The sequence below is a fragment of the Armigeres subalbatus genome, chromosome 3 (assembly GCF_024139115.2).
Source record: "Armigeres subalbatus isolate Guangzhou_Male chromosome 3, GZ_Asu_2, whole genome shotgun sequence".
Lineage (NCBI taxonomy): Eukaryota > Metazoa > Arthropoda > Insecta > Diptera > Culicidae > Armigeres > Armigeres subalbatus.
This window is the reverse complement of record NC_085141.1, coordinates 182076332-182148420: the sequence shown is the minus strand read 5'-3', so window position 1 is coordinate 182148420 and position 72089 is coordinate 182076332. Positions and strand designations below refer to the sequence as shown.

The window sequence follows — 72089 nt, the reverse complement described above, 5'->3', positions numbered from 1 at the left end:
TGATTAATGAAGAAATTGAGCAAATCGAATCTACCTCTAGCCCAGGTGATTCGATCCATGCAAAAAAGCAAAGGATTCCGCCAATTATGGTATCTGTTGCCGAGTTTTCTGGCTTTAGGAAAGAGATTTTGAGTAACCTTCAGGGGATCAAGGTTTTATTTCAGATTGCTAGGAAGGGTGACTGCCGCGTTTTGCCGAGATCTTTTGACGATCGCAAACGTCTTCTTCAGTATTTAACTGAGAAGCGCCATAAATTCTTCAGATACGACGACAAAACTGAGCGATTGTTCAAAGTCGTCTTGAAAGGTCTCCCCAGTGATGATAAATCACTGGATGAGATTAAAATTGAAATTTCTCAATTACTTGGATTTTCACCAGTCATTTAGATGAAAAAGAAATCTTCTGGTACTTCCCAGAGGGGTATTTTTTAACAAAAGTGCACTAAATAATATGAAAAGATTGAAAAAGGCCTGTATTATGTTCCATATCCTTGTTACATGGGAACATATTCGCAGGCCTGGGGGAAATTTCCAAAACCCCACTCAGTGCCGTAAGTGCCAAAAGTGGGGACACGGAAATAAACATTGCCACATGGATGCTAAATGCATGATTTGTGGTGGAACCTGTCCTGTGAGAGAAGATTCCAATAAATTTAAATGTGCCAATTGTGGGAGCAATCATAAATCCAATTTCTGGAAAAGCCCTTCACGCAAAAAAGTTTTGACTTCCCGTGCAAAATTGATGACGGGAAATTCCAATAGGATCCCAGATTCGCCGGGTAAACATATTTCAAACGCTCAAAATCCGCAATCATTTGCGGTCGAGCAATTCATACCAACCACAATCAACGAACAAATTTTGCTCCTACCTCTCACCGAGTAACGAGCAGTTCGTCGAATTCTAATTTTTCAAACTCGTCCACCTATGCAAGCATCGCTGCAGGCAGGCAAAATTTCACTTCTGAAAATTTACCGACGATGAATGATGTTCATACCCATTCTTCAACGGAGAATAACGTTCGTTCTGACTAGGGACGTTCCGATACTTCCGATATATCGGAATATCGATATTTTTGTTTCGATATCCGATATTTTTGTATCGATATTTTGTTTTCAATATATCGGTCATATCGATATTTTTGCTTTCGATATCGATATATTGAGTCAGAACAAAGTAGCACAAAAATAGCAATTAAAATACGAAGAAATATTCTTCAAAGGGGCCCTCCTTAGCCGTGCGGTAAGACGCGGCTACAAAGCAAGACCATGCTGAGGGTGGCTGGGTTCGATTCCCAGTGCCGGTCTAGGTAATTTTCGGATAGGAAATTGTCTCGACTTCCCTGGGCATAAAAGTACCGTGTTAGTATCGTGTTAGCCTCATGATATACGAATGCAAAAATAATATGCCGTTTTTTATAATGGTTTCACAGCAGCGCGGATGGTGTGAGGTGTGCGCTGCCATCACAAATAGTTTTTTTTTGGCAACTCGACACTTCGCATTGACACTCCCGTTGTGCACTATCTGGCATGCCGCTGGTCCTTGGATCCTTATGCGAAATCAATTATATATTTCACGTGCTCCTATGATAAATTAGATAAATTACCTTTAGAAATCAGGAACGGATTTGTAAAATGAGAATTTAGAAGAATTTGAAAACAGGGAAATTTTACTACGAAATTTAAAAAAATGCCCCTAGGAATTAAAGAGAATTCTCCTAAAATATTTCCACGGGTTTATATTGAAAATTTTGATTATTTTTTTGATTGAAATTTTTGCATAAATTTTGAAGAATGCCCGTGAAAATCGATCATAATTTCCTGCCGAAATACCAGGAAATTTCATGTGAAACATATTTTGTGAAAGTTGAAGAGGATTTTCTTTTTTTTATTAAGAATATTCCAATGGATTTTTTGTGAAAATTCTTTATTTTCTTTGAAACCAAATTTTAAAAAAACTTCCGTGGAAATTCTGAAGACAGAGTTTTTGCCTTTCTCGTATACTAAGTATACGTAAAGGCTATATGTTCACTCCAAAAACAAACTTTTTATAGAAGGCTCGGAAACCCATAGTGTTATATACCAATCGACTCAGCTCGACGAATTGAGGTGATGTCTGTGTGTGTGTGTGCGTGTGTGTGTGTATGTGTGTGTGTGTGTGTGTGTGTGTGCGCACCAAAAGAGCAAAAGTCTCGCTCACTTTTTGTACTTATCCTTGACCGATTTCTTCGCAACAGGTTGCATTTGACGCAGTATTCTGCCCCATTGTTTCCTATTCAAAGTTGGCCGGATCGGACGATGGGCTTGGGAGTTATGGCCAAAATACTTTTCTCATAAAAAGCGCGTAAAAAAGTCTCGCCCACTTTTTTGTACTTCCCTTGAACGATTTCTTCGCAACAGGTTGCATTTGACGCAGTATTCTGCCCCATTATTTCCTATTCAAAGTTGGCCAGGTCGGACTATGGGCTTGGGAGTTATGGCCAAAATACTTTTCTCATAAAAAGCACGTAAAAAGTCTCGCTCACTTTTTTATACTTCCCTTGACCGATTTCTTCGCAACAGGTTGCATTTGACGCAGTATTCTGCCCCATTATTTCCTATTGAAAATTGGCCGGATCGGACTATGGGCTTGGGAGTTATGGCCAAAATACTTTTTCTCATAAAAAAGCGCGTAAAAAAGTCTAGCTCATTTTTAATGCACTTACACTGAACGGATTTCCTCACAACAGGCTGCATTCGACGCAGTATCCTGCCCCATTGTTTCCTATTGAAAATTGGTCGAATCGGACTATGGGCTTGGGAGTTATGGCTAAAATACTTTATCTCATAGAAAAGCGCGTAAAAAATCTAGCTCGCTTTTAATGCACTTACCCTAAACCGATTTCCTCGCAACATGTTGCATTCGACGCTGAATCTTGGCTAATTATTTCTTATTGAAAATTGGCCGGATCGGACAATGGACTCAGAAATAATGCCCAAAATCTCGCCGAAAATACTATTTTTTTACCGCACGAGAAAGGCATCATCACCGCTAGGTGGATTAATCTGTTTTTTTGTTAATAATCAGAATAACCCGAGGAGAAATACAGAAAAAATCAGTGGATTTTCAGCAAATTTTTCGAAACTTCAGTTGATTTTTCGAACGAACAAAAAATATCAAGTATCATGCCGAAAACGCTACCGATTAAAACTACGACGAACGCTGCCGCCGGTGATTTTTGGACTGACACACTTTAGAAGCAGATTGGATTAAGTCAGGCGGGTGCTAAGGTGTCAAATATTTGTTGCCTCAAATCAAGCGAATGCCGACCGCACTAACACTACGCCGTAGTCTATGAAAAATAAACACTGCAGTGAGTGAGAATGTTCTGAAACGCACAAAGTTTGGATAATGCCAGAAACAACTGTTTCTGCTCAGCACAGAGTTTTTTCTACCAACATACTTATTTATCTGCATATTTCGCGTACGGAATAAAGTGAAAACACTATATTTTTTAGATTTGGTGTATTTTTGTTCGTTGCAATCTTTAATTTAGTATGTGCTTTCGACACCACTCTCTCTTGTAAAAATGGTAAACAATACAAATTTTCACAAATACCACGACAATTTATGTAAGTATATGAGTATTTTGACATTGGAGTATAAATTTATGCGCCAAATAAGAGGGTACTGTCATACTTGCCAAACTCCATATGAAAAAAATCGTTGTCGCCCCTCTGGATTAAGTAATGAAAAAAATTTCCAATCATTATTGTAAAGGGGAATACGGTAATTCGATAGTAATACAATAACTACAACAAATATATTCTGAATATTCTCATTTCTTAAATATCATATGATTTTCCGATATATCGATATTTTCATTCCAATATATTGGTGATATCGATACTTTGATTCGATTATTATATCGAATCAAATATCGATATTTTGAAGTATCGGAACGTCCCTCACGCAAGAAAATTGATTCCTTAAATGTATGTGTAATTTCTCATACTTTTCTAAAAGACTCCTTCTCATTAAATTTATTTGATGCTAATGATCACCATACGTCCGGCACATACCTTGTATTTGACAAACTACTGAATTAGATGACTAATTGAAAGTCCTCCAGGCATTCACCGACCAACTCGACGACCAGTAGAAATGCTCATCAAGCTGATGACAAGTTGGTAAAAAATGGCGCCCTGTGAAAATTTTCATTCGAGTGCGTCAGTTGACTAGCGGATCCGTATCGTTTGCGGTACAGTTTTGTTTGATTTGGTAAGTAATTCAATCTAATCATAACTAAGTACGGTTTGAGTATTATTTGTAGAATTTGTAATTCTAGGTGCCGCTATTTGCATACGCCAAATAAAGTTAATCAGAGTCATCGATGGAATCTCTTGTGCGTCTCCAGCGTGCATTCCTGCTCTGGCAAACAGTTTTTCATTGGGAACAAGACAACTGATGCCAATATCGGAGCACATAACCGTACGTCTTCGCGTACGTCCCATCGTCAACATCCAGCTGCTTCTAAATGTCACGCTACCGGATCTTGCAGATGTAGGAATTGTAGAGCCCATTGGACAACTCAGGAGGGTGAAACGCCTGTCATCCGCGGTACAGTGGCACTCTACCCAACATCGTTTTTGGTACCCAGTTTCTGGGTGGTATACCCGATTTCAGCAGCTCGTTTTGGGTGATTGGTTCGTTCGCAGTTAGTGCTAATTGTTGGCATATAACTTCTCCTGGTGAAAACTTGCAATTGATTGAGGTATATCGAGGCTTTTGTGTTTGCATGACTTTTTTATGTCGAAAAGAAGCCCGTGAATACTTCCGAAGCTTTGTTTTATTATGAAATCAACGAAATTAAAACAAAAACATTGTACGCCATATTGAACGAATGGTGGGTAGGCGTATTAGCCTTCTCTTCAGTCCCCTGGAACAACTACAGGCACTTTTAACACGAAGCACAATTTGTATACCATTTTTTGTTGCATAAAAAAGTTGCTTCTCCGTCGCATGACTCACTATGATGATCGGCAAAGGTCCCTTCAAAAACTCCAATGAAGCAACCTAATGAAACAACCTTCTCAGATGTAAACAAACATTTTATCAATAAATTATCGGTCGTCTATCACAATTGTAGTTTCATTAAAAAAATACAAATATTCCAATAATAATACAGTAAAAGCACAAAAATCCAGCGATAAGAATCATTTTCCTTACGCATGTACTCCATAAACTGAACTTTTTAAAAGTATGTGTTAACTTTATAGATTCTATTTTGTCAACCCATGTATTTGATAGAAATGCATACTGGCGATAATTCATTAATATCACACATACTTATCATGAGTACAACCCCATTGCAAAAATCCATGTGGGTTGGCACATGAATTGAATGACCTTTTTTGTTTGAGTGATAGTTCTGACGACTCAGTAACATGTCTGCTTCCGACTTTGATTTTCTTAATGAACAATTGCATCACATGATTGATGCAATGTTCAAATCAGGGGGAGAAGGCGGAACACTGAATCCCTACACCGACATGTGCTGGTTCTAAGGCTGTGAACCATTCCACCGATTCGTTTAACTTTTAGTTAAAATTTGACTGTTTGATGGTTATTTTCCCATCGTAGTTAAAATTTTATTCCGAAGCCGACCCATTTGAGTCTTGATAGATTAATAGTTATTTGGAGCGAAATGAATTTGGCGCCAATTTTCTCGCGAATAAAGTTTAACTATCGAACTGTCAAATCTAACCATGCTCCGGAGCAGGGTTATTTTTAACTACGGCGAAATAACCATCGAGCTGTCAAATTTTAACTAAAAGTTAAACGAATCGGTGGAATGGTTCACAACCTAAGATGTAAACAACAGTGTTAATTCTCTACCACCTTTTTGTTATGGCGAGGGAATTTTTATGCACACTTTTGTTTTCGATATTTTATCAAAATTAAACACTCAATCATGTAGCAATATAACAATGTGGTATGATACCTGCTTGATTAAAGCGACTCGAAAAAGAATTTATTTGCAGTAACTAACCGAAGATAAAAATGTTCGCATTAACGATTGTGCCCTAACACTGGTTTTAAGCTTCGATGCAGAGTACACGAGCTTTGTTCGCCAGTGACAGGCGTATGGGGCCCTTGGTTCAAAGCAAATACCAAAACTGAAGCTGTTCAGGTTGGTATCAAATTTACTCAAAAAATTGTTATTGGACTTCGTTTTAATGGATCCAAATAATTCTTTGAAAAATTTAAATTGGAATGCCCGCTCTTTGAAGGGTAAGGAAGATGAATTATTGAACTTCCTATCAGTTCATAATGTGCACATTGCCATTATAACTGAAACATATTTACAACCTGATCTTTTCATCAAAAGAGATCCAAATTATTTTATTTACCGAAATGATCGTCTTGACAGCGCCTGTGGTGGGGTCTCCAATGTCATTAATAGACGTATCAAACATAAATTATATTCTTCGTTTGAAACCAAAGTTTTTGAAACCTTGGGAGTTTCTGTTGAAACAAATTTTGGACAATTCTCTTTTATTGCTACCTACTTGCCTTTCCAGTGCAATGGGCAGCAAAGGAATTTGTTGAGAGCTGATCTTCAAATTCTAAATCGCAACAAATCCAAATTTTTCATAATTGGTGACTTCAATGCCAAACACCGTTCATGGAATAATGCTCAAACAATTCCAATGGTAAAATTTTATTTAAAGACTGTTCAGCGGGATATTATACTATTCAATATCCCAATGAACCAACTTGTTTTTCTTCCAGTCGAAATCCTTCTACAATTGATTTAGTTTTAACGGATTCAAGTCAGCTGTGTGGCCAATTGGTAACTCATGCTGACTTTGACTCTGATCACCTTCCTGTGACGTTTGAAATCTCACAAGAAGCCATTAAGCCAATCAGCTCTTCTTTTAATTATCATAGAGCTGATTGTGATTTATATAAAACGTATATCGATAGGAATTTTGATGTTGATATTCCTCTCGATACCAAAAGTGATATTGATAATGCTCTCGTATCTTTGACAAATTTAATTGTCGAAGCCAGAGGCATTGCAATTCCTAAATGCGAAATTAAATTCAACTACATTATTATTGACGACCTTTGACGACGATCTTCAGCTTCTGGTCCATCTTAAAAATGTGAGGTGAAGGCAAAGGCAAAGAACTTGCGACCCCGCGTTGAAAGTTATTTGGCGATATTTGCAAAATGAAGTTTAAAAACCCAAATTAATCCACCTAGCGGTGACGATGCCTTTCTCGATTAATTCAAGATATACTGAAGGTGAAGATATACTGAAAGGTAAACAAGCATAATACATTATAATCAAGTTATGACGATCGTGAAATTTTCTTTCATCCATTTTTGACAGAGAATTTATAACAAAATTATTTCAAGTATTGTTATTTGTAACACATATTGATATAATTGTTATGACTAACTGGTCGGGTTATATATTTATTATTTATTCAGACTAAGGCCGAAATGGCCTGTGTGTGCGGTATATAAGTCTTCTCCATTCGGCTTGGTCCATGGCTACACGTCGTCAACCACGCAGTCTACGGAGGGTCCGCAGGTCATCTTCCACCTGATCGATCCACTTTGCCCGCTGCGCACCTCGCCTTCTTGTGCCCGTCGGATCGTTGTTGAGAACCATTTTCACCGGGAGAACCATTTCACCGGTCCGACATTCTGGCTACGTGCCCGGCCCACCACAGTCGTCCGATTTTCACGGTGTGAACGATGGATGGTTCTCCCAACAGCTGATGCAACTCGTGGTTCATTCGCCTCCTCCACGTACCGTCCGCCATCTGCACCCCACCATAGATGGTACGCAGCACTTTCCTTTCGAAAACTCTGAGTGCGCGTTGGTTCTCCACGATCGTCCAGGTATCGTGTCCGTAGAGGACTACCGATCTAATGAGAGTTTTGTAGATTGTCAGTTTGGTACGGCGGCGAACTCTATTCGATCGGAGCGTCTTACGGAGTCCAAAGTATGTACGATTTCCAGCCTCTATGCGTCTCCGAATTTCTCTGCTGGTATCATTTTCGGCAGTCACCAGTGAGCCCAAGTACACAAATACTTCTACCACCTCGATTTCGTCACCACCGATGCCAACTCGTGGTGGGTGGCTCACATTGTCTTCTCTTCCTATCATGTACTTCGTCTTCGACGTGTTGATGACTAGTCCGATCCGCTTGGCTTCCCTCTTCAGTCGGATGTAGGCTTCCTCCATCTTCTCAAAGTTACGTGCCATAATATCTATGTCGTGCGAAGCCAAATAGCTGGATGGACTTGTTGAAAATTGTACCACTCGTGTTAATCCCTGCTCCCTTAATCCCTGCACAAAAGACATGCCATAGTTGGTTCCGATCGATTGTATCATATGTGGCTTTGAAGTCGATGAATAGATGATGTGTGGGCACGTTGTATTCGCGGCATTTCTCCAGTACTTGGCGAATGGCGAACATCTAGTCCGTGGTGGAGCGTTCGCCCATAAAACCCGCCTGGTACTGCCCCACGAACTACCTGCTTGCAATTGGTGCTGAACGACGGCATAAAATTTGGAAGAGTACCTTGTAGGCGGCGTTGAGCAATGTGATTGCGCGGTAGTTGCTACAATCCAGCTTATCGCCCTTTTTGTAGATGGGACACACAACACCTTCCATCCACTCCTGCGGCAAAACTTCCTCCTCCCAAATCTTGGTAATCACCCAGTGCAGCGCTCTAGCCAGTGCCTCACTACCGTGTTTAAATAGCTCTCCTGGTAGTTGGTCAACCCCAGGGGCTTTGTTGTTCTTCAGCCGGCCAATCTCCTCCTGGATTTCCTGGAGATCCGGAGCCGGTAGAATTATGTCCTGCGCGCGTTCCCCCAGGTCCATCACCATACCGCCATCTTTGTCTGCCACATCGCCATTCAGGTGCTCTTCGTAGTGCTGCCGCCACCTTTGGATCACCTCACGCTCGTTCGTAAGAAGGGGTTCCCGTTTATGTCCTTACACATATCAGGCTGTGGCACGTGGCCCATACGTGAACGGTTCAACTTCTCATAGAACTTTCGTGTGTTATTAGCGCGGTACAGTTGCTCCGTCTCTTCACGGTCTCGATTTTCCTGCTGACGCTTTTTCCTCCGGAAAATCGAGTTTTGTCTATTCCGCGCCCGTTTATATCGTGCCTCGTTCGCCCTCGTGCGGTGTTGCAGCAATCTCGCCCATGCTGCATTCTTCTCTTCTACTGACTGCTCATATTCGCCGTCATACCAGTCGTTTCTCTGATCCGGGGGCACCGTGCAAAGTGCAGCGGTTGCGATGCTACCAATGGCGGATCAAATATCTCTCCAGCCATCTTCAAGAGACGCTGCGCCTAGCTGCTCTTTCGTTGGGAGTGCCACTTCCAGCTGCTGCGCGTATACTTGGGCTAGTCTACCGTCTTGTAGCCGCCCAATGTTTAGCCGCGGCGTCCGACTTCGACGCGTATTGTACACCGTCGAGAGTTTTGAGCGCAGGCATACTGCAACGAGGTAGTGGTAGGATTCAATATTCGCAATATTCGTTCGTGATGTCGGGGAAGAATTTACCGTCAATTATAACGTGGTCGATTTGGTTTTCCGTTTCTTGGTTAGGTGATCTCCATGTGGCCTTGTGGATATTTTTGCGGGGAAAGAAGGTGCTTCGGACCATTCCGCGGGAGGCTGCGAAGTTTATGCATCGTTGGCCGTTGTCATTCGATACGGTGTGCAGACTGTCCGGTCCGATGACCGGTCTATACATTTCCTCCCTTCCTACCTGAGCATTCATGTCACCGATGACGATTTTGACGTCCCGCAGTGGGCATCCATCTTATGTCTGCTCCAGCTGTGCGTAGAACGCTTCTTTCTTGTCGTCAGGTCTCCCTTCGTGTGGGCAGTGCACGTTGATGATGCTATAGTTGACGAAACGGCCTTTAATCCTCAGCTTGCACATCCTTGCGTTGTTTGGCTGCCACCCAATCAAGCGTTGGCGCATCTTACCCAGCACTATGAAGCCGGTTCCCAGCTCGTTGGTGGTGCCACAGCTCTGGTAGAAGGTAGCCGCTCGATGCCCGCTTTTCCACACTTTCTGTCCTGTCCAGCAAATCTCCTGCAGCGCCACGACGTCGAAGTTGCGGGGATGTAATACATCGTAGATCATCCTGTCGCAACCTGCGAAACCTAGCGACTTGCAGTTCCATGTTCCAAGCTTCCAATCGTGATCCTTTATTCGTCGCCTAGGTCTTTGCCGATTATATCGAGTCGCATTATCTCTTATATTGTTCGTAATTATTGGTTTCCAGGCGGCTTATTGGGCCTGCGCAAACCTCCTGTCTCGTCGGAGGGCCATCGTGTCAGGGCTGTTTAGCGTCCCACCTAACACCAGGACTTGGGCTTGTGCGCTTTGAGGGGCACACGGTCGCTTTGGTGGGGCCTACTTGCGGATACATGCATCTTTTTGTATGAATTTAACAGGGCCCACTGTCAAACCCCACCACATCCTAGGCAAGCCCCACAACTCGCAGATGGCCTGGGGAGGGATCGTCAAGCCCTTGGACATAGTCCCTGCCAGAGTGTAAAATAATCGAATTTTTTTGGTGAAGTCCGCCTTTGTTCAATTGTCCGTTCACTTCCAGACACATTCATAGTCGGCTCTGGACAGTCAATATTCAGTTGAATATTAGAAAAGATATTTTAGTTACTAGATAAAGATTGTCGCTGTCGTCGCTGTCCGGAACATCTTTTGCTGGCGAGGATAGGGGAGCTAAATGTCAAAGAAGGAAAATCCATACGATTTGACAGGTATGTACCACACATGTTTCGGACAGCAGAACAAAGGGAACCGAAGCGACAATCTTTATCTAGTAACTAAAATCCCAAAGTTCAGATTTTACTTAAATTTAATCTTAACCGAACTAATTGGTTCACTATGGTTCACATCAAGTTCCAAGCATCCTTAACGGAACTTTAAAGTTCACTTTCACGCTCCCACCATACAGAAAATTACTTAAAATGAGAGCTGATTAAGCCAAAATAGCCCTTCTTATCCGAACTTCTGGTTGCTTGGGATATCTTTTAATATTAGTCATTGAATATTTATGCACATTTTACAAATTGATAAATTATCTGGAATCTAAACACTTTTCAAATGAGTAAAGTGATTTATCACACAGGACTGAATCCGATTTTCATCCGCGAGGCACTTTCAACGGTAAACATCAACATAAACAATACTAATGTTTTTTCTGCACATAGTAAACACACTCAGTGACAGTCGAATGAATGAGTTGGTGGAGTAGTTGTCTGACTATGTCATTCTATGTTTTGAATATTCATGCGATGTTTGTCAAAATTCGGACTGAAGTTGCTTCATGAAGATGAATATTTTAGGCTCTGGTCCCTGCTGCCCGCAAAAGATATTTTAGTTACCAGATAAAGATTGTCGTTTCGGTTCCCTTTGTTCTTTGTTCATTCGCTCTGCCTATTCGACTACGCTTTGGGAGATATTCAGCTTCAACGCAAATCGACAGTCAAGGATCTCGGAGTTTTGGTCGACTCGAAAATGACATTCAAGGATCATGTAGCATATATCGTTTCGAAGGCATCTTCACAACTAAGCTTCCTGTTTCGCTTTGCCAAGAAATTCCGGGATGTGTACTGTCTGAAATCACTGTTTTGTGCAACCGTTCGCCCAATCTTGGAGTACTCGTCAGTTGTCTGGGCTCCGTATTACCAAAACGAAGCTCAGCGCATCGAAGCTATCCAAAGGAAATTCGTGCGCTTTGCTCTACGACATCTAAGGTGGAGAGATCCGGTCAACCTACCAAGCTACAGTAGCCGTTGTCAGCTTATTAACCTCGACTCTCTTGATGCAAGGCGTAACGTGGCTAAGGCCTGCTTCATCGGCGATCTTCTGCAAGGAAACATCGACTGCCCTACGTTGCTCAGCTTGCTGAACATCAACACTCGCCGCCGTAATCTCCGATCACACTCGAACTAACTATGGACTATATGAGCCGGTCCAAAGCATGTCCCGTTCCTGTGTTTGATTCTAATGTGTCGTGAGAAACTAATAAGCGTAATTTTCAGCATATTTTTCTATCTTGACTATAAGTTAACGTATGTACGTAGTTAATGTATTTATTTTAAGATAGCGGTCATTGGGGTGTCTACACAGAGAACAGACATGGATGCTCGAACAAAATTTCGTTGAAAACGTGTGTAAAGATTTAAATCGCACCTCAGCGCCGCCAACGCAGGCTGCCCGACATAAAAACTCAATTCCACTAAGTGATGGCGTTGGTATACACTTAATAAACAATGTAGTGCTGCCACCTAGGAGCGAGCCTAGGAGCAATTCGGAATGAACACTAGCGTTAAAAAGTAAAACACGGCAAATTTTAACCATATTTATCAGCACACTAGCACCGCGCAACGGGGGCATAACGACATACTTTAAAATGACCAGTACAAACTTTTACACAAGCACGCGAATGAAGATGAACGTCTGTTCTCTGTGGTGTCTATTTCACCTGTTGAAAATAAATCATAATAATAATAATAACAGCCATTCTGGTGTTCGAAACAACTGTCAAATCGTATGTATGTTTCCTTAATTGACATTTAGATCTGATTTAGATCCCCTATCCTCGCCAGCAAAACATGTTCCGGACAGCGACGACAGCGACAATCTTTATCTGCAGATAATTCCGCAAATTTAGCAATAATTAAGCCTTCATAGCAATTATTCGGAACGGCACCGCTAACGCTAGGGTTTGTAGGACAGTTAACCCATATATTTTCCTTGATATTTTCTGTCAAATCTTGCCGTTACCTTCTCCGTTCCGATATATTGCGTTCGAGTCTTTAAAATACAATATTGATTTGATTATGCATATATTTTACATTATATTTTTTCTGATAAAACTTTACAGAAAGTATTTTTAAGCCTTATATAACTAACATCTTGAACATTATATACATGAACAGGAGGTCCATCAAACACATCAATGGTCATTATATTGTACACTGACTTAGCCATATTAACTTTAAATGCTGCAAAATGATAACAGTATTCTTCCACCTCCCATTGTTGGCATGCGATTCTTACCGTGTTATTTGCGATCAATATGTCTTTAATTTCATACAACTCTACTGATCTTAGATTAGAGAGGGACTTCGTGAGAAATTGTCCAACCTTATACTCAGTATCCTTATATGTCAAAGCGCAAACTGTCTTAAAGTTTAATGTCAGCAGTTCATTTGTTAAATTTAACTTTGAAAAGTATGGCAAATCGATAGATCGTAAACTTATTGGATTTTTATATGTTAAGGGATCTTTAAAATGATTCAGATGTTTTATGTCGTTCATGAATATCAACTTAGCCTTAGTGCATAACGTAAAACATATGTTTCGTCTAGAAGTAATATTCCTACAATACTTTTTGAAAATTTGGTGGAATGCTTCAAAGCGAAAACTCCAAGTGTAACGCGGAGGTCCAATTTTCCTAATGGTTTGAACATAATGCAATAAAATGTGATATTTAGGTTTAAGTGGCTCTGCAAAGAGCTGCCTATAATGAAAGTGATGATATTCAATTTGATCTTCTAGAGTTTTCAGCAATTCGTTATTAAATTTAGGTAACAACACAAGAGAAGTTAACTCAATAATGGCCGTAAGCTCCAACGAGGATAATACGAGAATCTCGTATTATCCCCGATTTCAATAAGCACCAAGCGGTATTATCCTTCATTTTAATACCGGTATTAACTTTAATACGCCGATTTCGACGTATTAAAGTTAATCCGAGATTTTCTAATTATGGCTGCGTGCGCTGAAATTATTGCACACACACCAATGCACAAAAGGAAATGTCAAACTAAAAAGAAATCATAACAAACTGACTACCCAAACCGTGGGAACATCGATCCTGTTACGACAGACGGCAGTATCAAGTTCCGCCTTGTTAAGGCTTGTGATTAGCCGGTTCCGATGTTCCAGAATCCGGCCGAACATGATCCAGTAGATAATAAATCCGAACTTCCGGTGCTGTTTCGGTCGTTCCCACAAGAAGGTATGTATTTTTTAGATTTTGCAAAAGGTGGAATGCTCACTCAACGCTTATTTACAGAGGACAGCAATGCATTGATGGCATTCTGATACATCATACAAGGGAGATGAGCGGACGGATGATGGCCATCAATTTGATACCAGAAGGAATACTGATTTCCTGGAGTAAGCAGTTTGCGCTATCCGATACAGGCTAAATTCATACGAAATATGCGTCGCATCATTTAAATGTCTCCGCCGTCTCCGCATTTTGTATGTAGCTTAATAACTTATATTAAAAATATAATCTTGAATTCATGAACTAAACTAAAGCTTAGGCTAAAACTATATTTCTACAGTAAAATGAAAGATTTCCAAACTAATAACTTAAAACATTGTCCAGAACTGCAATCGAGTTTCAAATAAAATAATGATGAGCTACGGAATAACAAGAATACTGGAAATTCCTTGGGAATTCTAGCTATACAGAGTAATTAATTCATTAATCCAAGTATGGTTGAATTTACCAAGTATATTCTCTGTTTTTGTTGAATATTTTCACTAAAATTTGTTCAAAAGTTCTTAATATTCTTCATATTATTTTAATCCTTCCAAGAATACTACGAAACAGTTTTGGAATTCGTTTGAATTTTCGTAACTCACATACCTGTAGAATTCAGATAATTTCTTGCAAATTTTGATAAATACTGGGGAATTTTGGAAATGCCTTGCAAATTTTGGGAATTCTGAGAATCCCTGGGGAGTTCTGCGGATTATTTATGAAATCTGGGATTTCCTTAGGAAGTTCCTGAAAAATTCCTTCGGAAATTTCTGGAGAATTCTTCAAAAGTACATTAAGGATGATATCGCAAATAATTCATCGCGAGTTCCTTAAAAATTCTTTCGGGTTTTTTCTGCAGAATTCCTTCCTTCCTTCTTTCGGGATTTCTTGAAAAATATCTCCGGAATTCTTTCGGCAATTTCTTCTCTAAAAATGTATGGAGTATTCCGTCGATAATTCTCGAAGACTTTCATCGGAAGTTGCTGTATCATCCTTCCGGGAATTCATAAAGTATCCTCCGAAAAAACCCTGATGAATTCTGTCGAAATTTTCTGGAAAGTTTCTTCAGAGGATGCCTTTGAGAATTCATGAAGAACCCCTTCGTGATATCTTTGGGAATTTCTTCAAGAATATTTGGAGAGCTTTTTCGGGATATCCTAGATCATTCCTTCTGGAAATCCTGGAGAATATCTTCGGGAACTTTTGAAGTACTCTTCCAAGAATTTCTGGAGAATTCCTTCGGGATTTCTCTCTCCGGGAAGCTCTTCGGAATTTCTGGAAAGTCCCTCCGTGACATCCTGGATAATTCTCTGGATATTTCCTAGAGAATTTCTGGGATAGTTCCTTATGGCAATACTGGAGAATTCCTTCGAGAATTTCGAAAGAGTTCGTTTAGGAAATTCTTGAGAATGCCTTCGAGTTTTTCTGAAGAATCCGAGAATTCCTTCGAGATTTTCTGGAGAATCCGTCTTGGAATTCCTTGATTTTTCGTTTGAAAATATCTGGAGAATTGCTTAGAGACTTTCTGTTGCATCCCTTCGTGATATCGTGAAGAATTCCTCAAGGAATTCCTTCCAGAAAACCTGAAGAGTTTCCTTCGGAGTTTCTGGCGAATTCTGTCAAAAAATACTGGAAAATCCCATCGTTATATCCTGGAGAAATGCTTTAAAAAGTTTAGAGAGATCATTCATGATGTCCTGGAGAATACCTCCGACAATTCGTGAGAACTCGTTCGAAAATCTGTAAAGAGTTTCTTCGAGATATCCTGGAGAAATCCCTCGAAAATTCTTAAAAACTTCGGAAATTTCTAGAGAATTACTCCACGAAATCTTGGAGAATACCTCACTCACTGATGTTTCCTGAGCACCCCTAGGAGTACATAGGGCCAACGTAAAAGATCTGCATCCTGTGCGGCTGCACGCTTTAGCCTTGACCTAGGTCGGATTCCTGTCGACTCTTGTTGAGGCTACGTCGCCAAGAGCTCCTTGGTCTGCCTCTGCTTCGATGTCTTGCCGGATTTCAGTCCAGCGCTTGCTTGCAGATTTCGTCTCTGCTCTTTCGTAATGTGTGGCCGACCCACCTCCATTTACGCTTTCGAATTTCTGTCGATATCGTTTTTCTGATGGCAGCGTCGATGGAGCTCAGCATTTGAGATCCAATTGTGAGGACACCAAGACTGAATTATAAAACGTAGACATCGGTTGATGAATACTTACAGTTTCTGCGTGATCTCTGCTGATACACACCAAGTCTTACTGGCGTACAACAGCACGTCTAAATTGAATATTAGAAATTTGGTGCAAATTTTGGAGAATAGCTTCAAGAATTTCTGGAGAATTCTTCTGGGAATTTCTGGAAAATTTCTCAGCGAATTGAAGGATTCCTTCGAGCAATTCTGGAGGCTTTCTTTGAAATACCCTGAAGAATTTATTCTGGAATATCTGTAAAATTCTTTCGGGATTTTTGCATAATTTTTTGGGGACCTGGAGAACTCCTCTAAGAAATGCTATGAGAATTTCTGGAGAATTCCTCAGGAATTGATGGAGAAATCCTTCGGGTATTCGCGATGAATTCCTCAGGCAATTTCTCAGGGTATTTCTGAATAATTTTTTAGAGAATTCCTTGAGAATTTGATCGAGAATGACAGGAAATTTTCTCAAGAAATTCTAAGAGAATTCTTCCGTGAAGTGCTTAAATTATTTCCTGAAGAGTTCCTTCATGATATCCTTGAGAATTCCTTCAAAAATTTCTGGAGAGCTCCTTCGAGATGCCCTAGATCATCCCTCCAGGAATTTCTGGAGAAGTCCTTCAATAATTTCTGGATAGTTCCTTCTGGGTATCCCGGAGAATTCCTTCAAGCATGCCGGGAAAGTTCCTAGAGCATGCCTTCGAGATTTTCTGAAGAATTCTTCCCACAATTCCTAAGAGATTTTGTGGATAATCCGTCCAAAAATTTCTTAAGAATTCCTTCTGAATCTTTGAGAATTCTTTCTGGAATTGCTGGAGAACTTCTTCGGAAATATCTGGAGAATTCCTTCGAGACTTCCTGGAGTGTCCCTGCCCTGGAGTGATATCCTGAAGAATTTCTTCGGGAGTTCCTGGAAAATTCGTGATGTCCTGGAGAATTTTACATAAGAAATCTGGAGAGCTCCTTCGGGATATCCTGGGGAATGCCTTCGGCAAATCGTGGAAAACTACTTCGGGAATCTGTAAAGAGTTTCTTCGGGATATCGTGGAGACATCCCCGAGCGTGAGGTGATCCAAAGGTGGCGGCAGCACTACGAAGAGCAGCTGAATGGCGATATGGCAGACAACGGTGGCGGTATGGTAATGAACCTAGGAGCACGCGCGCAGGACATGCGACTTCCGGCTCCGAATCTCCAGGAAATCCAGGAGGAGATCGGCCGGCTGAAAAACAACAAAGCCCCTGGAGTTGACCAACTACCAGGAGCGCTGTTTAAACACGGTGGTGAAGCACTGGCTAGAGCGCTGCATTGGGTGATTACCAAGGTTTGGGAGGATGAGGTTCTGCCGCAGGAGTGGATGGAAGGTGTCGTGTGTCCCATCTACAAAAAGGGCGATAAGCTGGATTGTAGCAACTACCGCACAATCACATTGCTGAACGCCGCCTACAAGGTACTCTCCCAAATTTTATGCCGTCGACTAACACCAATTGCAAGAGAGTTCGTGGGGCAGTACCAGGCGGGATTTATGGGTGAACGCTCTACCACAGACCAGGTGTTCACCATACGTCAGGTATTGCAGAAATGCCGCAAATACAACGTGCCCACACATCATCTAGGGGAACTGTACCTATATCCATCTCATTAGCAAGCATCGATGCAACTTTCGGCAATAACTTGGCAATGGTACACCTGTTAATTCGTGAATGAACATCAATGGGCATGCTCATTATCCAAAAGTCATACATGTTGTTTAAATCAATCTATTTCGTTCTTCAATTATTCTAATTATTTCACCAAAATGTTACTGACTCAAACCTATATTAATCTCACCGTAAAATTTCCATCTCACTTGAATGTAAAATGATGCACCGATATCCATCTCAAATCACCTTTGTGCTCTGCACAAGCATAGCCATATCCGATTAGCATAGACCTATCTTTACACCCAAACTCAAAACTTCCTTCATACAGCGAATGACATTTGCAATAGATTTGTTTTGTCTTTTTCCAAAGCGAGGATTGACAACAACAAGACAAATGACGCAATGTACAGATATGTCTATCGTTCAACCCACGTACGCACACATGGCAGTTAGCGCATGCGTACATGATTCTTTGGCATCGAAGTCGCTGTGATGCCAAACTTCCGAAATTCTGTTATATGCAGAAGTAATGGTATTTATAAAGTATGAATCTTATTTTTAACAAAACTATTGGAAATATTCAAAACAGAATTCATGGTTGTTTCTTCCAATATTCAGGGATTTCCAAGACTATTATACACGTTTCATTGATTGAATCGCAAAGTATAAATAAAAATTATAACGGTTAAAAGCAGTTCTATTTTAATAAAACTGGTACCACTGTGTTGTTTTGGACGAGGTGGGAAGAGATGAAAATGTGGACAAGCATTATGTTGTTCTGAAAATAATTCATCTCATTGTTTCCTAGCCTTTTGTAGCTAGTTTCAGTATTAGAATAAGTGGAATAGGTAATTTATAAACATAAAAATAATATGTGTAGTGATATTCAATCATCAGTGATGTATACTCATAAGAATTAAGTGATAAAGTTGAGTGCCGGTGAGTGTATTGCAGTTAGTAGGAATACACCAGTGCGACGATTCTCATGCTCGAAGGTAAGAGTTTCATCCTTAGCTTACATGAGTTTTACTTTTTACTGCAATTATATTAAATCAAAGATAGTTTTTAATTGTTTCCGGGAAATAAACCTAAATTAAATCTCTGTGAATGTGTTGCAATGGTCATTTAGAAAGAACAGTGCAAATATAGGGCGTTTTCGTTAGCTAAAATGTAGTACGAGCAGAATGGGATGAATATATGTGCTGAGATGGAAAAGGGAACATATACCCTATTTATCGACTTCAAAGCCGCATATGATACAATCGATCGGGACCAGCTATGGCAGCTAATGCACGAAAACGGATTACCGGATAAACTGATACGGTTGATCAAGGCGACGATGGATCGTGTGATGTGCGTAGTTCGAGGTTCAGGGCATTCTCGAGTCCCTTCGAAACCCGTAGAGGGTTACGGCAAGGTGATGGTCTTTCGTGTCTGCTATTCAACATCGCTTTGGAGGGAGTAATACGAAGGGCAGAGATTGACACGAGTGGTACGATTTTCACGAAGTCCGTCCAGTTATTTGGTTTCGCCGACGACATTGATATCATGGCACGTAACTTTGAGAGGATGGAGGAAGCCTACATCAGACTGAAAAGCGAAGCTAAACGGATTGGGCTAGTCATCAACACGTCGAAGACGAAGTACATGATAGGAAGAGGCTCAAGAGAGGTCAATGTGAGTCACCCACCACGAGTTTCTATCGGTGGTGACGAAATCGAGGTGGTTGAAGAATTCGTGTACTTGGGCTCACTGGTGACCGCCGATAACGATACCAGCAGAGAAATTCGGAGACGCATAGTGGCTGGAAATCGTACGTACTTTGGACTCCGCAAGACGCTTCGATCGAATAGAGTTCGCCGCCGTACCAAACTGACTATCTACAAAACGCTTATAAGACCGGTAGTTCTCTACGGACACGAGACCTGGACGATGCTCGTGGAGGATCAACGCGCACTGGGAGTTTTCGAAAGGAAAGTGTTGCGTACCATCTATGGTGGGTTGCAGATGGCGGACGGTACGTGGAGGAGGCGAATGAACCACGAGTTGCATCAGCTGTTGGGAGAACCATCCATCGTTCACACCGCGAAGATCGGAAGACTGCGGTGGGCCGGGCACGTAGCCAGAATGTCGGACAGTAATCCGGTGAAAATGGTTCTCGACAACGATCCGACGGGAACAAGAAGGCGAGGTGCACAGCGGGCAGGTGGATCGATCAGGTGGAGGACGACTTGCGGACCCTCCGCAGACTGCGTGGTTGGCGAAGTGCAGCCATGAACCGAGCTGAATGGAGAAGTCTTTTATGTGCAGCACAGGTCACTCCGGCCTTAGTCTGATGATAAATAAATAATCCCTCGAGAATTCCTCAAAAACTTCGGAAATTTCTAGAGAATAACTCCGCGAAATCTTGGAGAATTACTTCAATGACAGATTTTGTCAGTTCCTTCGGAAATTCTTAAAGATTTTCTACGGACGTTCTTGGAAAATCTTTCCTGGAGCTGCTGGAGAATACCTCCAAAAATCCCTAAAGATTCTTCCTGAAGAATTCCTTCGAACATATTTGGATAATTCCTTCGAAACTTCCTGGGGCATCCCTTCGTGATATCCTGAAGAACTCCTCCTAAAGTTCCTTTGGAAATATCTGAGCAATTCCTTTGAGTTATACTGGAAAATTCCTTCGAAAATTCCTGTGGAATTCCTTCTGGAAGACTTGGAGAATTCTTTTGAATATTCCTGGCGAATTTATTCGGGAATTCCGGGAGAATTATTTCAGGTATTCCTGGAGAATTTCTTCGGGAAGTTCTGGAGATTTTTTTCGGGAATTTCTAGAGAGTTCATTCGGGAATTTCTATATAGTTACTCAGGGAACCTGGAGAATTCCTCAGGGAGTTTCTAAAAAAATCCTTCGGGAATTTGGAGAATTCGTTAGGCAGTTTCTAGAGAATTCCATAAGGTATTTCTGGAGAACTGTTTCGGAAGTTTCTGGAGAACTCTTTCGGAAGTTTCTGGAAAATTCCTTCGGCATTTTCTGGAGTTTTTTCGGGAGTATCTGGAAAATTCTTTCGGGAATTCCTAATAATGTCCAAATGGAACTTCTGGTGGAATTCCTAGATAAATTCCGGGTTAAGTTTTTTAAGGTCTTCTGATGGAACTCCTAGAGCAATTCCTAGTAGAAGTCCTGATGTATTTCCTGGTGTGATTCCAGATGGAACCTTATAGAGTTGGATCTCCTGGAGGACTTTCGGATAGTATTCCAAGTGGAATTCTTGGAGGAATTCCTTATGGAACTAGAGGAACTATTGTTGGAATTCCTGATGGAAATCTTGGGGAAACTCTTGGGGGAACTTCTGAATTGAATCCAAATCCAACCCACATGCAATCCAAATCCAATTCAAATCGATTCCAAATTCAACACAAATTCAATCCATATCCAATCCAAACTATTTCCAATCAAAATACATTCCAAATCCAATCCAAATTCAAACTAATTCCAATCCAAATTTAATCCAAATCCAATCCCAATCCAAATTCTATCCAAATCCAATCCAAATTTAATTCAAATCCAACTCAAATCCAATCCAAATCCAATTCAAAACCAATACAAATTAAATTCAAATTCAATCCAAATCCAAACCATTTACGATCAAAGTATATTCCAAATCCATTACAAATTCAATCTAAATCCAATCCAAATCTAATCCAAACCCATTCTGAATTCAATCCAAGCAAATCAAAATCCATTCTAAATCCAATCCAAAATCAATACAAATCTAATTCAAATCCAACCCAAAACCAATCCAAATTTAATCCAAATCAAAACCAAATCACATACAATGCAAATTCCAACCAAATCCAAACTATTTCCAATCAAAATCCATTTCAATTCCAATCTAAATCAATTTTAAAATCAATCCAAATCTGATCCAAACCCATTCCAAATTAAATCCAAAACGAGTCAAAATCCATTCTAAATCCAATCTAAATTTAATTCAAATCGAATCCAAATTCAATCCAAATCACATCCAATCCAAATTCAAACCAATTCCAATCAAAATCCAACCCACATCCAATCCAAATCCAATTCAAATATAATCCACATTCAATACAAATTCAATCCAAATCCAAACCATTACCAATCAAAATACATTCCAAATCCAATCCAAATAAAATTAAAATTCAATCCAAAACTAATCCAAATTCAATCTAAAGCCAATCCACATCCAATCCAAACCCATTCCAAATTCAATCCAAATCGAATCAAAATCCATTCTCCATCCAATATCAATACAATCCAAATCTAATGCAAATCCAACCCAAATTTAATCCAAATTCAATCCAAATCCAAACCATTTCCAATCAAAATACATTCCGAATCCAATCCAAATTCAAACCAATTCCAATCAAAATCCTACACAAATCCAATCCAAACCCAAATTTTAATCCAAATTCAATCCAAATCCAATCCAAATTCAATCCAAATCCAATTCAAATTTTATTCAAATCCAATCCAAATTCAATCTAAATCAAATGCAAATCCAAACCATTTCCAATCAAAATCCATTCCAAATCAAATTCAAATTCAATCCAAATCCAATATAAATCCAATCCAAACCTAATTCAAATCCAATCCAAATCCAACCCACATTCAATCCAAATCCAATTCAAATCCATTCCAAATTCAACACAAATTCAAATCAATTCCAATCAAAATTTAATCCAATTCCAATCCCAATCTAATCAAAATTCAATCCAAATCAAAATCATTTCCAATCAAAATCCATTCCAAATCTAATTCAAATTCAATCCAAATCCAATACAAATTCAATCTCAATCCAATCCATTTCCATTTCAAACCAATCCAAATCCTATCGGAATCTAATCCAAAATTCAATCTAAATACAATCCATTTTCATTCCACATTCAATCCGAATCGAATCCAAATACAATCCTAATCCAATTTAATCCAAACACAATGAAGGGATTTTAAGCAATTTATTATGATTTGTTCAATCTAACGCGAACTCATTTTTATCCTAATTTTTTTCTAAAAATTAATGCAATGATTCTGGTAGGTGGGTCGCAGTTTGTGAGACTCTGCCTTGATTACTGGAAGGATTCATTCATGATTACCGTAGGGATTTCTTCAAAAATTTCGGAACAAATCCCATGAATATTGGAACGATTCCTCCAAGAATTCCTTCAGGCATTTTAAGCTGATTACTCCTGGAAACACGAGATTTTTTTTTTAATTTTGAAAGAATTCCTTCTGGAAAGACGAGTAAATTCCATTAGAAATTCTAAGTAAATATTGTGCTACTCTGAGAATTATGAAAAAAGTTCTTCCAAGAAAATACCCCAAAGAATTCTGGGGGGATTGATTTTGAAATGTTGTTGTAATATTTCGAAAAAATCAGCAGAAAATAATTTCCGAGTAAATTTTATCAGGAATTCCAAAACAAATCCTTCAGGAATTTCGAATATCCTCCAGTAAGTTTGAAAGAGCTGCTCCAGGAACTCAGAAGCATTTTTAATTCAAGTTTTCCGAGAGGATTCCTCCAAGAACTCGAAGCGAATTGCTCTAAAAAATATGAAAAATTGCCACATTCACATTGTGATAAAATCTTTATTAAAACACGTAATTATTTTGTTATAAAACTGTTAACACCCCACTCCACTCTATCAACTAACGGGTATTATTCTTTTTCATCACCTCACCAGTTTTCTTAAGTTTTTAGAGGCTTTTCCTCACCTCACCGGTTTGTACGATCGGTATTGGTTCTCCCCCATTTGAGCTAATCGCCTTCTTCGATACCGAAATGGTTGAAATTCCTCCTAATGAAACGCCGTGAGATTTATCCGTGGTCGTCCTGCTTCTCTTCGTGCTTTCCTTCGATGGTAATGTTGTTGCCCAACATTTTCACCGAGACTTCGTTCGGGGTGAGCTGCTGAACGTCGAGATCTGAAACTTGTCCTTGTTGCAACTAATCGTTGGTCTGATGTCCTGTGGAGCAGCGATGCAAGCATTGTGCCTTGGACTATTATACATCAGGCGTCTGTAAGTATTCTGCATTGCCGATCGCGCTGAAGAAGCCGTCAGCAGGTCAGAAGTAATTCCGCTTCCAAAGTGCAGGTTCAGAATCCTGGATTGGCGCAGCGCAGTATCGCAGTGGTCATCCCACCAGCTTCGGAACACAATAAGGAGGATGTTGGACATCTTGATCCGAAACAAAACACACTGATGAAGGTATTTTCACAAATTTGATATGGCCATCACGCAGAGCATAAAACTCAACACTTGCTACGGAGAATCTTTTTCAAATGTAAATCATTAATTTCATGCTAATCCACCAAGTCAAAACCGATTATATTGCCGAAAAAACTTGATTTTCTTTATACAAAACCCGAGATTGCAAGAGCGGCAAGGCCCGAATCATTGACAATGTTATGGAAATGATAGAACAGCAAAAAGTCATCGCTTATTATTTATGATTTAATCATTCTCACACGCATACATTCTCAGTATCGTGTGGAGCGAATAGTGGTTGCGTACTTAATACGAGTTTGGAGCTTACCGTTCGAAGTATTAACTTTAATACCGTAATAACAAAAATCCGTATTAAATCGAGTATTATCCTCGTTGGAGCTTACCGCCATAAGAGAAAGAATAAAATTCCAAACTTTGTCGTTTTCTGGTATCACATCGCCAAACAATAAAGGGAAGTAATGAACAAATAGCATCATTTCTCTGGCAGTCATTTTAAAACTGGCTGATTTTATATGGTCTCGCGATATTACTTTGAATGTGTTTCTGTTTTCTGTCTTCTTAAAATCAAACTGTTGTATTCGATAATTGATAGTCTGCAAAGATATTTGTAAAGTTTGTATCATGTATGACAAAACCACAGATAAATCATAGCTGCAAATACCGTGGGAATAGAAATCATGCATAATGTCAACGATAGCAAAATCAGCTACATGATAATGCTTCATTTTATTAAAGGCAGAAGCTTCCTTTATCCCTGATTCTTTGAAACTTTTCTGTACATCAATTTCATACTTTTGCCTTGTTCGATTACGATTAGGATCTAGACTTATAGCGGTTTGCGAATCGTATTTATTTTGCGTACAAAATCTGCAATACAGTAGTGAGCTAAAGGATGTTGCGAAGCCCATAAGTGTATTGATTCCTAGATTATCACCCAGGATACCCATCAATACGAAATATACACGAACGTCATCGCCATCTATTATCAAGTTTATTCCAACTTGCTCTAACTCAATCAAAATATCAATTAATTCTTCTAATGCCTTAGACGGACCAAGACGGGCCAAATCGGATGCTTTTATGAAACCTGCTACAAAGATGTTCTCCAAGCGTGATAAAAATGTGATGGTATCGTGGGAAATTGTAATAAAGACCTGTTACTTTATGAGTACCAGAGTGAGCTCCTATTGCATCGTTCAATTCAACTTCATCTGAGTACAAAAAATAGGGAACGACTATGCTACCTTCATACTCTTTTCGAACGTTTTTCCATAGTGTACCATTAACGAGATTTGCAATTTCTTCACTGTTATCTAACACTCTCATATGCTCGATTGTCTCCTTAAATACGTTTCCACTTTCAAAATAGCGTTTGAACCAGGAACTAATAACCGGGACGCGACACTCGCAATTTTCTCGTGTTGCACTTAATTCTCAATCGGTGTGTAGGAGTCCTAGGTATACAACTGAAAATACACTAAATACGCTGTCAGTTATCACGCATGTTTTTCTCACCGTGCATTACTGACAGCATCGATGTTTTTGTTATTTCTGTCAAACCTGTGTGTCAATCATTCGGTTGATTTTAATATCGCTTATATTTTCGTAAGTATTTTTTTGCAATTTCCCCAATTTTCAATAGAAATAGTTATTTAATAACATCGGTTTTTTTTTCGTTTCATAAGGGCGCTACTGGCTCATTCTCTGGTTTAGGTAGTGATCCACACCGATCAGTTTGCTGTTCCAGTGGTTGGGCCGTAGTCTGTGCCATCCGGAAACTGGTGGAAGACCGGCGCCAATGGTGTTGGTTAGGACTTGATCCGTGATCCTAATCAGGAAACTGCTGGGGATGTCGTCCTCTGTTCTTTCGGTAAAACTGATAGTCCTACCACATAGCGCTGCCGTTGCTCGATATCGAAACTGTAAAATTCCAGCTTCTGCGCATGCAACTACCGCCGGCGTGGAGGGCAGGAGTATCTCGTTCAGGTCGTCGTATTTGATGCAAATTATTTCTAGGACATAAAAAAGTCGGCTGCTTACTATGGCGTCCTATGGCGACCGCTTTCATCGATCCAGCGGCCGGATTCCTCATCCATTTGGCGGGATCTGTTATTTCCGATCATCACTCTAAAGGTTAAGAATTTGAGCATGTTGCTAGTGGACGAGAGTCGTTGTAGGACTCCTGTGGTGCAAGCCCTATTATAAGCTATGGCTAAATCTAGCGTTGCGATTTCAATATGCATTCCATCTGCAATTGCATCTTCAATGATCTGTCCCAGCGCCCCAAGGTACGTTCCGGTTCCTTGACCCGGACTAAAAGCATGTTGCCGATAGTCAGTTTTTGCTCCGTGTTGATGAATTTCATCAAGCGTCTGTTTACCATCCTTTCAAGGATTTTGACCATACAGTTTGTTAGAGCAACGGGTCTATACTTTCGCACGTCGTTTGAGGAGCCGGTACACTTGGGAATCAGAACTACCAAGCTATATTTCCAACTATCGATGGTATCGATGAATCGCAACGTTTTGGATTGCAGTCGCATAGTTTTTATGTTTGTTAAGGAATTTAGTAGAGTAGCCGTCGAAAGCCGACATATCATGGAAATAGGTAACTAAAGCATCCGCAATCATCCGGATCATTGGACGTTGTACCGTCTATGTTTAAGGCAATTCCAGATTTTCTTCTTTTCCCTTGGAGGCTATTAACTTTTATGCGCTCCAAGATTTTTCCTTGGTCTCTTTAATGATTTTTCGACAATCAAGTTGAGCCTCTCTATACGCGGTAGATATGCTAATTACGTCAGGATGGTAGTTTTCTCCTTTTTTGGTACAGAGTTGTACCGAAAGGCTATAGGATTACTTCAAAAATGAGCTTTTGATAGAAGGCCCGGAGACCCATAGTGTTACATACCGATCGATTCAGCTCTACGAACCGAGGTGATGTCTGTTTGTATGTATGATGTGTGTGTATGTGTACAAATTTTGTAAACACATTTTTTGGAATTTAGCATTACCCGATTTACTCGCAACAAACTGCATTCGACGTAATGTGGTCCCATTGTTTGCTATTGAAAATTGGCCCGCTCGGACATTGCATTTCGGAATTATTGAAAAATCATTGTTTTTTCCCAAGGGTCCTCCCTTGGAAAAAAAAACATCAAAATCAAATTACTTGTCATAAGACGAGTTTGTACCATCCCATTTAATTCCACCACTTGATTGTAGGTCAAGTTACATACATACAAGATACGTATTTCGACCTCAACAGTAAGGTCGTCTGCAGTGTCTCGTAGTTGACTCGACTCGAGCTTTTTGGCTCAAAATAATTTTCTTAATAATTCAAAATCATAGTTTTTTCTTCAAAAATGTTGGCAATCTGGAGGTGCTAATTCGTAAGTTTTTCGGCGACGAAACCCATCCGGTCCACGATGCCAGAAAGAGTGGTTAATGTGGTGTATACATGTACCGGATCTCGATGCGAATAAAGCCCGGTAAGTGCCATTGCTGCAATGGAACCGGAACATAAACGATGCTTACACACCAGCGTTTTACCTGTTGGTAGTGGCACGGTACCTGAATGCATATCGATTATCGGTGACAGGTGACCAGTAGTCAAGAACAGACGGTACAGCAAAAGAGAGCAAGCGTACCAGTTCCTGGTTCCTACAGATGTTGAGGATGGACGAACGAAACAAATCAGCGTGGGAAGCAAGGAACTGTTCATTACATTCAGGTAAGTTATAGAATTATTGTTCGGTTTTTTGTCTCATATGTAACTCTCGATATAACTCTTATTCATCGTATCAAATTCAAAAGAGTGAAATGAATTTGTTTCATATTGTGATATGTTGCAATGATATAATGTAAAAATAATTGATGAAATTTGTGCTTTTTTGTTAATAATAATATGAATTATTTGTTATCGTGAATTTTAGTAGTAACCGACAAACTATTCTACAATAAATAACAATTCATTTTTATTTTTATCCTTCACAGGTGTAACGGAACTGGCGTTCTAACCAAATTCTCATCCGTGTCAGCAGTTTTATCCACAACTACATACCCAGCAAAAGCTCGGCAAAAATTGTAGGACGAAAATATTTTACCGTACACGAATAATACATCTGCGGGTTTACGGCACTGAATATCGGCCGAAGAGCTGAAACTGGTAACGGTGGAAACTGGTTGTAGAAAGATATATACACTCAGTGCTTAATGTAACAGCAATTAGTCGAGTTGTGAAGGATTTAATTTATTATTCGGCAGAATAGCAAATGATAAATTTAAATATGTAAAACTAAAAATAAATTCTGATAGAATTAAAACTTAAATAAATGTTAAGTATCAATTGAATAAAAATGTATTCGAACAAGACTCAAGTAAGATTAGCACTAAATTTAAATTTCATAGAAATCATAGGTTATATTTATTTGAAATAAAAATAAACTAAATTCCAATTTAATAAGTTAAACAAAGACTAAAACTTGAAATGGATTATAATTTAAATGAAACTAAATAGAAATTTACTAACAATCAAATTGAAATTGTATCTGTATTTAAATAAAAATAAAACATTGAATGGAACATACATTTAAATCGAATAATTATTGCACCAAAGTTAAATCTAAACTAAATTGAAATTATTATGCTTTCAAAATAAATCTAGAAAAAGTTAGGCTATATTAAAACGGGAGGTAAATAAATAAATTGTGAATTATTAAAATCTGAATTGAGATTAGAAAATATTTTATATCTATTGAAATTGAAAATAATGAAATGTGTTGAATTAAAACGAAAATAATGTAAATTTTATCAAAATTAAATAAAATTGAATTATAGTCAGATGAGAAACAGACAATTCTTGGAAAGTTGTTAACACAGTGATCAAGAAAATATTTACTAATATGAAATAATTTGCTTCCATGGGTACCGCGTCATATATGTTCAATAGTACATCGACTTATGGGGGGGTTCACTGTAAAATGTATTAAATTCATATTAAAATTGTTCTCAAATCAAGTCAATCTAATTTTAATTCAAATGAAATAAAAAATTAATAGATAAAATGGAGTTAAAACAAAACCAAATTTAAATAGAACTTTTATTGAAGAACTAAAAAGTTAAAATACAAAAGAGGATTTTTATTAAGATATTTTATTTTAAAAGTAATTGAATGTGTCAAATTTAATTAAGAGTAATTCAAAGTAATAGGGACCCTCCTTAGCCGTGCGGTAAGACGCGCGGCTACAAAGCAAGACGATGCTGAGGGTGGCTGGGTTCGATTCCCGGTGCCGGTCTAGGCAATTTTCGGATTGGAAATTGTCTCGACTTCCCTGGGCATAAAAGTATCATCGTGCTAGCCTTATGAATTACGGATCCAAAAATGGTAACCTGGCTTAGAAACCTCGCAGTTAACTGTGGAAGTGCTTAATGAACACTAAGCTGCAAGGCGGCTCTGTCCCAGTGTGGGGATGTAATGCCAATAAGAAGAAGAATTCAAAGTAATTTGGAATTTATTTCATATTAGGATTTTTTTCAAATTGAATTTCAATTAAACTTTGAAAATAAATTAAAATTAAATTCAAATCGACTTAAAATAAAATTGAAGGTAAATTATAATAAATAAAACTAGATGAAAACTAATTTGGTTTTGAACCAAATTAACAATGCTTCTGGCCTGCTTTTCAACGTAGTATACGGAAGTATTCTATTAACGTTTCCTCAGTTATTAATTAAAAGCTTTCTATACCCGCCTTTGCATGAGTATGTATGTTATATGGCAAGTACAATGGATACACTATGCCCAGAGAGTCGATAATCTTTTCCATCCGAAAACATCCTAGACTGGACCGAGAATCCTACGTGTTTCTCGCAAGGATAACTGGAGACCCTAAATGAAACTTATTCAAAAAATAAATTTAATGTGACTAATGAAAATATAAAAATGTAGGTCTAAATTTAATTAAGATTTAATTGATATTACAATTGGGATTGAATTTGAACTGAACTGAATGATAAAGATAATTAATAAGATTGAAGTTCTCATCTAGCATTTTCTTCTTCATTATTGGCATAACATCCCTCACTGAGACATTGCCGCCTCGCAGCTTAGTGTTCATCAAGGAGCTTTCACAGTTATGAACTGCGAGGATTCAAGGTCATGTAACCATTTTTGCAGTTGTATATATCATGATACTTTTATGCCCAGAGATAATAGAAATTAAAATTGAACTGAAGTAAATTAAAACTCAATTGAAATTAAATAGGGAAAAATAATAAACTAAACTTATATACTAAATATTTAAATGATGTTAGAATAGAAATAAATTGGTATAAAATTCGTATCGAATTTAAATGAAATTACATTTGAATTAAATTGTGATGTAAATTTATTTGAATAATATCAATTTAAATTAAAGGGAAGTTAAGTTCAATCTAAATTTAATTAATTAGAGATAAATAAAAACTAGATAGAACGTTTGTCTTATTTGGCTAAATTGGCCTTTGCTTATTTATTTTATCTAATTTGTTCAAGTACCGACATCCGACATGTTAGAGTTCTATAAAATATTATTTGATAGCACAAATGAATTACTGTTTTCTTCCTTGAGCCTTTTCTTCCGAAATAATCTCGGAAATAATAGCATTTAATAAAGTTGTTCTAATCCAGGTTGGGAAATGCTGCATTTAAATAAATCGACCAATACTCTGAGTTCTTCATCTCTTCTTTTTCCTCCTCTGCGTCATCTTCGGTGTTCTTCTTCTGGCCAACGCTGTAAATTCGCACAACCGATTCCTGCACTTCCATCCTGGTTCTCTACAATGGCTATCTGACTTCCGTACAGGTTGATGGCCAAATCATAGATGTTGCGCATGACATCGACCATCGAAATGTGACCGCCAGTCGTATAATCTACCGGTACCACCATTCGCAGGAGTAGATGTGTATACTGGTAACATCCGGTGCACCCTGAAGAATGGCCTGTGCTGTCAAGTTACTAATGTGCCATTAGTCATTTTACTTTGCATCCTTGAACGCTGTATGGAGTCACATCAGGCGACCGAAAATTGAATGTCAAGTGATGTGAGTTTCGACTTAAGATAGCCCCTTGCTGGTGACACATTGACGCTCAACATTGGTTCCGAGCCATCGGATGCTTGTGGGTCAACTCATGTGATTTTCGGCAAGGAAAGTTTCCTGTTCACGTTTGTCCGTTGTCGAATCGGAGATCAGTACTATCTCCAGCATATTTCGGAACTGTAGTACGGCTCGAGTGCGGTGGCCGATGCCATCTTAACTAACCTGATCGATGAAACTTTGGCAGTGGTGCTTCGTTATCCGGCGAGTTTTCCGGGTTATCTCTATGGTTTGCACTTCCGTTTGGATTGGCATTTTTGCCAGCCTTGCTGCAACTTTTGGTCATACATTTTTCGATGCTTAGATGACTGTCTGGAAGCAAGAAAAATGTATTAAGTTTTTACTCATTTGAAACATTTATTACAAGATTTCTAATAATTATTATCGCAAATATATAAATAACATTATCTGTGCTGGTTTTTCTATGTTGAGCACAGCACTATCACTGCTGCATTACACTTAATTTGTTTCATAAATACCTTGTTGCGAGTGAATACTTTCACACGGTAGTCCACGGGACGCGATTTTGTTGGTACTGGTTAACTGGTTAATGACGACACTTGCTTTAGAAATATGTGCGCACTGCACTGGTAAAATGGCTTGTTCCGGTGTTGAAGTAGAGCTCTTGTATTTCCGACGCAAATCGTCAAAATCCAACAAAATAATAGAAGCTCAAATCAGCAACAGGCCTTGACGTAGCTGGTACATCGAATAGAACGGGAAACGTAAATAAATAAAACGTGTTGACGTTAGGAATTTGTCAAAACTCACAGCAAACACTTTCAAATATATTTACCAAAATGTGAGTTAAATACACTAGCGCCTCTGGCGGTGCTGGTCTCGTGAGCTCATCTGGGTTGCATGAATTTTAAATCGGTTCTTCGGGACTCCGATGTCCCGGTTATTAGTTCCTGGTTTGAACTGTTGTTTGATGGGCATCAAGCATCCTTTAGAAACTATGCTTTCTTCATCATCCCTAAAATTGATCACGTGTAATTCATCGTTAAGATTAATTCTCTGTAACGTAGCATTGAATTTTTGTTCAGTAGCTATGAATTGAAAAGGTTGATAGATATCATTAATCAACTCTTTGACACAAACTTTACTGTCATTTATAGAAGCAACTTTCAGCAATGCATCACATATAGGTTTAACAACTTTTTCAGTAATGGCTTTTTGTAAAATGATTACATCTTTCCTTGTGTAATTGGACTTATCATGTAGGCTTAAAGTAAAATTTAAAAACTTTTCTCTTAGAGTATTTCTTATATCTAGTATATCTTTATCACATATTTGATTTTTCTTTTGGTCTTCCATATTCTGTATTTCAGGGTCCTTGTTTGTATGCGGCATTTCACGGCACTCTTCCATATCGATATCGAGTTCCGCCAGATCGTGGTTAGCGATACTCGATGGTGTTTGATTGGGATTTCGCTCAGCAGCGACCGGTTTGAATAAATCGAGATGTTTCATGTTGACGTGACGTTTAAAACGATGGAGGTTCTGGAACGATGCTGATGGTACACATGCTGTGCACATGTACTTGAAGACTGTCGGAGTACTGTGGTATATTGCCAGGTGGTCAAAAATGTGTTGAACTGATTCGTAAGAGGCTTGACACAGATGACAATTCATGATGGCAAGTTGTTTCCCAAGTGCGCAAAGAGCTGGAGCAGTTGGCTATTCTTCGCCTTACGCGAGAAATCAAGCTTGTAGAAGTGTTTGGCGATGAAACACCAAAACAACTCGCAGCTCTCGGGAAATTCGTAGTTGAGGGTAAATTTAATTTTAACTATTAGATCGACGCACCGGAGGAATGTCGGCAGCTGGTACTAAAGTTTTGAAGTAACTACGTAGAATCCAGTGAACTCACCAACTTGACCAACAACATATATGCGAGGAGTGAAAGGAATTTTATCCGAGAAAAGCTCGTTACGCAATGAGCTCACTGCTTCGAGAAACTCTTCGTAAGTTGCACATGCATAGCACATGTCAGTTTGTGCTTGAAGGATGCTTGGTAACTTTCGCAATGATGTCCGTACGGGCTTAACAAGACCATGGAAAATAGTACAGCAAATGAAGTCACGAGTATCTGAAATAATCAATTATTGAGTTACTTTCCCCAAAATTTATTCATGGCTAATAACAAACCTTTAGGGACAACTTCCTCCTCCAGTTGTATCAGCAGTTGACGAGAATAGTCATCCTTCAAGCCATTCAGTTGAACGTATTCCAGAAAGCGAGGAATAAAACCATCCCATTCCTCGAAAATAGAAGACCCGGTTGAGTTTCGGTAGATAGCCTCGAAGTCGGCGTCAATCTATGAATGAATTAAACGTACTTAGAAATAAAGTATACAAATTTAAAAAAATCGCGCTTACCAGTAGGTAACCGTTTTCATCAGCCAATCTTGGCCATTCAGCCACCAGCTGCCCCTTATCTGGATCTGTCTCTCCCACAATTTCTCTAACGCGCAGTAAAAACGATTCTCGCCAATGATCTACTACTTTTTCGGAGGGTTGTTGATTATTTCGGAGCCATGATTTAAACGAATTTTGTTTTTTGATTTCTGAAATCAAAGATTACATTATTAATAAAAAAACAATCAACAGACAACAATAATACCTTCACTTGTCAAAGTCAAAGCCTTGGCCTTGAAGATTTTCCAATAATCGACGGTGGTATTTTTCTGCTCCAGTTTGCTTAGCAGCTGATGCTTTTTGTTCCGGTTGTGGAACCGATCATAGAGAATCCCAGTTGGATGCTTTTTGTTTATCGCTGCGTTCCGTGGATTGAAGTACACTTCCTGTGGAGGAAAAAAAATGTAATGAGGGTTGAGTTACTACATAATGTGGTTAATTACTGGTAGCTCTGGTGGAAATTTCTCTGCGATGCATTGTGAAAATCGTGCCATATCTGGTATCGGGAAATAATTGCCATTCGCAATGTAATAGTCGACTACGGTGTGTGCCAAGTACTTCCTATGTTGAGTGTCTAGTCGCTGATGAGTTTTATAAAACTGTGTCACAATCTTCCCTTTTTCGTTCCTTCCGAGAATGTCCTCCAGAAGATTCAGAGTAACTGATGTAGGCAGAAGAGGATATTGGGGTGCTGATGCGAGAACTTGTGTTTGTGATGGACCAGGGTTGCTAACGATGGGTGAATTTTTGATCACCGGATCTACCTGAAACATAGCACTTTTTTCCCACAGCTGTAACTTTCTCCTGAGAGCGTGCTTATGGCCTGTCCACTTCGCGACTGAGAAAATATCTGCCAAGGCCACTTCGTCAATGAGTGCAAGATATTCCACCGTCACACCATGTCCTATATTGAAAAACTTATACGAATTCAGCAAAAACTAACACAAAATAATCTTACCGATCAAAATAGAATAGATTGATGAATCCATTTGCCAATTATCGACGATCAGTTTACGTAGCTCTGGGTTTTCATCACAGGCTGTAGGAATAAACAAGGTTTTACGATAAATGTCTTCTAAAACATAGCCATACAAACCATCAGCTAGCTCTTCTTCCTAAATTATACCATCAACAGAGATTTTAACCATTTGGTTTTCGTTTTGCGCATTCATTCTTACATTAGATTTAAAATAACACAAGAACTTAAATCGTTAATACGTCCTGGCGGTTAAGATGACGTGTAATGATGAAAAATGTCAGTCAAGTGAACCAGGAGCAGATGTTGTTGTTTTTACTATGTACACGGTAAAATATACCGTGTTAGCATAGTGTTTTTAAAAACAATGTTGCTATTTCAACGATCTTTGTATTTATTTTGACAACACTAGAATTTGTTATTTTTACTACAGCACCATGGTTGAATTTACTATACGCTTTGTTTCAGTGTGGTAACTAAAATATCTTTTGTTCCGTGTGTTCGGCATGTTGAACCTGAGTTCAGCTCTGATTTCCAGCAGCTGTCAAAACAAGTCGACATAAGTTTGATTTCGTGCGAGCTCGAGTCATTTTAATTTCTGTTTCGTTGTAGATTTGCCTCTCATAATTTATTTAAACATTTTAGTGTTAAAGGCTCTTCACGTTCGAAAAATCTTCAGTATACCAGGTATTTATTACGTTTCAGTTAATACAGGTAAAATAAGTGTAGCAAATAATGAAAGTTTCGATTTAGAGCCGAACATGAATGATTGTTTTCATTAATGGATTTCTTATGGGCGTGCCTCCATCAGAAAGCGTCTGCTCAAGCTTGTTTGGATCAAGTCGATATGGGGATAACATCCCTGTTTTAGCCACATGTAAATTACCGTTTCCAAAAATATTAATATTACAAAGCGTGAACTAAACCTCAATGCTACAATATTCAATAAACGTGAAATAAAAAGTAATATTTCCATTAAATTTGCCTAATTGATGTGCCTTTACAAGATAAGGAATTTGCTCTCACTTTTAATGTTGTCCAATGAGCAGCTCGAAGTAATTCTCATCCCTCTGATGTCCAAAACAAACGAGCAGGACAGGAACAACTTCGAGCTGCTCATTGCACAGCACTTTTGTTTAGCTTAATGGCTACAAATAATTTTAGATTTCTCGCTTAACTTTTCAAAAGGACCTAAGTAACATTTTTTTCATGAATTAATTTGAATAGCGGAATCAACAGAACAACATGGAAACTTTTGATTGCAGTACTCAAATTAATTCATGAAAAAAATGTTACTTAGGACCTTTTGAAAAGTTAAGCGAGATTTCTTTTAAACATGCACAGTTAAGTTTGAATGCAGTTTTTCATTTATAGTTTTGGTAATCCTCACTTCTTAAATTTTAGATAATTTTTCAAGATGGTTTGGTTGGAGTCTTGCTGGTCTCCTTGCATCTGGTCGAATTCGGTTAAAACAGGAAGTTATGCCGTAGCAGCATACACGGTTGCAATATGCATTGTACTCATTACTATGGTAAGTTAAACGTAAGCATAAATCCAAACGATAGCTGAACCATTACTTACGTTCCACGTAAATATAATGATAATGGTACTGGACCATAATCGTATTATAGTCTGATAAAGTTTTGACCATAGGGGCTACGGTTTTCGTAGTTGACCGTACGAAAAATCGATTTTCTTGGACGAAAGATTTTATCAGTATTATATTGGTTATGGTTCGTAGACTGTAAACCTCATTATTACGGTTGAGGTAAATGTTTTATCATAGATATGTACTGTTCGATGGGTAACGTTATCAACTATGTCCATGTTATATTTGTAACTGTACGAAGAATGGTAAATGATTACGCGGGTAGGCTAGTTGAATGTAAAGTATTTATTATGCTATTAGGTTGGCCTAATTGATTTGATTCACATTGTCATTTTTTGACTCACAGTTAAATGAAAATGGAAAAATAAGATTAAACGAAAATGGAGATAAGATAAAAATACATCGCCCATAAAACGATTTGATATATTTAAATTGATTCATTTTAGACTGGCTACATGCTCGCTGGTGGTGATTCGTCGCAACTGTATACGCCGCTGTTCGAAACTGACATTCGCGACTCGATGCAAGTCGTCGGGGGATTCTTCATTGCATACTTCGTGTTGCTGATTATTTCCTCGTTCGGCATTTGCTATTCGCTGAAAACGACGACCCGAGGTTGGATGCTTCCGTGGTTGACATTGTTTGGAGTGGCCATTCTGTTCCAATTTGTATTTGGCCTATGGTTGATCGGTGGTTACTATATTTATGTAAGATAATCAATGCCATGCTACTGTAACTGCCTATTCAGACTACGAGCTTTATTACTTGATAAACAATTGCCGTATGCTTCACACACAGACAAACAGACATAACACTAGAGATTTGATTGAATGCGCGTTTCGTCGACCAGAGGCGCTAGCGTCGTAATCCTTCAAGTCTGAATTTTCACTCAAGTGCCTTCCGGTGAAAATGTCACACGAAACATTGTTCCGTTTAACATACTGAAGATGGTGGTAGAGGAGTTGGGCGATGGATTTATTAGAAAAATGTTCAAGTTACCGTCGTGCGGGGCTTCTTTTGACAAATCAGGGGCTACTTTGGACATTTTGAAACATGAATTACGACGTTAACTACTCTCAAATTGCCATTACCATTGCCGGGTGTCTTGTTGATAGTTGGATGGCAACTTTTTGTTTCAAATTTGGAATTTTTTTCTTTTAGTTTTTTTAGAAAATCAAAAATCCAAAGTAGCCCCCGGAGTCAAAAGAAGCCCCGCACGACGGTACGTCTGTTTGTGTTTCACAATCTAGTTTTCATGTATTGTTGTATATCAAGAGATAAAGCCTGTTGTGTTTACATATAGGCTGTCAGAGGTTAAAACTAAAGAATTTTTTTTACAGCTCCAACAAACTCTATCCAGTTTAATATTGTGGGTTTGGATGGCATACAACGTAAGTAAATTGTAAACCGCCTATGAAACATTAAATAAACAAATATTTTTTCTTCTAGATTTATTGCTGGATGTGCGTTTATTCACAGTATCAGATTTTCGTTGAAATGCAATCTCCCAATATTGAACTTTTGATGCCCTGAATGTTCGAACCACATGTAGATCTAACTACAGGCATGTCAGATATGTATCGGACCATACATTTCTACAGCTTTTAACTACTCGACATGGAGAGTACTATGACTCATAAGCAGAATTAATCAGTTTATTTCTCGAAATAAGTAACAAAGTGCCTTCGTCCATTCCAATAACGGTATTCAGTTGCAGTTTTTTGTTGGTATTTTAGATTACAATTAAGTATGTTTATAAGTTTAATGTATTTTTATAATGAACCGTAGTTATGATTTTGAAGACAGTTCAAATAGCCTGATAGTGTTTAAAAAAGACGACCATTTACATGTTCCATTTACTTCCAATCCAATTGAACATGTTTCACTTATATCGGTAGGAAAAGTAAACCTCAATTTTACCGTCCATAATGAGTAATATATATTCATATAACAATTGTTGTTATCGTCATATTTAGAAATTGAGAAAAAAAAACCTTAGCCCAGATATCCATGCAGTTTCTTTTCAACTCATCGTGCAAGCACACTTTAATTGCGACATTCTCAACATATTGATTAGATCGAAAAATTAAACGGGGAACAATACCCATTACCCGTAAATTTGTTTACGATTGTTCGTCAGGCTACTCGTAGCATGCTGCAGTAAAATATATCCATTTTTTACTGAAAAATAACTGCTCAGAAATGAAGGTGTCGTCCAGCCTGCGAGCTATATCACTTAAATAAGCACCAATCTAATTTTTACCGCAAAGAATACATAATGCACGTCTCATACCAAGATTCTATATATTTAGTGATATATCTCATAGTCTGACCGTAGTGTAATACAAGGCCGAAACACGTGGGTTTTTAGTATTTGAATGTGTGGTGGTATAGAAATGTTTCTCAATGAGGAAAAGTCGGGACTGATTTGGGCGTAACTTATTTTGTAAACAAACATTAGGAGGCAAATTCCTGCTAAAGTAGGCATTTTTTGGGAAAACCACGGTATGTATCTGAAAGAATAAACACAGACAAACAAGGGGATGAAGCAGACCGCGATAACTCGTCTCCTTTTATGCGAATTGAACTCGGCGTTGATGAACTCAGGTCGGCAAGTAGCGCTGCGGCGGTGGAGCTGGTGGTGCTGGTCGTGGTGATCGTTGTGATAGGAGCACTAACACCTCCGGTGCATGTACTGGCAACCGCACTTCCCGATAAATGGTGCTGGTGCTGCTCTTGAGCTCACTGGTGACCGCCGACAACGATACCAGCAGAGAAATTCGGAGGCGCATAGTGGCTGGACGATGCTCGTGGAGGACCAACGCGCACTGGGAGTTTTTGAAAGGAAAGTGTTGCGTACCATCTACGGTGGGGTGCAGATGGCGGACGGTACGTGGAGGAGGCGAATGAACCACGAATTGCATCAGCTGTTGGGAGAACCATCCATCGTTCACACCGCGAAAATCGGAAAACTGTGGTGGGCCGGGCACGTAGCCAGAATGTCGGACAGTAATAAGGTGAACATGGTTCTCGACAACGATCCGACGGGAACAAGAAGGCAAGGTGCACAGCGGGCGAGGTGGATCGATCAGGTGGAGGACGATTTGCGGACCCTCCGCAGACTACGTGGTTGGCGAAGTGCAGCCATGGGCCGAGCTGAATGGAGAAGACTTTTATGTGCAGCACAGGCCACTCCGGCCTTAGTCTGATAATAAATAAATAAAATAAATCGCAAATCAGTCCCGAAGTGTAAAAAAACATAAATTATCCCCCTTTGGCAGGGTTTGCAGAAATCGCTCTCAATAGATAACAAACAACGATAAAAGAGAGGCAAAAACTGTTCCGAATCATAACAAGCCATGATAACAAATTTATCAAATTTGTATACAAGTCAATACCAAATTTTTAAAACGACTGATCTGCTTTTGTAAACAAAGATTCAATCGTCGATTTGTCGAATCTGAGAGCACTCTCACGCAAACCAACATCATCAACACATAGGTGAAGACTTCGGCTACCTGTTAATGGTGTTGGTTTGCGTGGGAGTGCTGTCAGATTCTACAAATCGACGTTTGAAACTTTAATGCTGTCCAATGAGAGCTTGAAGTAGCTCGAAGTTTGTCCCTGTCCTGCTCATGCCCATTTGCTGACAAAAAAGAACGAGCAGGACGGGAACAACTTCGAGCTACTTCGAGCTGCTCATTGGACAGCACTTTTGTTTACAAAGCAGATAAGTCGTTTTGAAAATTTGGTATTGAAGTGTGAAAAAACAGAATCGGATAGGACGCCCCCACAGAAAAATGGTGATTCTCGCTTTGTTTTTGCTGTGTAGAACAAGTTGAAATTCCAAGTCAGAGCCAGTGCTCCCCATATTTGTAGCTTTCTAAAAGAAATTTATCATGGGGTATAGCCTCCCGAATCAGTTCTCTATAATGACAGTTTGCGAAAAAAGTCTCTCGCGGTATGCTACATATTGTATGTATACAGAAATGATAAGTCTAGATTGCTTTGAGAATAGGTCGTATGTGCAAAAGAGAGACTCTCTTTGGTCACGCTCTCTTTCGCTAATAGATCCGCTAGTTTTGAATTTTCTGCTACATTTTCAATACAGCACGCTAGACAAAGTTATTGCCTTTAGATATCTGCCAAAAAATCCGAAGTAAACTTTTGTATAGTTTTGTAATAATCACAAGAGAATGGAACCAAAGAGAGACTCTCTTTTGCACATACGACCTATTCTCAAAGCAATCTAGAAGAGAGAGACTTGTTCATTCTCTTTAGGATTCAATCCCTGCCCTTTGATGATGGTTTTATTATAGTATTTATTATGGAAAACGCATGAGAAAGATCGAAATAGCGCTAAAGGGAGATAGATACCATTATTTATTTTATTTATTTAGACTAAGACCGGAGTGGCCTGGTTAGTACATAACAGTCGTCTCCATTGTCGGAATACGCTCTTCTCATATGTATGTCTATATAGATTATCCGCTCGACACGGACACAAAATACTGGCAACAATTTTACAATAATAAATATTATTATTATTTACAACAAAGTTCGTGTATATTGTATTTTTCACGAATGATTAGATTCGCATGACAAAATTCAAGAGTTTGTTGTCAATTTTATCTGTGAAGGCATTTTCAACAACCTTTTTAAACAACCTTGATTCATAATCGACCACGTGATTGAGAACAATGGGACTGAATGTAAACATTGAAGCACCAGTGGTTTTGTTGTGTAACATGATCAGCTGGAAACTTGAGAACAATGAAAAATATGTAAAGATGAGGGGGCTGGCGGCAACTGTCACGATCTTCAAGTGAAATGTGCACGGTAGCCATCAGCGAAATCTGAGAAAGAACATGGTTAGAAAAAAGTACCTAATTTTAGGTACTTTTTTTCTCTTGCATCTCCCTCCCTCTTCCCTTTGTTGTCATAAAATGAAGAGTAAAACCACTCAACAAGGGCATTAAATTGTGGGAACACAACGTTGAATAATCTTATGTTTACAAAAGCTGAGTGAAATTTACCTAACTTTTGGATAGTTTCTATTTTAAATTAAGTAAATTTTACTTAATATAAAGTGAATTTTACTTAATTTCAAGAAAAAATTACTTACTTTTGGGTTCCCACACTAAACCAGGGAACCGAAGCGACAATCTTTATCTGATAACTAAAATATCTTTTGCTCACACATCATTTAGTCAAAGCCGCATTAACCGGATAACCCAAGTAACCATGAAGCTATAAATATATGCTTGTAAAAAACACAGCCCTAAAAGTTGACTTAAAGTGGAAAAGGGCAATTATCAGACCGAATTAATGGTTCATTGCTTTGGCATGTTGAAATAAAGCACCAGTAATGCATCGCTGCATTCGTATTGCTGATTTAGAGCACAGAGAACAGACGTTCATCTTCATTCGCGTGCTTGTGTAAAAGTTTGTACTGGTCATTTTAAAGTATGTCGTTATGCCCCCGTTGCGCGGTGCTAGTGTGCTGATAAATATGGTTAAAATTTGCCGTGTTTTACTTTTTAGCGCTAGTGTTCATTCCGAATTGCTCCTAGGCTCGCTCCTAGGTGGCAGCACTACATTGTTTATTAAGTGTATACCAACGCCATCACTTAGTGGAATTGAGTTTTTATGTCGGGCAGCCTGCGTTGGCGGCGCTGAGGTGCGATTTAAATCTTTACACACGTTTTCAACGAAATTTTGTTCGAGCATCCATGTCTGTTCTCTGTGATATATGTGCAATATTGTAATGCTTGGTGTTACTTGGGAAACCAGAGTGTATATGTAATTATAATTATATTTACATACAAATTATACAAATTACAAATTATAATTACATATACACTCTGGTTTCCCAAGTAACACCAAGCATTACAAAATTTTTTTTTTCCAAGTTCGTTTATTTGGTAGGCTCAGGCGTGTATAACACTTTACGGAGCCATGGTTCTTTGCGATATATACAATCAATATCATTTATTTTTTCAGTTAGTAAGAGAGGGGTAGAAGCCAGCGTACTCGTGGTGACTCGAGGTGAGTTTACAATGTTTAAGGATGGACGGGGCTAAGGATTTTGGATCAGGGAATTTCAGCTTCTCATCCGGGTATTTGGCGTCAGGGACGATGTGGCGTGTCGTCGTGCTCGAGGAATGGTTCGACTGGGAGCATCTTCCGGATGGCAAGAGCTATGGTGCTCTTTGGAACAGAAAGCAGAGACTAAGCACAAAAAAAAACTTTGAAGAAAGAAAAAAAAACAAACTGTTAGATTTTAATATCAGAAGCACAAAGAAAACTATAAATGGCCTGCATATAGACCACATCACGATCTCCCAAAACACCTCGAACTTCCCTGAAGGGTTGTTTACCTCGGGCCACTAGGGTATCCAATAATTGCTCTCTGGAGGCGTCATTTTCCGAGCAGGACCAAACTACGTGATCGATGTCATCATAACCGGCTCCGCACCTACATAAGTTGCTATCGACAAGGTTTATTCTGTACAGATGTGCGTTTAGTGAATAGTGATTGGACATAAGCCTCGACATCGTGCGGATGAAGCCTCGACTTAAGTCCTCACCTCTGAACCACGCTCGCCCAGAAACTTTTGGAACTACAGAAAATAGCCACCGTCCAAGTTCGTTGTGTGTCCAATTTCTTTGCCAGCTTTGAAGAGTACTCTGACGGACTAATGGGAAAAACTCGTTGCTCGAGAATTGTCTATCATAAACCTCACCTTCCTGTGCGCCCACCTTTGCCAGCGAGTCTGCCTTCTCATTGCCGTAGATTGAGCAGTGAGAAGGGACCCAAGCAAAGGTAATCTTGAATGATCTTTCGACCAAAACACGCATCTGCTCTCTTATGTTTGTAAGAAAGTAAGATGCGTGCTTAACAGGTTTCATCGACCGGAGTGCCTCGATAGAACTAAGACTATCCGAGAAGATGAAATAATGGTCTACGGGCTGATTGGAAATTATCCCCAAAGCGAAGTTAATTGCTGCCAGCTCAGCAACATAAACCGAACACGGTTCCTGAAGTTTTCGGAAGGTGGTTGAAGCACAGAGAACAGACATGGATGCTCGAACAAAATTTCGTTGAAAACGTGTGTAAAGATTTAAATCGCACCTCAGCGCCGCCAACGCAGGCTGCCCGACATAAAAACTCAATTCCACTAAGTGATGGCGTTGGTATACACTTAATAAACAATGTAGTGCTGCCACCTAGGAGCGAGCCTAGGAGCAATTCGGAATGAACACTAGCGCTAAAAAGTAAAACACGGCAAATTTTAACCATATTTATCAGCACACTAGCACCGCGCAACGGGGGCATAACGACATACTTTAAAATGACCAGTACAAACTTTTACACAAGCACGCGAATGAAGATGAACGTCTGTTCTCTGTGGTTGATGTTACATTGAAAACACCGAAGCCAGTGGATCCGTTGATGCGAGAACCATCAGTGAAATATCTGTTGTTGCAATTGACATGTTCATATTTTTCAGAAAAAAGTGAGGGAATAGATATTTGTCGAAGATGATCTGGTATTCCTTGAATAGCATGTTTCATGGACAGATCGTATACAATTGAGGAACTGTCGTTGGTGAAGTGAACTCGAGGTGGATTATAACACGGAAGACAAAGATCTGATGATATGTAGTTGAGATATACTCTCAAGAATCTTGAACGACAACTTAGTTCAAGCATATTATCGAAGTTATCTAGAACAAGTGTGTTACTTGTTCCACATTTGATGAGTATTCTGAGTGAGAGCTCCCAGTAACGGTGCTTTAAAGGAGTGACTCCAGCAAGCACCTCCAGGCTCATGTTATGCGTTGAATGCATGCAGCCAAGGGCAATACGCAAACAACGATACTGAATTCGTTCCAATTCGATCAGGTGGCAATCAGCTGCTGAGAGGAAGCAGAAGGAGCCATACTCTAAAACAGAGAGAACAGTCGTTCTATAGAGTTTGATGAGGTCTTCCGGGTGAGCACCCCACCATGTTCCGGAGATAGAACGTAGAAAATTGATCCTTTTCCGGCATTTTTGTATCAAATACTCAATGTGGAGTTTCCAGGTATATTTGGAATCAAACACGACCCCAAGGTATTTAGAAGATAAAGATTGGTTGATGTCATCATTCAACAGCTTGAGTTTCAGTTGAGCAGGATACCGCTTCTTAGTAAACACAACCAACTGAGTTTTTTGCGGTGAAAACTCGATCCCTAAATGTCTGGCCCAAACAGTCAGATTATCCAGGGTACTTTGCAATGGTCCTTGCAAGACAGCTGCACATGGACCTCTTAGAGAGACCACGGCATCATCTGCAAGTTGTCTAAGCGTGCATTGTCCTTCCAAACAATTGTCAATATCTTTAACATAGAAATTATAAAGCAAGGGACTTAAACATGATCCTTGGGGAAGGCCCATGTAGCTATTTCTGGAAGTTGTCAGAGTGCCGAGTGTGAAGTTCATTTGTTTTTCTGACAACAAATTGTACAAGAAATTATTTAAAAATACAGGTAGTCCATTACTGTGCAGATTGTCTGACAGTACTTCTATGGAAACAGAATCAAAAGCGCCCTTAATATCCAAGAAAACTGAAGCCAGTTGCTCCTTGTGCGCATAGGCCAGCTGTATATCTGAAGAAAGCAACGCTAGACAATCGTTTGTTCCTTTCCCTTTTCTAAATCCAAACTGAGTATTTGAAAGCAATGCATTTTCTTCGACCCAATGATCAATTCTTGAAAGGATCATTTTCTCCAATAATTTTCTCATGCACGATAGCATGGCAATCGGTCGGTATGAATTGTGATTAGACGCTGGTTTCCCAGGCTTTTGAATAGCTATTACTTTGACCTGTCGCCATTCAGGTGGCACAATGTTGTACTCCATGAAACAGTTGTACAGGTCAAGTAATCGTCTTTTTGCGATATCTGGGAGGTTTTTCAGAAGATTGAATTTGATGTTATCGCATCCCGGAGCAGAGTTATTCGATGAAAGAAGAGACATAGAAAGTTCCAGCATTGAAAATGGTCCACCCAAGGAACCGGGATCATTGACTGATTCTCGAAATAGCGGTTCTGCTGGTACGGAATCTGGACAGACCTTTTTTGCGAAGCTGAATATCCATCGATTGGAGTATTCTTCACTCTCGTTGGTGGAAGTGCGGTTCCGCATGTTGCGGGCCGTTTTCCAAAGTGTTGTCATTGAGGTTTCTCGCGATAGTCCCTCGACAAAACGTCGCCAGTAGCTACGTTTTTTAGCCTTGAGAAGATTTTTGAGCTTTCTTTCAAGCCTCAAATACACACTTAAATCGAGAGTTTCGCCTCGGTAATATTTTTTACCGATTTTACCCGGTAACCATAAATTTAAACCGAGAGGTCAGTTAATTTTGAAGTATTTACTGATGTTTGTAATAAATTATACCGACCTTTCGGCAATATAATACAATTTACAGGGTATCGGTAAAATAGATAACCGGGGTCTTCTGTTCAACAAATTCTGTTTGTAGCTGTCAGATAAAAATACCGAACAATCAGTAAAAAGAATTTGCTTTGCTGAAGTTACGGTAATACTTTTACCGAGTTCAGTTTCCCGCATACTCGCATGACGCTCGGTGTAGCGCCATTTTTGATATTCAATTTTTTCGGGTTTTCAACACTTAGTTGGTGCACTTGCTTGAATGTCCAACAAAACAAATTTCTAGTGAATATTTTGGTAAGTAGAAGTGACCCAACTCACAGCAAAAAATAAAGCCGCATGCATTTTCAGGAAATTGGCTGCATCTTTTGAGTTTGACCCGTCTGCGCACCAAGCACAGAGGATGCTAATATGTTGTTCGATTCAAAGCTGATGCACGTCAACAAAACGAATGCCTACAACTCCTCTTCCTCCTGATTGATTCACCTTACTCGATGCACATCGTTGTACCCATCGGATCGAGCATCGAACGCAATGGAACGGAGCGGTCGGGGTGACGGTAATGACAAGATTCTGCATAACATACGTATGGGCTAAATCTGAAATCCTACCGTTACTGTTTCCGTTCCATTGTGTACATGAGACCGAGCATGGGACTATATCAACATATATGGAGAATGATTTTTATCGATTTAAATGTTTAAAAATGGTACGGAAAAAAATATTTTTTATATAAACATATTTCAAAAGAAAACATGCTTCTTTTATTTTTCACATCCATGAAATATTAAAAATTACATTTTGCTCGGTGATATTTATAACCGAGGTCTGTATTATTTTTACAAATTATTCAGTATTTTTTCACTGAGTGCTCAGTATTTTTTACAGATCATCTCAGTAATATTTGACATTTCATCACCGAGAGTACAAACCGAGGACTCGGTAAATAGTTCAACTTTTTTACTGAGCGACTACCGAGAGCTCAGCTGTTGAGAAATCGGTAATTCGTCTACCGAGCCCGTTAAACTAAATTAAGTGTGTACTCTTCGAAAAGCTCAGACCTTCCGTGTTTACGGAACGCCTTGAAGGCATCAGATTTCTCAGAATACAACTTAGTACATTCTTCATCCCATCCAGGAGTGGCTGGTCTTCTTATGACAGATGTACTTGGAACGCGGCGTTTCTGAGCTTCTAGTGCGCTTTTTTTAATTAAATCGGTAAGGAATCGATATTCATCCAGCGGTGGAAGAACATCAGTTGATTCAATACCAATATTTACCGCCGAAAGTTTTGCCAGTCAATGTTCTTCGTGAGGTCGAAAGGAACATTAACTGGCTCAGATTGTTGATAGCTACTTTTAATTGTAGTAACTATCGGCATATGGTCACTACCGTGGGGATCTTGGATAACCTTCCACGTGCAATCTAACGATAGTGAATTTGAACATAAAGACAGATCAATACGGCTTTGTTGACCATTTGGTCCTATTCGAGTTACTTCACCAGTGTTCAAAATATTCAAATTGAAATCGTCACACAAATCATAAAAAATAGGCGCTCTATAATCGTCATACGTTTCGCCCCATCCAATACCATGTGCGTTCATATCTCCCAATATCAACACTGGGGATGATAAAAGGGAGACTGCGCTCCAAAGATGTCGACGATTAAGAGAGGCATTTGGAGGAATATACACTGAAGCTATACAAAGATCTTTATTCTTCACATTTACTTGGCATGCGACGATTTCTAAGCCGGGAACAGTCGGAATGGGAATTCTGTAGAAGGAGTAGCATTTTTTGATCCCCAAAAGAACGCCACCATAATGATCATTCCGATCTTGGCGAATAATATTAAAATCGTGGAAGTTGATTTCGTCTTCGGAAGAAAGCCATGTTTCACAGAGTGCAAATATGTCGCAATCGGAATTGCGAATCAAAAACTTGAACACGTCCAATTTATTTTTTAGACTATGACAGTTCCACTGCAGCACAGTGATTGTATGGCCGTATTATCCATCGAAAGATACAATTCCTGCAAGAAGGGGCCATGAAACAGTCAATTGCTTCAGATAACTTTCCACTGTTGGTATAAAGAGGTCAATGATTGGCCTCAATGAATTCGGAATATTGAATAAATTCAAAAAACGGTCCACAAGGTCCTTAAAGGAGATCAATCCTCGCTTGGACGGAGTACTTTTTTGGGAAGAACGAATTGTAGTTTTTCTTTCATTGATTCTCCTAGCCGGATGTTTCTTGGAAACATCGGTTTTGGGCAATGGCGGGAATGTCTTGCTGCAAGATGGATCCAAAGGAGCAGTGAAGACAGGTTGCTTCGGGATTTTAAATAATCCCCCATTGCCTTCAGATTTGGGCAAGCTTTTATGGATGACTTTTGATTTCTTACGGCGCGATCCCGGGGAAGACGGTTGCTTCCTCTTTTCGGGCACGTGTACCTCCGTAGAATCATCCATATCAGCTGCGTCAGAGTCCAATTCGTCAATGCATATGGAATCATAATAATCACTTACTTGGACGGTAGCTGAAATAGCAGCCTTTGCAGTGGTATCGGCGGATGTATCTTGCACTTTAACCATTTCCGCATAAGTCTGCTTGGAGCGCTGTACCAACGAGCGCTTCACTTTTTGGGTGCGCTTTCTGTACACCGGGCAATCTTGCAAACCATGGGCAGGAGCCATACCGCAATAAGCACATTTTGTGGCTTGTTGCTGGCAGGATTCCTCCCGATGTCTTTCGAAACATTTACCACAACGTGGTTTGTTGTCACAAATTTGGCAGTGTGACCAAGTTGTTTGCAATTGGTACAATTAAATACCCTTGGTACAAAAAGACGCACCGGAAACAACATATTCTCTAAATCGACATATTTTGGGAGAATCGAACCGGCAAACGTCACCCGAAGCGAGCCTGACTTAGAATATACTTTTTTGCCATCTACCATGGTTGCTGAATGCAATTCCTTGCAATCCAGAATATCCACGGTAGACTCCATTGCGTTCTTTATGTTGGAATTAAATTAAGTGTGCAATCTTCACCCCTCGTATTCGAGACAACTGTTCACGGCATCATGGATGCACTGTGATTATTGTATTATTGAAAGTTATGTTTATGTTGTCGAATGTAAATAAATAAGAATTGTATTCGTTCGTGTGAAGTCTAAGAGACTGGTTGAATCTTTTCTTTTGTCCGTTCCGATTCACTTTCCCGGTCCACTGTTAATCGTTGTCCACTGTTGTGCCGCTCCCAACAGGTTATAGGCCCAGGTATGGACGAGAAAGTGAAAATCGCCGCGTTCGACGGGTCCGGCTTCCACAACTGGAGGTTCCGGATGGAAACCGTCCTCGACACGTTTGATCTGCTGGATTGCCTCCACCGGGAGATAAGTGAGATCGTCGAGTTACAAGTGGTGACGGATGATTCCGCGAGTACAAAGTCGGAAAAGAAAAGAAAAATGGTAGAACGAAGGACCGCGGAGAAAAAATGTAAGGCAATGATAATTCAAGCGATTGCTGACAGCCAGCTTGAATTAGTGAAGGACTGTGCGACTCCGAAACAAATTTGGAAAACATTGAAGGCGGTTTTTGAGCGTCGCGGTGTTGCCGGACAATTGTTTATAAGGAAGCAGCTACTCACATTGAAGTATGTTGAGGATGATAGTGATAGTTTGCCGGAACACTTACTAAAGTTTGATCGTTTGATTCGGGAGTTGAAAGAAAGTGGTGCGGCTGTTGAGGACTCCGACGCGGTTTGTCATTTGTTGTTGACGCTACCACCGTCCTTTGATTCCGTGGTTACTGCAATCGAAACGCTTCCAACCGGTGTTACAATGGCGTTTGTAAAGAAGCGTTTACTCGATGTGGACATAAAACGAAAAAATATGCTGGCTCCTGGTGGCGACGATGAAGGGGCCATGTACAGCAGACACAGCTGGCGAAGGTTTAAGTGCTTTCGGTGCGGTAAAGTTGGACACAAACATGCCGACTGCAATGCGAATTTGTCGCAGGGGTCTGGTCCGAGTGGATACGGTAGAGTGAATTTTCAGAATGGTAGAGCAGACATAGCAATTGAAGAAACACGTTCCTCGGATCGTTTTGATGTGGCCTTCATGGCGTCCAAAGAAGATAAGGATATCTTGGTGAAGATGCAGTGGTTCCTAGACTCTGGAGCTACGGACCACATGGTGAATGACTGTAAATCCTTGAGTGAGATGCGGCGTTTGGAGCGACCGGTAGAAGTAACAGTGGCGAATGGAGAAAAATTGTTGGCAGAATATTGTGGTGATGTTGTGATGTACGCAGCCGTTGGAAATAAAAAGAAGAAATGTGAAGTAAGGAATGTCTTGTACGTACCTGGACTCAGCTGCAATTTGTTTTCGGTGAATCGGGTAGCAAGAGCCGGTATGAAGATCAGTTTTGTCGGCAATAAAGCGGAGATCACGAAGTGTGGAGAAGCATTGGCTTTTGGTCACTACAATGGTAGACAATATGAATTGAATGTTTTATCTAAATACAAGCAGCAATCTTGCCATACAATGTAACCATGTGATAATAAAAGGAGTCAGCAGGAGGCAAAAAATTATGAAGCTGAAAGAGCGAAAATGCAGAATATGTTTATGAAGAAGTATCAGACGAAAAATAGTAACGCGAAGGGTGAGCAAAGTTAAGAAGGCGATGAAACGACAAAAGAAAATATGTTTTTAAATGATTTGGAGACATGGTATGAGGTCACCAACTAGGAGGGGCTGATAAGATAAATGTAGATAGAACATAAAGAGGGAATAAGTTTTTTGAAAAGGTCCTGTTCTGAAAAATTGAGTGATTAAGGGAACTTGGAAAGCAAGTTATCGATGCTCAAGTAGATGACTATTCAAGATAGATCTGTGATTATTTTTTCTGTGATACTCGGGTTGACGACTTGAGGAGGGGTGTTGGAATTAAATTAAGTGTGCAATCTTCACCCCTCGTATTCGAGACAACTGTTCACGGCATCATGGATGCACTGTGATTATTGTATTATTGAAAGTTATGTTTATGTTGTCGAATGTAAATAAATAAGAATTGTATTCGTTCGTGTGAAGTCTAAGAGACTGGTTGGATCTTTTCTTTTGTCCGTTCCGATTCACTTTCCCGGTCCACTGTTAATCGTTGTCCACTGTTGTGCCGCTCCCAACACTTTAAGCGGCCTTTTCCCGCAAGTACATCTTTGCAAGTCAGGCTCGCTGCGTTGATCACACCTTCGATTTCGACCTCCCGCGAGGGACATAAACTAAATATTCTACATTGTAGGCCTTGTCTTTAGCAATTTCGTTCGCCACCTGATATGTAGGTGCGGTGATTCGTAGCTTGTTCCTGTTGATCTGATTAAAATCAAGCTTCGTAAAACGACGCGTCAAATCTCGCTTAATGCCGAGAAAGTCTAGACTTTTCACTTTCTGCCGAAAGTAAACAACCCAAGGCCCAGGCGAAGCCGCATGGTACAATCGTGTGCGGACATCTTTTGGAGGACTATCGCCCCCCATAGTCTCTGCCTCCATTCTCACCTCGCAAGGTGGAAGGACAATTAATTCTTATGCTAACTTAGAACTAATAGCAAATTAGAAAAAAAAAATATAAAAAAACTAATTTAATTTATTATAATTAATCCCACTCTGTATCAGAGGGATGGGAGAATCCAGCTTTCCACGCACGGTAATGGCGGCTTGTCGGTGTGTAAAAATCAATCGATCACTGTACTTTACTGTACTGTACTGTACTGTACTGTACTTTGGGTGATTCTTTTGTCTTTCATTTGTTTGGAGAATCACAAGAAACTTCTGCTTTATAAACAATGGATGAAATTAATGTATTGCACATAGGTATTGATAAAAGCTTTAAGTATAACTTTATTAGGCATTTGGTTTTATTATATGCATTTTACAAATATTAACGCAATTTTGACCACCATCTCGAGAATAGCAGGTCTCGCATTATGTTGAATAACAGCTCTTGCCGCAGGAATTACTGGTGTCGTCGAAATCCTGCCGCATATTTCCGTTTGTGTGAACGAAGCGGATTCGCTCATTGCGCACATCGCTGCCCCAAATCTGGATTTCTTCTTGGCACTTCGTTTCGACCGACGCCTGTTAACGAAGAGAATTGATTTATCATTCATTTTATGATATAGAGATGAAAAATGCAAACTCACCCAATAACGAAATGGCTGGTACGTGACTGATTGGGCGAGCTCCGTCTTCCAAAATCAAATTGGTTCGTTGTATTCCACAAGCAAGAAGGCTCTGAGAGGATTGAGAGCGCCCGAAACGGTGAGTTTTTCGCTGGTGCCATCTAATTCTGTTGATTCGTCCTACGAGGGACTATGCGCTATAGGATGACCGAGTGGGTTGCTGAGAAGTGATCCGCAGTTTTGTTCCCTGTTCCCTGGGAAGAACAATAACCGTTCAAACTTAAGGCTGTAAATCGTAGGCTAGTAGTTTCGACTCTTATCGGTTTTCTGAAACACGAAATTATGGAAATTTTAGGTACATATAAATACAGTTTTTCTCAAAGGACAAAAATATATATTTCCCATTTCGCTTACCTTTATGCGGTTCAACATTTCCGCTCCGGCCGATGCCGTGTTTCGGTTGGTCGATTTGCAGATGGCGGAGAACCCGGTGGTTAGGAAATGCACCTGTTTTAGCACCAAGAAGTGGCAAAATTCTTCATGAACTTTCCCCGATGCAGTGGCAATCTCCTGAAGCTGGACTGCACGGTTCCATGGCGTTTGCTATTTTGTAAGAATATTTTAATTAGGATGGATTGTCACAATGGAATTCAAAGGTGCGAATCATTCAAACTTACCTGTTGATCGTGGTATCAGCGTTTTAGTTATAGTACTTCGATCCTCGACAAATATTTTTTTAGCGACAGTTCCACGTTCCACGCTGTTGGGTGCGATTCTGTTCTGACGCAAATGTTTTTATTTTCATCCAAATATGGGTAAATTAATTTACCCATATATAGGTAACATTATGTAATTAAAAATATGGGTGAAATTTGCTGATTTTTTCGGTACATTTCACCCATAATATGGGTAATGTTTGCACTACCCAAATATGGGTGATCAAAGTACCCATAAATAGGTAAACTGATATAAGCGTGTGGAACGCCAGTGAGCTTTCCTCCAGCTAGTGTCAAACAGTACAGTGATCGATTGATTTTTACACACCGACAAGCCGCCATTACCGAGCGTGGAAAGCTGGATAATAAAACATTGCCTTCCACTTATCTGCGCTGCTGCTGTAGGTAGCAGCAGAAACAATAGCCTGCTTCACTGGCGTCGCCAGAAGCAGCTACTTCGCTCGCCGACAGTGATCGCCTTGGATCCGCAGGTAGGCACCACACAATAGACTCGCACTACCGAACAAAACCCGCGATGAAACACAGCACACACGTCTGGCTCGTTCGAACTATCGGCACGGAATGAAGCATTACAATATTGCACATATATCAATCACAAATCGGCATGCTAAATGCTAATTGCATTAGATCTGTTTTAACGATGTGTTGTTGCATTTATTTATCAACTGTCAGACAACGATACTCTATCACTACTAAAAATCCACACATATTTATTGGCAAAAATGCATAGATTTAACTTATACTGTATATCAGCGCACACATAACCATTCTCCATGCGAACTACTTATAAAATATATATCCAAATAAACTTTATGTGTGGTCTCGAATTAGCAATTATTTAATTTATGTGTGGTTCTATATTGATTATATTAGGGTGGAGCTATTGCAAAAATTTATAACGGCGACACATATATCTTATATAGATATGTTTGGCAGTGTAAATCAGCAATACGAATGCAGCGATGCATTACTGGTGCTTTATTTCAACATGCCAAAGCAATGAACCATTAATTCGGTCTTATAATTGCCCTTTTCCACTTTAAGTCAACTTTTAGGGCTGTGTTTTTTACAAGCATATCCAGTTTTCCGCGAGCGGTAATGGCCGCCAGCTTACCTGCGGGTTAGACTCTGATTTGACGTTTCTAGAGGTCAACTTCAACCACCATTCGAGCATTTTGATCAATGTGGTATATAAGAAGGCTTGAATTCACTGAATCAGCACCTTCTTATATGCAACATTGGTCAGAATGCTCGGAGCGGTGGGTGCAGTTGACCTCCAGACACGTCAAATCAGAGACTGAACCGCAAGCAAGCTGGCGGCCATTACCGCTCGCGGAAAACTGGATATAGCTTCATGGTTACTTGGGTAAGAGTGGCGACATGCGCGGCATTTGACAGGTCTCCTGCTCGTTTGGAACACGATTTTGTATGGGAATGACAAATGAATTCTGTTCCAATTCTGACAGTGTCGCCACTCTTAATTACACCCAAGTAACCATGAAGCTATATATGCTTGCAAATAATACAGCCATTAAAGTTGACTTAAAGTGGAAAAAGGCCCTTTTACGACCGAAATAATGCTTCATTATCCCACAGAGAACAGACGTTGAAGCTGAACTCGCTATGTTGTGATAACTTTATACTGTTCATTTTGAATAACTTTGGAATGTCGACGTTATCCCGTGCATAATCAGCGCTAGCGTCATCAAAAAATGCCACTGTGCGCTAGTGTCGTTATGCATGCAAGAGCATACCAGCGCCATCGTGTTGTCAAAATGAGATTGTGAGTTGCAATGTCGACGTCGGTGGCGTTGAGGTTCGATGTGTTTGTTTACACATGTTTTGCAAGAAATTTTGTTCGAGCCTCCATGTCTGTTCTCTGTGATTATCCTGACATGTTGAAATAAAACATAAATAATGCATCGCTGCATTCGTGATGCTGAACTACTGTATCGTTGCTTGACAGTTGATGAATAAATGCATCTTTAAATCGTTAAAACTGATCTAATGCAAATAGCATTTATTATGCTGATCTGTGATTGATTACATGCAATAATTAATGCTTGGTGGTTACTTGCACTCAGCGAACTGGACTATCGAAATTCATAACTGGCGCCTTATGAATCTTCGACAGATTATTCTACCAACAGTGCTTCTTATACGTAGTTACCTTCCCGAGTATTCAAGCGTCGATGGGCGTGTGGTTTACATACCGGCCTCCCGACCCCGACGTCCATGGTTCGAATCCAGTCTGCCGCACTTACCTTTTTTTTAAATGAAAATCATCGTTCATAAGGCAACATATTGAAATTCATACCGATTCCTTGTGGCAAATTTTCATAAGGCGTTCGATTGAAAATCATACGTCGATTTTCCTCAGTGTGGGCATACACTCTGATGGGATAAACGTATTCGGTTGATCAAGGCGACGATGGATCGGGTGATGTATTTACGTAGTTCGAGTTTTAGGGGCATTCTCGAGTCCCTGCGAATATTTATATTTATTCAACCCTTAAAGGCGCAAGGCGATTTTTTAGAAATCGTCGAAAATATGTTTAACGTAAACAACCATTAACATTAAACGTATAAGCCATTTTATGAGACAAATTCGAACAGCTGATCGAAATTTTGAGTGAACGGCTCGGTCTTTGTTTTGGTAAATTTGCATGCAAACTATAGATAGTGGAATATATAGATAGTGGAATATATAGATGAGCGAAGATAAATCCTCTGTCTCCAAACGAACTGTCAAACGTGTCTCCAAACGAGCATGACGTCACGATTTCAATGAAAACATTAAGGGCTGTGACGTCACATGCGCGTGTGCACGGGCAAAAAATTCGACTCAGCCATGCTTTCGCTCATCTATAGATTCTACTATCTATAGTGGAATATATAGATGAGCGAAGATAAATCCTGTCTCCAAACGAACTGTCAAACGTGTCTCCAAACGAGCATGACGTCACGATTTCAATGGAAACGTTAAGGGCTGTGACGTCATATGCGCGTGTGCACGGGCAAAAAAATCGACTCAGCCATGCTTTCGCTCATCTATATAGATTCTACTGTCTATAGGGCACTGCACGGAAACATCTCCTTCTTTTTCGTTCCTAATAAATTTTGACGTTTACTGGCCTTGTTGTTTTCTAATTTCTTTGCAGCGAGAAAGAGACAAAGTAGTCCGTGCAGTGCCCTATAATGCAAACCATCATCATTTCGTCATCATCATCATCATTTCATTCCATTTTCGCAAATGTTCCTTGTAAAATGTAAATATTAGTGTTTGGTCTCCTGTCATTTGAGCTTTCTATAAAATGGCTTATTTTCGGTTTGTTGTTTTAAAACAACATTTCGCATTTAAGGGCTTAAATAACACTGGCTTGCCCGGCTGGCTTTCCGTGCCCCTTATACGCAAGATAGGTATATTGGCGAGACCCTGGGAACACACCCCTACAATAGTCGACATAACAAATTGTCAAAAATCGAAACGTCATCCGCGTGTGAGCGATCGAACAAACTTTTCGTCTTCCCCGCAGGGCTTCGTTTTTCATCATCAGTCTCGCGGAACGGCAGCAGCACAAAACGTCATTCACTCATTTTATATTTTTCAATCAGTCGTCGCAACAAAAAATATTTTTTGTGCTATTCCGAGAGATTTTCTACCGTCGTAATATCTGCCACCGGTTTGCCAACCGCCCGTACTCGCGAAATGTGCTGATATTGTCTGGAATCCGATCCCCACAGAGTCCGTTTTTGTGATATTAGCGTTTAGTTGGTCGGGGTGTGGAAGGTTGCGGAAGTGGGAAGGGTGGCGTAGCAGCCCTCCTCGTCCGTGAAAAGCTTCAGGTCCCAAAATCTTTCAGTGTGTGTGTGCTTGAGGAGCAGCGTTGTGAAAAGGAAGGAAGCGGAAGAAAAATTACATAAAGAATAAGAAAAATCCCGAGGATTTTCTTCGAGCAGTTTGCGGAGAAAACGGATTACCAGCTGAGCGGTTATTCAACTGCCCAACCGGAGCTGCAAGAAAGGTTATTTCCCCCGTTTGGCAAATCCTAGGAGTTCAAGGACACTTGACTTTTAAGGAAGCAGAATGTCCACTCCTGCCCGTAGACGTCTAATGCGAGATTTCAAAAGGTAGGTTTCTGTGCTGCTTCCTATGAATCTTACGTCAACTCCATTGTCAATGCAAATGATTTTCTTTGTTTTGATTAGGATCGTTAGTGACTGACTCATTTCGTTTATTTTATCATGAATTGAAGAGAAAGTTTTCTGAGCACTCATGTTCATCGTTTTCTCATCAACAAGCTCGAGTTGAACAGCTGCTTCTGCTTCCGTGCTGGCTGATGATTGCGATAATCTATTTTCGAACATTATTTCGCTGACTTGACAGAAATGCAATGGCGAATCAAGGGGGCAAGGGGCAGCTGTTTTTACTGTTCTGAAGTATGTATGCGCTTTGTTATGTTGGTATGTCACTTGTAATATTTGACATGCAATTTCTTGAACAACTGTGAATAATCAACATACACAACTAGGTATGTGCCTTAAAAGAAAATAGAAAATTTTCAATTTTATTTGGGCAAATGTTGCTCAACAAGTATGACATTTAACGTAAAAATTAAATCTTTAAGATTTATGGGATGGGTTACAACATATGAAGTAAAGCGTGAATTAAATTCTGGAGATCATTAAATACCAATCAGTTTAATCTAAGAAGAAGGTTTATTTGTGTAGAACCTCCTTTTTTTCGTCACCAAATTTTATAACTCGGCCACATTACAACCATATGACGTTATTTTTTTTAACATCGCAAGGCAATACCAAATTTTCAAAACGACTTATCTGCTTTTGTAAACAAAAACTTAAACGTCGATTTGACGAATCTAATAGCACTCCCACGCAAACCAACATCATCAATACGTCGATAAAGGCTTCTGCTATCTGTAGATGATGATGGTTTGCATGGGAGTGCTCTCAGATTTGTCAAATCGACGTCTGAGTTTTTATTTACAAAAGCAGATAAGTCGTTTTGAAAATTTTGTCTTGAAGGAATCTACAGATACGTTTAGGGTGTCGACTTCCTGGAAAAACCTGTGAAATCAGGGAATTTCGATTCGGACTATGTCAGGGAAAATTAGGGAATTTTGATTGAGGTCAGGGAAAAAATCACAAAACACAATATTGATTTTTTTTTTAAATTTAAGCTTCAATGTTTATTCATTTCGACTAAAAGTTTACTCCGGCCCATTCCATGTTTCCCATGATAATCGAGTTTGTTTCTATTAATCTATATTATAGATCAATAAAAGAGGTTCCAAAGTCACGTTGCTCAAATGGTCACTGTTGAGGCCTGATCTAAATAGTTTTTTTTATATAAAAATCACTTTTAATATTTCAGATGATTTAGTTTGAGTGATTTAGTGTCGGAGTCGTTTTGAATTGGATGTAGTTTCCTTATCAGTAGAGTTAATGCTATGTGCTTATGATATAGGAAATGCAATATATTGATACATTTTAATTGCTGACTATTATATAGCAAGTAATTAACTCTAATGAAAACCCTAAGATATCACATTATCTCTTGATGAAAATTTATCGCCCAAATTTGTGGAAATTATCTATTGAAAGTAGTCGAAACTGAATCAAATGGCCTCTTCGTAAACTTCCATCCGATGATGGGCTTATGAAGTCATTGATCGATCCTTACGTCCTTAGGTGGTCAAATCATTCGTAAAGAGATAGATATGTAAATATGATCGGTCTACCTCATGTACGCAGGTGGCGATGGTCTTAATTGAACGTTACTCAATACTTCATAACCATACTCGAACGCAAGAGAAGAACAATGTTATTGTCAGTGACAACGTTTCAGTTTAACATTAGCTGCTTTTGATGTTTATAGAACTATTTTATTATGAGATATTCTAGTTGATGTTTGAGAATTTTCTCCAGAAATTACTTCGGTGAAAATGCTATGGGATATCTTCCGAAGATAATTCTTCCCTGCATAGAATGAATTCAGAATTCTCCCTGAAACATAAAAAACAATAGCAAAGGATTTCCAAAAGCTCATCTATCGATAGTTTTTATACTGAAGCTCCCCGATGAATGTTTGGTAGATTTCTTCAAAAACGCTCCAAATATTTGGTGAATTGGCGTAGCCAGAATCAGTGGCGTAGCCAGAAAATTGGTTTGGGTGGTTTTCTGAACATTTTTTTAATTTGAGAGAGTTCGAAAAAAAATTCCTCTAAAAATGTTGTATCTGGGAGGGGGTGTTGTTTATGTCCAATGGCCTATTTTTTATCGGTTATTTTTCCATGGGGCCATGTTTCATTTAAACCGAAGGTCACAGTCGCAAAAAAAAACTACCTGGCTGTATTTAGACCAACATATATGAAGTATTGCAGTGGTTAGAATGTTTTCTTGGGCTTACTGTAAGTGCTGAATGGATTTATGTGAGCTTGTAGGGATTGCATTTTTGATTGTATGGATTCTGGAAAATTGCAAGCAGTCCGTTACTATTTTTAGAAGTCCATAAACTCCACAAAGTGTGAATAAGAGCTCTTATTCCGTAAGTTTACTTGAGTGTCAGTGGAGAATTCTCAATGTCCACAAAAAATACTTAACCGGTTAGATTTTTTTTACAGAAATAGGATTTCTAGAAGCTCCTACGATTGTTTGGAAATAGTTCAAAAGTCGTTTGGAAGGAAACAAGATTTCACACAAATTTCCAGAAAGATAATGAAAACTTCAACTATTTGAAGAAGTCCGTCAGTTATATTGGAGGTCTATTGGTTCTATGACACTAACCCGAATGTCACTACCCGAACACCAATACCCTGAATATTCCACTAGCCCGAATACCCCACTACCCATATAAATATATTACGCAATTATTTTAATTATTACTTTTGCACATTACCTTGTCAGAACGGTGTTTATTTAGAGACCAACGGAGAGAATGAAAGCAAATCTGGCTTTACGACCTTTACGAGAAACTTGTGAAAACGTGATGTGACTTTCACTATAAGCAATTATTTCTTTTTCTTCAATACACAGGGTGTCGACTACCTGAAAAAAAAACCTGGAAAGTCAGGGAATTTCATTTTGGACCTGGAATGTCAGGGAAAAAATCACAAAAGCCAATATTGCAAATTTATAGTGATTTTTTTTAATTGGAGCAATATACTTAACTAAGGGCACTTATGACAATGCAATTCTGAACCAATTTTATTCCATTGAAAAAGGACCAATAAAGGTACTGAATCGGAATTAATATAACTTCTGGTCAGCAGATTGCATAGCCGATAATCAATACTTCGAGGCAGTTACAGTCGACAACCACCTCCACTATCAAGCTATAAAGCTTTTTTGTGTGTGGCCGTTGGAAATCTCTAGACCAAAAGTCTACTCCGTGCCCTTTTCATGTTCCCCATGGTAATCTAGTTTGTTTCTATTAATCACTAAACAATAACAGAGGTTCCAAAGCCATGTTGCTCAAATGGTCACTGTTGAGACCTGATCCAAATAGTCCTTTTTAATATTTTAGATTATTTAGTTAGAATGGTTTTGTATCGGATTCAATTTGATTTTTTTTTTGCATTTTCCTTATTAGTAGCGTTTGAGTCATGTTCCCATCAAACAAAAGAAGTTCTGAAAGTTCGTTCAAATACTTTGATGATGATTATCAATCGCAAGAGTCATTCCTTATAAAATAATTTGATGTACCTAGGATATAGCAAAATTTCATTTAAAGCTCTAATGAACTCTACTAACTCTAATGAAAAATCTAATATAGTACATTTCCTTTTGATAAAAATGTAACTCCCAAAAAATTATCTAGTGAAAGCAGTCGAATCTGAATCAAATGTCTGAAATAGGACATAGTTTAGAACAGTTCAACAAAAAATCATCAAACAAGTTCAACCTACAATCAACAACTCTCGGGTACTTATTCAAAAGGACGTATGTGATTTTGTAAACAAAGATTCAAACGCCGTCCAATCTGATAGCCCTCCCACGCAAACCATCACCACAGACAGGTAGGGGAAGCCTTCGGCTATCTGTTGGTGGTGTTGGTTTGCGTGGGAGTGCCATCAGATCGGATAAATCGACGTTTCAATCTTTGTTTACAAAATCACATACGTCCTTTTGAATAAGTACCCGAGAACTATATATTTGGAAGCTTGTTAAACGAAAACCCCAAATAGTATCTTTGTTGACTTGTGACGGTACTCTACAGCATTGGCCTCATCTCCAAACATGATTCTGAGGGTAATATTTCAAAAACATTACGTGAACTTCCATTTGATGATGGGCTTATAAAGTCATTGGTCGATCCTCACGTCCTTAGGTGGTCAAATTAATGGTCATGTAGAGAAAATGATAGTGGATAAAAGCATCATATGGACTACCTCATGTACGCAGGTGGCGATGGTCTCAATTAAACCACATTAAACGTTACTTACGGACGCAAGAGGAGGATGATGTTGTTGTCAATAGTAATGTTTCAGTTTTACATTAGCTGCTATTGAATTTTATAAAACAAATTTATCAAGAAGTATTCTGGTTGGTCTTTGACAATTTTGTCCAGAAATTACTTCAGAATTCTCACTGAAACATAAAAAAAAATCCCAAAGGATTTAAAAAAGCTGTCTGGATAGTTTTTATCCTGGAGCCTCTCGATGAATGTTCAGTAGATTTTTTTTGAGAAGCTCCGCTCAAAAAACTTGGTATGGTATTTACTCAAATTTGAATACAATGTCTTCGTGAAGGGATTCATATAAAAAATATGCAAAGGAATCTTCTAACATATTTCCACGAGTTCTTCAAAAAAAACTCTATCAGATGTTCCTTATTAAGTTTCCTTGCTTGTTGCAACTCTCTATAAATAAAACAATGGTGGAACTCCAAGACCATTTTTGAAAAACAACTAAAAATCGATAAAATAAATATAGTAGGTGTAACTCCCCTTAGCATTTGAGACTAGTTATGCCCCTTTTAAAAAAAACACCTAGGTATTTTTTTTAATATTTTTCCGAGACCATTGCTTTATTTAAACCGAAGGCCACTATCGACAAAAATTTAACGACCTGACTGTGTTCAAACCAAGTTATTTAAAGTATTGCAGTGGTTAGAATATTTTGCTAGGCTTAATATAATTGCTGCAAAGATTTATGTGAGCTTGTAGGAATTGCATTCATGATTATCTGGAAGATTGCAAGCAGTCTTTAACTATTTTTAGAAGTCCATAAACTCCACAGAGAGTGAATAAGAATAGGTACTTACTTTGTAAGTATACTTGAGAGCCATGGAGGTTTCTCGATGTTCACCTAATACGTAAGATTTTTTAGATTTTTTAACGGCTTTAGAAGGATTTCTAAAAGCATCTAATTCCCAATGATGGATGAAGGCACTAGAAAACTTATAACATTAATTGGAGCCAATTTTGGAAAGATGTGACATTTTCAGGAGTTATACGCATTAACTTGAATCTTTATGAACAACCAGATTTGCCTACGATATTCTCCAAATCCTCAATGTTCTGTTTCTAGAGGTGATTAGCAGTGGCGTCGCGTAACCTCATTTTTTACATGTGCACTGACCCAAAAAATGAAAATTCTGATATTTTGACAGCCCAAATGGAAAATAAAATTATCAGAGACGTTTAAACTAATCAAAATCTAGTAATTCTACGCATTTCCGCACACCAATTCCTCAAATTTAAAGTCAGTGCACAGGTAGATTGAAGTTAGGGATACGCCACTGGTGATTAGGCTTCCAGTAGCTCAGAAACTCATAATGGACTTCAAGGGTTTATACATGCAGAGATTTTCATGCGCTTCTAGGAATTGAAGAAAACATTTTTCATAACTGGATTTTCTCGAGGAATGGTCTGGAACAGAGCATAAAATATTCATCTTCATGAAGCAATTTCAGTCCGAATTTTGACAAACATCGCATGATTAATCAAAACATAGAATGACATAGTCAGACGACTACTCCACCAACTTATTCATTCGGCTGTCACTGAATGTGCTTACTATGTGCAGAAAAAACATAACTAGCATTGTTTATATTGATGTTTACCATTGAAAGTGCGTCGTGGATAAAAATCGGTTTCAGTTCTATGTGATACACTACTTTACTTATTTAAAACTTGTTCAGATTTCAGATAATTTATCAATTTGTAGAACGTACATAAATATTCAATGACTAATATTCAATCGAATATTGACAGTCCAAAGCCGACTATGACTATGTCTGGAAGTGAGCTGACAAGTGAAGAGAGGTGGACGTCACCAAAAAATTTCGATTATTTTACACTCTGGTCTGGAAAGTCAGGGAATTTCATTCTCAAATTAGAGTCGACACCCTGATACATGTCCTGTCTATGGAACGGATATAAATATCTTCAACAACAAATAATGTTAATGCGCTAAATACACGCACTTGTCCGGGACAAGGCAACATAGTAAATTACTTTTTTCTTTCAAATTATGCACTTGCTCGGAATAAGATGGGAGAGTAAATAAATACTGAAATTTGGCCTGTGGCTTGAAAAGGTTGGGCAGGCCTGCTTTACAAGAAGGTGGTAATGTACAGCGTGCTTGCGCAGAATAATGCGAGAAGTGAATGCCTCTTTCTTTTAAAGCACGCATCTGCCCGAAAATAGGAGGGAGAATGAATGACACCTTCTTTGAAAGCAGGCGCTTGTCTGAAATAATGCGAAAGAGTGCACGGAAGAAATAAACTACCCAATAGTGAGTTCAATTCACCCAACCTCGAACATCCGTACGGGAAGCCAAAATTGAGTAAATGGAGTCGAAGTAGTTTGCCTTTACTCCCATGTTAAAAATGTACCCAACGGAAAATTTATTTACCCAAATGGAGGTTTATTTCACCCAATTTCGACCTCAGGTAATAAAACTCAAAATTGGCTTACCGTATTGAAGTGGCGTCGTTGTTTCGCTCTTTTGTTTTTGACAACAGAAGAAAGAGTGGATGAAAGAGAAGAGAAAAAATAACTCAAAAGTAAGTTTAAAAAAACTCAACGCTGGGTACTTTTTTTTCTTCCGTGTGAATTTTTCCTTCTTTTGAAGCACGTATCTGCCCGGAAAAAGGTGGGAGAGTAAATGACACCCTTTAAAAAACGTGCTTGCCGAAAATAAAGAGGCCCGCACATAGGATACGTTTGCGTTGCATTTGGCACATTTCTCATGGGAAAACTGTCAAACGCAACGCAAACGTATCCTATGTGCGCGGCTCTTAATGCGAAACAGTGAATGCCTTCTCCTTTTAAAGCACGCATTTGCCCAGCCCCGTGGCAAGAGATGCTTCTCAGCGTAGCGAACATCTTCATGAATATGTCCAGCATACATTTTGAAAAGTACTTCTCCCGAATCGTGCCTTTACAAGCAACTGGATTTTATCCAAAATATTGTTGGCTACACTTGTTCAATTTGGTCAAAAATAATACCAGTTATTATGGGCATGTAAATATAATCCTAAAACATCTTTCAGCACACCATTTATTTCATTTCATTTTCACTAATGAATGTTGTTCGATTTGCATCCCCGGACCATTTCAACTGTGATGCTCGTCACAGTATAAACAATAATAATATCTTTTGTTTGATTCGGAGCGGGAGAACAAGCTACGAAATATGATTTCTTGTAGCGTTTGATTTCACCTGTAGATTCCCTCCAATTCGTAAGTTTATTATATTTTATCATCAAATAACATAATCCCCATGGTCGATGATGCAAAACTTGCAAATTATTTTGAAAACAATTTTCAGATTTAACCAAAACAAATAGTAAACAAAACACATGATGTTTATTTTCGTACAATAACAACGGACGGTAATGAGCTACCGTCCGTGGACATGGTGGCTATTGTCAAACCCCTTGTGATAGTATAGGACGCCAGGGGGGTGCATTTGCCCGAACTAATGCGAAAGAGTCAATGACACCTTTTGAACCATCCGCTTCTTCGGAATAATGCATCCTTCTTTAAAATCACGCATCTGTCCTGAATAAAGTGGGGGAGTACATGACTTCTTTTAAAGCACGCATTTGACCGGGATGAGGCGAAAAACTAAATGTTTCCTTCTTTTGAACAACGCGGTAGCCCGGAATAAGACGGGTGAGTAAATGACTCATACTTTAATTATTTTGAATATGTTATTTTTGACTGCTTGGTTCTATTTTCAACTTCATTATTGAAATGCAATCTAATAAAGTAATAAAGTGAGTACAAGTTTTTTTTATTTTTTTACAAATTCGGGGTAATGATAACTCGGGGTAGTTATAGCCTATTCAGATTACGCCATTAATGACATAATAATTGGCGTTTCAGGGTAAATACGCTTTATGATGTCATTATTTACGTAATATTCCATACATTTTGCGCTGTCAAAAGATACCCTCTAAAAGAATTTATTACGAACAATTATTACGAGAGAGCTTCCGTTCTAACTGGAATGCAGGGAGAAATTCAACAAAACAAAACTGACAAGCGTCACGCTCTCTTTACCAGAGAGAAAATTCTCTCTGTTTTCATTTCGTTTCGTAGTTGACAGTCATGCTCTTTCTGTCTCCCCAGGGTCGAATGCATGTTAGATGGAAATCTTCTGAGCGCTGAAGAATAACTCGGATTGTGATGGTTTTGTGGAAAGCATTTTATATGATGAAAAATAATGATGATAATTATTTATTCTCCACTTATTCAACATGAATTGTTTAAAAACAGATGCTCTCTAGAATTAACATGAAGTATTTAACTTAAACCTAGATTTAATAGAACAAATCGAATAAATTTTCGAAGTTCAAGGGCCGTAGGAATGGTTGTAAAACGAATATATTTCATGAATAAACATGATTTCATAAATTGTTTCAATTCTGCTCCTTGAATGGCTTAATATACTTTTGGATTTCAACATTTTTCACGTGGGACAACTGTACGATTTGAATGGGTTTATACATATAATTTATACATATTCATCCAACATCCAGTTTAAATTATATCACATTGACACGATTCGATTTTGTTAAAAGCTGTATCATTGATTGTCGAGTAGAACGCAATGGTTCAGTTTCCATTTTTGAAAAAAAAAATAAATTGCTGAGTTGCCCTTCATACATGGAGATACTGGTGGAAATACATTTTAGTTCGATAATATTTTTTGAAAATTGGTCCAATCGTCCTTTTTTTATTTATTTGTGAGAATTCCCAAAAGTATCTAAATTTTTCTATCAAATCTCCTTTCGATCATAGTACAGAATCAAAATATTTTTTAAACTTAAAAATAAATTGAGGAATAGTCTGATTCCCCGAAGAACGGCACACCCAACTAATGAATGTAGCTTCGCTCATTATCCTTAATGAGAGCTTCAAATATTCTTCGAAAATCCCTTTTCATATTTTTTTTAAATATTTTTTTTCGTAGAAACTTTGTTCAGAAAAAAATGTTCGATTGTCGCCACACAAATGCTTTCGCAAATTAAATTTTAAAACTATCCTTGAATTCAACCCTGTATTAGCGAGCAAATGAGGAAGCATGGAAACGTCAAGATATATTATCTTGCTGCAGTCTGAACACCTCGTAATAATTGGATACCCTCTCACTTAACAAAGTCATAAATAGCCCAATCTGAATAGGCTATTAGTGACATTCGAGGCAGTGTCATAGAATCGACATCCATATATAGATAAACTGACTTGCAATTCACGGCAGCGTTGGTGGATATAGGCGCCTAAAAGTTTGTAGCATTGATGAGCCAATCAATAAGCAAAACGGAGTAGAGTTAACCCAATCGTAATAAAAATTGCAATTTTGTATGCCCATCAGTGAAAAAAATACCAAGTCATGTTCGTCCCATGTTGAAAATACCCACAGTACAAAGTACAACAAGAATTTAGATGACCTGATGACTTGACCTGAGCATGAGCATTATCACCACACAATTCGTAGTGGCTACTCCGTGATTGACTAGAACTTGCAAAATTGTACAGAGAACACAATGAATGGGGCTTGAGACTAGCTACCCATTCTCAATGTACATGTTTCGAGAGCTCAAATATTTAAAGTCAATAACGGCGCCGGCCACGTCCTTACGATCATATAGGAAGGGATGGATTGTTAGTCCTAGAGACCGATTGCTAGATTGTTGCTACTAGAGACCGAGTATACCTCTGTATCTCCACGATTGTTTTGGGATAGGATATCGTTTTAGTTACAAAGGATAATTTATCTGGATTCACTTCGGTAAGTGATGCGATGTATGGGATGGAAAATAACACTAATTCTCTGTCTGCAAACTATTGAAGTGTTTCGACCGGAGAAAAGCGCCATACATGCGCATGAGCCACAGAACACAAAATAGATATTTTATTATTGTCCCGACGATTAAAACACGCACTCTACTGAAAAAAACCGGACCGGTACAAATGTTTACTTTCTGATTAATTAACTCACCCGCACAAAGCAAAACAAAACTTTAATGACCGGTCGATCGTTCTGCTTACTGAAGAAAACACGACCGCACTCGGTACAAACTTTTACTTTCTGATTAATTAACTAACCCGCACAAAGCAGAACAAAACTTTGATGACCGGCCGATCGTTCTGCTTACTGAAGAAAACACGACCGGACTCGGTAAAAACTTTCACTTTCTCACAAGAATTTAGATGACCTGATTGCACAAAACTATTTAAACAATTTTTCGATCAAACTAAATCGCTTCATGGTAATATACCTACCTGGTACCTGGTTGGCTACAGCGTCGATACATCTATGCCTGGCGTATTGTAGAGCTCCATAATCATCAACATCGGACGATGTTTTTCCAGTTTCCCCGAACGTTCAGGGCCTCCAGGTCCAACTCCACCGCGTGCATCCAGCGTGTTCGTGGCCTTCCACGAAGTCTCCGGCCTCTATCTGGTTCTCTGTTAAATATTGTTTTCGCTGTTCTTTCTTCCGACATTCGCACTAAGTGACCAGCCCACTGAAGTCTGCCGTATTTTATGAGATTCACAATATTTTCTTCTTTGTATACTTGATACAGCTCATGAATCATGCGTCTACGCCACACACCATTTTCTAGTTTCCCTCCGAGTATTTTACACAGCACTTTTCGCTCGAAAACCCCGAAATTTCTCCGGTCCCCCTCTTTTAACGTCCATGCTTCATGTCCATAAAGGGCCACTGGTAGAATCAGAGTTTTGTATAGAGCAAATTTCGTTCCCGTCTGCATGTTGCGGGACCTAAGCTGGGTACGTAATCCGTAAAGGCCATATTCGCAGCAGCAATGCGTTTTTCACTTCACGGGAAACGTCATTGTCCCATGTCACAAGTGTTCCAAGGTAAACAAATTTTTCAACAACTTCAAACACATCCCCATCAAGCACTATCTCAGCACCAACACCACTAGGTCTTCCTCTATCTCTACCTGCCACCGTGTATTTTGTCTAGGTAGAGTAAATGGTTAGGCCTATCATCGCCGTCTCCCTCTTCAGTGGGACAAAAGCCTCCACTACTGCTCTGCGATCGATTCCAATAAGGTCGATGTCGTCCGCAAAGCCTAAGAGCATATGCGACCATGTGATGATAGTGCCGTTCCTCTGCACGCCAGATCTCCTAATAGCGCATTCGAGTGCAATGTTGAACAATAAATTCGAAAATGCATCACCCTGCTTCAATCCGTCTAAGGTCACAAACGAGGTTGACACTACGTCTGCAATCCGAATACTTGATTTCAAGCCATCCAGCGTTGCACGTATTAGTCTAATCAGTTTCACAGGAAAATCATGTTCGGACATTATCTGCAACAGCTCATTTTTTTTACTGAATCGTACGCTACCTTGAAATCAATGAACAGATGGTGAGTCTGCAAGTAATACTCCCGGAATTTATCAAGGATCATCCGCAGGCTAAACATCTGATCCGTCGTTGATCGGCCCTCACGAAAACCTGCCTGTTATTCGCCGACGAAGGACTACTCAAGAGGTCTCAGTCTGTTAAACAGGAATCAGGATACGCGGCAGGATTTTGTACGCCGAGTTCCGAAGGGTGATCCCTCTGTAATTGGCACACTCTAGTCTGTGCCCTTATAGATTGGGCATATGAGGCCATCTGCCAGCCGGCAGGCAGTTCTTCATCCTCCCATATTTTCTGGATAAGGTGGTGGATTGATTGATGGAGCCCTCACTTCCATGTTTAAGAAGCTCGACCGGGATCTCGTCCTTCCCAGCAGCTTTACTGTTTTTCAGCTCGTTTAGAGCCTTCTTTACCTCGTCCAGCGTTGGTGGTTCCACAGCTTGAGCGTCTATGTCCATCCTGTTCCTTAATACACCTTCATTTTCACCGTTCAACAAATCTTCGAAGTGCTCTTTCCACCTGGCTGCCACCATAGTCTTGTCTGTCAGCAAATTCCCCTTTCGGTCATTGCAGATGGCGGGCACTGGCGCAGTCTTATGCCGCGCGCCACTGACAATTGCGTAAAACCTCCACATATCGTTTCTATCCATGTGCTCTTGCGCTTCAGCTATCACACTCTCTTCGTGTTGCCTTTTTTTCTGCGGTGGATTCGTTTCTCTTCTGGCCTCGCTACACTGTACCGCTCTCTGTTGGGACGGGTACGAGCCACTAGCATTGGACTTCTAGCAACATTTCTCTCGTCCTTTACTAGCTGGCACTCCTCATCAAACCAACCATTTCGTTGGCGTCGCTGGGCAGTGCCTAACGCTTCCCGCGCTGTTGTAGTCACAGCTTCGTGAATATTTTCCCACAATCTGTTGACGTCGCCAGATCCGGTGGCATCTCGTATCCGCTCTTCCAGCTTCTGGTGGTACTGTTCAGCAACATCTTCAACTGACAAGCGTTGGATATTGAAACGCATCGTTCTGTTGTTTCGTGAATTCGTGACGTTGGAAACTAGCGCCCGAATTTTTGCAACTAAAAGATAGTGATCCGAGTCAATGTTCGGACCTCTGAAGGACCTTACACCTATAACATCCGAGAAATGTCGTCCGTCGATCAGCACGTAGTCTATCTGTGAGCAAGTTTCTCCACTCGGAAGTTGCCAGGTGTGTTTGCGGATATTCTTACGTGCGAAGTAGGCACTGCTGATTGCCATCCCTCTAGCATCAGCAAAGGCTACAAGTCGCAGAACATTATCGTTGGTAGCGGAATTAAGGCTTTCCGTACCAGTGACAGGACGAAAGAAACTTCCTCTTCCGATCTGCGCATTTGCATCCCCGATGACAATCTTTACATCGTGTATTCGGCACTCTCCGTCAAGGCTCTCATAGAACTCATCCTTCACGTCATCAGGCTTATCGTTCGTTGGGACATAGATGTTGATCAAGCTATAGTTGAAAAATTTGCCCTTCATTCTCAACACGAAAATGCGGTCGCTTATCGGCTTCCACCGGATAACACGCTTCATCTGCTTCCCGATCACCATAAAGCCAACTCCTCGTTCTGCTCTGTCACCGCTGCTATAGATCCACGTTCCAAGATCCGACTTCCCAATGTTGTCCTTTATTCGTTGCCAGGTCTGTTGCCGTTGAATCAATCTGTTTGCTCTACTTTTGCCTTAACTGTAGAATCTTCGGTTGGCTACCTTACCAGGGTTACGCTACCTACATCGCGTTGAAGGGGCTGCCTTCTCGATGCTGACATGATGCAACATAATGTGCACAGTTTAGTTTAGAGTTCCTCGCTGGCACTCGGACGATGATCAAACGCCCCTAACATGGGGAACAGACGCTGTTGTGAGCCGCTCCTAACATGGAGGACAGACGCTCGATCAGATTTGCACCTCCGGAGAGGAGCACATCCCCCCTTCCCTGTCAGCATACGACCGTAGTTCCCACCGAGGTTGGTTACCCGATATTCCCTAAAGTGCCTCGTATCCCGGCTACTTCTTTCTGGCCTGTGCGGAGGTCATTCCGTCATAATGTGCTGATGGCCATTGCCGCAGCATTCGCCTCTTTCACATTCGACGATCATAGGATCCCTCTCCTTATTGAAGAGGTTCGAATCCTGCGCACGATGGCTGACACCGGTCTACCCTCCTTGCTGGTGACGGATATTTTGGCTGGGACTTTGCGACGACTGTCCCCCTGACGAACGCATGGACATGGATTAAGAAGGTTGTCTGGGAATATTGGGATGATTGGATCCTTGCTGGGAATTGCAGATGATTGGATCCTTGCAGCACTCATCTCTTTCCCCGATATACGGATCGGGGGTTATATTGCCTCATTTAATCGTTACTGCTCTCCTTAGCCTAGCGGTAAGAAGCGCGGCTATAAAGCAAGACCATGCTGAGGGTGGCTGGGTTCGATTCTTTTTACTGGTCTAGACAATTTTCGGTTTGGAAATTGTCTCGACTTCCCTGGGCATAAAAGTACCATCGTGTTAGCCTTATGATATACGAATGCAAAAATGGTAACTTGGCTTAGAAACCTCACAGTTAATAACTGTGAAAGTGCCCTATGAACACGGCTCTTTCCCAGTGAGGAATGTAATGCCAATAAGAAGAAGAATAATCGTTACTGCCATTAAATAGGAACTCGAGAGTCATTTTGTGAACGGTTTGAGTCAGTTTTTGTTGACAGCATTCTGAAGTTCCTTTCGTCAGTACCCGATAAGCGGCGGAGGACGACGGAAGTCCTGCGTAGCCTAGTATGGAAAGCACATGTCGTAGGATAAACGTAGATTTCTTCAAAGAATCAGATTTTGCGCCGTTGTTTATAGTGGCTTTAAATCTAACTATCTACATTGGTAACAATTGCTATCAAATCCGCATTCATAGCTACACGCACGATGGTCAATGATGAGCCGTATAACATTGACATTCAAATCTAATGAAACTTTGAACTTAAACTCAATTGGTAAACATTCGCCACCCAGACTGTTGGACTTCATTCGATCATTGATTAACCATTCCCGCCATTCGTTCGTAGCAAAAAAAATTGGCAAAGAAAGCAAAACGAATTAAATTCATTCTTGGACACATGGGGCTCTTGTGTAGGGTAGTTTGCCATTTTTCCCACAAAGCAAACATAGCTACTTGGCTGCTTCTGTTACGTATGATGAAATGAGATTGCTTTCGAAAAGATACGGGAAGCATACAAAGCGATTGAAAGGCATTATAGAATTATTGAATCAACAATTCAATCAAAATCCTTTCTGAAGATTGTCCAGACGTTTTATGAAATTGAGATTACGTTTCAACCCTACTGCTTCTAGTGTGTATTCTGTTCAACTTGAAGCTATCTGCAGAAAAGCGCTATAATAAATTATTTTCAGTCCTGAAGAATGACTGTGCCAAAATCGTCTGTTTCTGCATTGTGTACCTATACGCA

General features: G+C 39.5%; 3 protein-coding genes, 4 long non-coding RNA genes and 1 pseudogene across 8 annotated transcripts in view; 4 read left to right on the top strand and 4 right to left on the bottom strand.

The window, feature by feature from the left end:
- The first annotated feature begins 13884 nt into the window (after positions 1–13884).
- Positions 13885–14396, top strand: LOC134222308 (uncharacterized). Its single transcript, XR_009982410.1, has 2 exons — positions 13885–14089; positions 14147–14396. It is a non-coding gene; the product is annotated as an uncharacterized LOC134222308 (long non-coding RNA).
- A 9161-nt stretch (positions 14397–23557) lies between these two features.
- LOC134219794 (protein lethal(2)essential for life-like) lies at positions 23558–24396 on the bottom strand (annotated as a pseudogene).
- Positions 24397–25686: 1290 nt separating this feature from the next.
- On the top strand, positions 25687–30556 carry LOC134220018 (uncharacterized). Its single transcript, XR_009981743.1, has 3 exons — positions 25687–25824; positions 25905–27951; positions 28215–30556. It is a non-coding gene; the product is annotated as an uncharacterized LOC134220018 (long non-coding RNA).
- A 140-nt stretch (positions 30557–30696) lies between these two features.
- On the bottom strand, positions 30697–32263 carry LOC134220019 (uncharacterized). Of its 2 annotated transcripts, XR_009981745.1 has the most exons (3): positions 32153–32263; positions 31836–32055; positions 30697–31668 (listed from the first exon to the last, which is right to left on the bottom strand). It is a non-coding gene; the product is annotated as an uncharacterized LOC134220019 (long non-coding RNA). The 2 variants fall into 2 exon arrangements; XR_009981744.1 differs by lacking the exon at positions 32153–32263 and having other exon boundaries at positions 31836–32065.
- Positions 32264–32543: 280 nt separating this feature from the next.
- LOC134219850 (uncharacterized) lies at positions 32544–34877 on the bottom strand. The gene is made up of 7 exons (XM_062698735.1): positions 34873–34877; positions 34735–34815; positions 34220–34680; positions 33982–34162; positions 33738–33925; positions 33508–33676; positions 32544–33448 (listed from the first exon to the last, which is right to left on the bottom strand). Exons 2-7 carry the CDS (start codon positions 34763–34765, stop codon positions 33189–33191), a joined length of 1290 nt encoding a protein of 429 aa, XP_062554719.1. The 5' UTR covers positions 34766–34815; positions 34873–34877; the 3' UTR covers positions 32544–33188.
- Positions 34878–35281: 404 nt separating this feature from the next.
- On the top strand, positions 35282–38315 carry LOC134226779 (uncharacterized). Its single transcript, XM_062707760.1, has 5 exons — positions 35282–35439; positions 36157–36283; positions 36808–37068; positions 37702–37752; positions 37811–38315. The coding sequence occupies exons 2-5, from the start codon at positions 36170–36172 to the stop codon at positions 37892–37894; spliced, it is 510 nt and encodes a 169-aa protein (XP_062563744.1). The 5' UTR covers positions 35282–35439; positions 36157–36169; the 3' UTR covers positions 37895–38315.
- A 13346-nt stretch (positions 38316–51661) lies between these two features.
- On the bottom strand, positions 51662–52946 carry LOC134221102 (uncharacterized). Its single transcript, XR_009982210.1, has 4 exons — positions 52655–52946; positions 52392–52580; positions 51999–52304; positions 51662–51933 (listed from the first exon to the last, which is right to left on the bottom strand). It is a non-coding gene; the product is annotated as an uncharacterized LOC134221102 (long non-coding RNA).
- Positions 52947–56220: 3274 nt separating this feature from the next.
- Positions 56221–72089, top strand: part of LOC134228117 (ubiquitin-conjugating enzyme E2-17 kDa) — a 19233-nt gene continuing 3364 nt past the window's right edge. Inside the window, exon 1 of the mRNA XM_062709899.1 lies at positions 56221–56845. Within this exon, the coding sequence (XP_062565883.1) occupies positions 56802–56845 (44 nt within the window). The 5' untranslated portion in view covers positions 56221–56801. The remainder of the gene's footprint in view (positions 56846–72089) is intronic.

Bases quoted from the DNA above. Each gene is read 5' to 3' on its own strand.
- LOC134219850 (XM_062698735.1), bottom strand. From the start codon at position 34,765: ATGGATTCATCAATCTATTCTATTTTGATCG. The intron at 33,677-33,737 runs GTAAGCGCGATT...ATTCATTCATAG, and splicing joins ATGAAAACGGTTACCTACTG to ATTGACGCCGACTTCGAGGC. The intron at 33,449-33,507 runs GTTTGTTATTAG...TGATTATTTCAG, and splicing joins GGAGGAAGTTGTCCCTAAAG to ATACTCGTGACTTCATTTGC.
- LOC134226779 (XM_062707760.1), top strand. From the start codon at position 36,170: ATGGTTTGGTTGGAGTCTTGCTGGTCTCCTTGCATCTGGTCGAATTCG. The intron at 36,284-36,807 runs GTAAGTTAAACG...GATTCATTTTAG, and splicing joins GCATTGTACTCATTACTATG to ACTGGCTACATGCTCGCTGG. The intron at 37,069-37,701 runs GTAAGATAATCA...TTTTTTTTACAG, and splicing joins TCGGTGGTTACTATATTTAT to CTCCAACAAACTCTATCCAG.